The sequence below is a fragment of the Hyla sarda genome, chromosome 3 (assembly GCF_029499605.1).
Source record: "Hyla sarda isolate aHylSar1 chromosome 3, aHylSar1.hap1, whole genome shotgun sequence".
In the NCBI taxonomy this organism is placed as follows: Eukaryota; Metazoa; Chordata; class Amphibia; order Anura; family Hylidae; genus Hyla; species Hyla sarda.
In genome coordinates this window covers 353,721,993-353,794,081 of record NC_079191.1, presented here as the reverse complement: position 1 = coordinate 353,794,081, position 72,089 = coordinate 353,721,993, and the positions used below count along the sequence as shown (strand labels likewise).

Genomic DNA, 72,089 nt, shown 5'->3' with positions numbered 1-72,089 from the left:
GAGCCTTAACACCCCACAGGTGTTTGACGACTTTTTGTTAAAATTGGATGTGTAAATAAAATCATTTTTTTTTCACTAAAATGCTGTTGTTTTTCCCAAATTTACCATTTTTATAAGAGGTAATAGGAGAAAATGCCCCCAAAATTTGTAACTCCATTTTCTCTGAGTATGGAAATATGTGGACGTAAAGTGTTTTGCGGGTGCACTTCAATGCTCAGAAGAGGAGCCACATTTGGCTTTTTGAAAGCAAATTTTGCTGAAATAGTTTTTCGGTGGCATGTCGCATTTAGGAAGCCCCTGTGGTGCACTTTACAACCCACAGGTGTTTGACAAAGTTCGGCTGAAAAATCCGTCCTCATATCCGGTCCTCATATCCCGTCCTCCTATCCCGACCTCCTACCTGACCTCCTATCCCGACCTCCCCTCCCGTCCTCGTATCCTATCCCGTAATATGTGTACCAGGTAATGAAATATCTCCAGCCGTACGGAAATTATATAGGAATATACATTTCCCATTGATTTGCATGGGACTTTAAACAAAAACCCCGACCCTCACAAATGTGGATAGTTAAAGGTTAAATTAACTATCCTATATTTTAAGTGGACATATAAGTAACATGTGACCAAGTATTATCGAAATATCTCCAGCCGTTTGGAAGTTAGGCTGTAACATATATTTCCCGTTGACTTGCATGGGACTTTAAACATAAGCCCCGCCCCTAGCAAATGGGGGTGAGTAAGGGTTAAATCACATATCCTATGTTTGTTGTTGACATATAAGTAACATGTGTGCCAAGTTTCATGTTAATATCTAGCCGTGTGAAAGTTTTTGTGGAACATACACATACATACATACATACATACATACACACACATACACACACATACATACACACATACATACACACATACATACACACACATACATACACACACATACATACACACACATACATACACACACATACATACACATATACATACATACACACACATACATACACACACATACATACACACACATACATACACACACATACATACACACACATACATACATACACACATAAATACACACATACATACATACATACATACACACATACATACACATACATACATACACACATACACACACACATACATACATACACACACATACACATACATACATACATACACACATAAATACACACATACATACACACATACATACATACATACACATACACACATACATACACATACATATATACACACACACACACATACATACATACACATATACATACACATATACATACATACACATATACATACATACACACATACATACATACATACATACACACATACATATATACACACACACATACATACATACATACATACATACATACACATATACATACACATATACATACATACACAGATACATACACATATACATACATACATACATACGCACATACATACGCACATACATACGCACATACATACGCACATACATACACACATACATACATACATACACACATACATACATACATATATACATACATACATACACACACACACGTTGAGTTTTATATATATATATATATATATATATATATACATATAAAAAGCACTGATGAATTGTGAGATATAAAACTTCGCTTTTATTTACTATATCTTAAAATTCATTAACTTATATTAAATATCAAGCGTGCTCACAACTTAAATCACCTTTAAAAACTGGCCGCCATTCATGTGTTCACGCTATATATACAATATGTGAGTAGTATATATAAAAGTTAAAGGGGTTATCCAGGAAAAAACTTTTTTATATATATCAACTGACTCCAGAAAGTTAAACAGATTTGTAAATTACTTCTATTAAAAAAATCTTAATCCTTTCAGTACTTATGAGCTGCTGAAGTTGAGTTGTTCTTTTCTATCTAAGTGCTCTCTGATGACACATGTCTTAGGAGCTGTCAAGAGTAGAAGAAAATTCCCATAGCAAACCTATTCTGCTCTGTGCAGTTCCCGAGACAAGCAGAGATGTCCGTAGAAAGCACTGTTTCCAGACAGGTAAGAACAACTCAACTTAAGCAGCTGATAATTATTGGTAGGATGAAGATTTTTTAATAGAAGTAATTTACAAATCTGTTTAACTGTCTGGAGCCAGTTGATCTATATAAAAAAAAAAAAAAACTTTTTTCCTGGAATACCCCTTAATGACTTTAGTCGAAGTACTGCAAGTGATTATCTGTTATTCCTGACACTGTACATGTTTTTTTACAAGCAACATAGAAACATTGACACATCATCCCTGTACATGTCCTTAAATAAAGTGCTTATAGCTCTGAAGGGTTATTAGATTAAAGTAGATATTAGATGTAGACGTCACAATTAATGTTCTGTTAGTACGATCAACATATATCCACAACAATATTGTACCAGTCCCAGGCTTATTGCATAATCCACGCTGCCAGACGCTCAGAGATATTGATTGGTCACATACTTTGTGCCCCTGCTATACTCTGAACTATTTATGTAGCTTTTCATATACAGTGACCCCCCAACCTACGATGGCCCCGACATAGGATAATTTCAACATACGATGGCCTCTCAGAGGCCATCACATGTTGAAGGCAGCATCAACATACGATGCTTTTGTATGTCGGGGCCATCGCATAAACGGCTATCCGGCAGCGCAGACTGCTTCAGGTGCCACCGGATAGCCGTTTACGGTGCCCCGTGTGGTCCGCTGACAATCACTTACCTGTCCTCGGGGCTCCGGCGCGTCCTCTTCGGGATCCCATGCATGGCCGGCGCTCTCCATTGACGTCATCACGTCGCTGCGCACGCCGTCCCGTCATCCAATAGGAGCGACGTGTGTAGCGACGTGATGGCCGCGGCGGAGAGCGAGGATGCCGGGGAAGCAGAGGCCTTGGGGGAGCGTCAGGGACACACCGGGGACGCGACAACAGCGATGGAAGGCGACATCCAGGGCAGCGGTGACGGTCCAGAGCGGTGGGGACAGGTGAGTACAACTTCATATACCAGTGGTCTTCAACCTGCGGACCTCCAGATGTTGCAAAACTACAACTCTCAGCATGCCCGGACAGCCATTGGCTGTCCGGGCATGCTGGGTGTTGCAGTTTTGCAACATCTGGAGGTCCACAGGTTATAGACCACTGTCCTATACTTTACATTGCACGGATCCCTCAACATACAATGGTTTCAATAAATGATGGTCCATTTGGAACGGATTACCATCGTATGTTGAGGGACCACTGTACTGTATTCAGCAATTGTCCTTTAAATATCATTGCACTTAGGATTTATTGCACAATATAGGTATTGCACTTTCCATTTGTTACAGATCCATTAAAGTAGATACATGTTGCTTTTGGATTCAACGCGTTTCCAGCTGTTGGGTTCATCAGGAATCAGGTAACAGTATTTATTTAGAGCAGGATACTCTCTCTGTAGCGTGTATTAGACACGACACTGATGGCCGTGTGACGTGTAACTACTATGGGGGTAATTTTTACTATTTAATTGGCACTCATAATTGGCAACCATACTTCCCCAAAATTGTTAGTGACCTATGCCCCCCCTGTGAATTGTCGTCTGCGCAAGAACCTGTGGATGACAAATACAGTATAAAATTATCTGTGGCTGGGCAACTATGATATCACACAATTTGTTTTTGTTTTCCCTGTGCTGAATTTTTTTTATTTAAGCATGAGTGCTTTTTTTTTTTTTTTTTTTTTTAGTTTTTCGCCTTGTTAACATTTTATTTATCTGCTGTATTGGGTGTGGATTGTTTGTTACAACATTTTCGCACAGCAGCGGTTCAAGGATGGGGTGGCATCCACTCAGCCGTACAAATCTACTGATAAATCTGATGTTATTCCCTTAAATTTGACCTTCGTAATTTGCAAGAAATTTAACAACATAGGTGCATTAGACTGATACATGTATTGCATGATAAATGAGCTTCTTCATCTATTGTAAATGATCCAGTGGCTGGAGTGGACAAGAAAAAATTCGGATTTTCAATATATTCAGATATTTTCATGTATAGATAGTGGTATTGAAAAATAATATAAAAGGGGGGTGGGGGGGGGGGTGGAGCTCCATAATAGCAGCGACTGTGCGGCAATGAGGAAGGTAAGACTGTTCTTTTTTCTAATTAAAGGGGTTATCCAGGAAAAAACTTTTTTTATATATCAACTGGCTCCAGAAAGTTAAACAGATTTGTAAATTACTTCTATTAAAAAATCTTAATCCTTCCTGTACTTATGAGCTACTGAAGTTGAGTTGTTCTTTTCTGTCTAAGTGCTCTCTGATGACACGTGTCTCGGGAACTGTCCAGAGTAAAAGCAAATTCCCATAGCAAACCTCTTCTACTCTGTGCAGTTCCCGAGACAAGCAGAGATGTCAGCAGGGAGCACTGTTGCCAGACAGAAAAGAACAACTCAACTTCAGCAACTGATAATTATTGGAAGGATAAAGATTTTTGAATAGAAGTAATTTACAAATCTGTTTAACTTTCTGGAGCCAGTTGATATATAAAACAAAGTTTTTTTCCTGGAATACCCCTTTAACCTCTCCCAGACTAGTTTTATATAGAACTTAAAGGGGTACTCCGGTGGAAAACATTTTTTTTTAGGTCTTTTTAAGTCAACTGGCTCCGGAAAGTTAAACAGATTTGTAAATTACTTCTAATAAAAATGGTTCAATCCGTTCAGTACTTATTAGCAGCTGTATACTACAGAGGAAATGCTTTTCTTTTTGGCTAAAGTGCTCTCTCCTGACACCATATCAGGAACTGTCCAGAGCAGGAGAAAATCCCCATAGCAAACCTATGCTGCTCTGGACAGTTCCTGACATGGACAGAGGTGTCAGCAGAGAGCACTGTGGTCAGACAGAAAAGAAATTCAAAAAGAAAAGAAATTCCTCTGTGGTATACAGCAGCTGATAAGTACTGGAAGGATTAAGATTTTTTAATAGAAGTAAATTACAAATCTACAAAAAGAAAAATAGCCAGCACAACTACCTAATACACGGGTGCACACTGCTGTGGCAAATACAAAGTATACAAAAAAGAAGGATGCAGCAGCACACTTGGTCAAAAAATAGAGGCTCTTAGCGCACTTTTTGATCAAAACATGTCCCCCATCCACCACGTGGAGGTGGCCTCATTTCGAATAGGACCCTAACACACATTCTGAGCTTAACACTCCTAACACTAACCTCTGCTGGGCACATAGCCTCTGACTGGGTTACATGCTGGATACATTATCAATTTAAATGCCATTTCCCCTAAGTTGCGGGAAAAAAAAAAAAAGAAAGAAAAATAGCCAGCACAACTACCTAATACACAGGTGCACGCTGCTGTGGCAAATACAAAGTATACAAAAAAAGAAGGATGCAGCAGCACACTTGGTCAAAAAATGAAGGCTCTTAGCGCACTTTTTGATCAAAACATGTCCCCCATCCACCACGTGGAGGTGGCCTCATTTCGGATGGGACCCTAACACACATTCTGAGCCTAACACTCATAGCACTCGCCCAGCATGTCACCCAGTCAGAGGCATATAGCCTCTGACTGGGTGACATTCTGGATCCATTATCAATTTAAATTAAAATTCCTCCTATGTTAGGGTCCCATCCGAAATGAGGCCACCTCCACGTTGTGGATGGGGGGACATATTTTGATTAAAAAGTGCGCTAAGAGCCTCCATTTTTTGACCAAGTGTGCTGCTGCAACCTTCTTTTTTTGTATTCTAAATTACACATCTGTTTAACTTTTTGGCACCAGTTCATAAAAAAATAATGTTTTCCTCCAGAGTACCCCTTTAATAGCTGGATAACCCCTTAAAACCTTTCTGTGCAATGTATGTGCTGTACACCGTAAATCGTATCTGTACACATTACTAACCTGCTTCCTCAGTCGGATAATCTTGATGATATCGGTGATATAACCATCTTTGCTGCTTTTGTTGTATTCTTTTTTGGCATACCGCAGTGCGTCCTGTGTATATTCATCATTTTCATCAACATCTCTCCAGCCTCCTAGAAGTTTCTTATTTTGTGCAAAGACTTGTACACACAGAGTCAACAAGACTACAACACTTATCTTCCACAACATGGTCATCTCTGTTGTTTCTCCCTCTGAGTTCCTTGTTCTTGTTGTTCACAGTTTCTGTTCTTCTGAGAGGAAAAAAGAGCAGGACCTTTGGTATTTAAGCTGATGAGCTCCGGGGTTTGCCAAGTCGCTCTGAATCACATGTTTGGCTTCCAGCTGGTGATGACAAAGAGATTTCAAAGAAAACATTTACAAAATGCAAACTGATACTTTCATCTCTCTTGTCATTTGGCTCCAACATATAAAAATAAGGAATGTTGAAGTCTAACAGGAAACATGTGCTTACGTATGTCCTAATCATAGTTTAGATTGAGACAAAACAAACAAAATCACCAACTCTAGCTGTTCTTTCTCAAAATCCTCAAGCCAAATAGTTTCATCTTCACTATTTTTTGTGGGGTACTTCTAGTGAAAAACATTTTTTTTCTTTTTAAATCAACTGGTGCCAGAAAGCTAAACAGATTTGTAAATTACTTCTATTAAAAAAATCTTCATCCTACCAGTACTTATCAGATGCTGTATGCTCAACAGGAAGTTGTTTTCTTTTTGAGTTTCTTTTTTGTCTGACAACAGTGCTCTCTGTTGACACCTCTGTCCATATCAGGAACTGTCCAGAGCAAGAGCAAATCCCCATAGCAAATCTCTCCTGTTCTGGACAGTTCCTGACATAGACAGAGGTGTCAGCAGAGAGCACTGTGCTCAGACAGAAAATAAGTTCATAAAGAAACATACAGCAGCTGATAAGTACTGGAAGGATTAAAAAATTTTAAAATAGAAGTAATTTACAAATCTGTTTAACTTTCTGGCAGTACCCCTTTGATGCCAACCCCTGCCGGACACGCATGTTTGCAAGGGAGGGGGCTGTGGGATTGGCCACCAAAGAGTAGGTCAGGTGCTCGCTCCGCTTTTGGGGATCGAGGACACTTGCCCCAATCCCCAGGTGAGCAAGCACTGCATGGGTGATTTCTGTTACGATCTGTGCTGCGGAGGAGAATGCTGCATGGGACATGATGAGGTAAGCCTTTATTATCTTTTTCCTTTCTCCATCCAGCGATCTTGGGGGGGGAGAGGTCTGGCTACATAACCAATATAGCTACCTACCTTGCTACCTAACCAACATAGCTATCTAATTAATAAAGAATAGGTGTGTAGCTTACTCCATCTTACAAAACCGAGGTTAACTGGGTTGGTCTACATCCCCAAAAGAACCTAATAATATGTAGAAAGCATATATAATCTAAGTTATATTGAACCAGTCCTCAAAGGATAGTAGAAAAGAAAAAGAAAGTAACAGAAAGAAAACAGAAAAAACAGTAATAGATGAATAATAATATAATATGGTGAAATGACTGAAAGTTTCAAAAAATAAAACCTGAATAGAAGATGTATTGAAGAAGAATATTGTATATTGAAGCCTAAAATACAACTTGTTCTTTCATTACAGCCACCAAATTGTAATATATCAGCCCGATTTTTAGCCTTCACAACGCTGCAGTTCCCCACTTTGTGGACCACTGATGATCGTGCGCGATCCACCGTAATTTCTAACACGAGGATGCCAGGGATTGCAATAAGACTGATCACGATTACTGCCTCTATTGCATCTATCTAATATCTGCTCATACCCACAAGGATTGATTGGGCCGGACGCATATCTGTGCCAGCTTATACTTCTGCCGGGACCGCTCACCTGCTTGGAGGCTGGATGCTATTCCGTGCCAGTGCCGACCCTGCTGTCATCCCGGAGATTGCGACCTTAAAGGACGCCGGCATCTGCAGTAAGTGGAACAGTACCCCGGCTCACAGGTATCATTAACTATCCGCTATGGAGTCTTTCTAATGTATTGAGCTATTCCTAGCTATTCTTGGCAATCAGTGATAACAAACTATATCGCTCCCTGAACTGTTATTAAGAATACTAGATACTGCAATTATTATTAGACTTCAACTTCAGTGCATTTCTACATGTATGTAGGCATGATTTCCATCAATACAGTTGATTCCTGCTATGTGTTTAGAAAGTTTTATAAACAAAGTTCAGTAGTATGGCACAATTACACATTTTCTGCAACACATCTGGAAAGTGTGAACAATCCTTAATGGATAAGAGCGGAGCCCCAGAAGTTTTCAGAAGGATTTGCGTAACTATGTTATAAGTTAAAGGTATTATTACAGATGAGCGAACAAAACCCATAGAACCCAAGTTCGGTCAGAACTCAAACTTTGGGTGGACCATTCTAAATAAACATCGGCCATATGGCAGAAAGGAGAAGGAAGGATCATATGACCTCAGGGAATCCCATGATGCCTTTCAAACAGATCTCCTAGCTAATCAATAGGCAGAATAGGGGTGATGTCAAAGCTACTATAACAGCTTATACACATAGCATCAGCAGCCATTTTAGAGATAGCAAGTTTTAGGTGAAGATTAGAGATGAGCGAATTAAAGCTGACTAATCCAAATTCGTTACGAATTTCATGAAAAATACTATCGCAATGAATGCAAATATCGCTGTGATTCTATTGAGCGAATCGCTTCATTAAACTCCATTTAGTGCGGTCCAGGTTCCAGGGCATCTAAAATGGTGGATCCACATGTGAGGACATGGGGCAAGGAACTCTGGGAAGGCAGGAAGGCAAGGTGGGAAGACCCTGAATCACATGCAGGATGCAGCCTATCAGCAGCCAGTCACCCCTATGATGTCACAGCCCTATATAATCGGCAGCCATATTCCGGCTAGTCACTTCATTCATTAAACTGCAGAGATATAGGATGGACAGCCTGTGTGTGTGTGTGTTACACAGAAAAGATTTTTCCAGAAACGTTTCACCTCCTAGTCACATGTGTTCTGGTGGACAGAGAACAGTGTTTTTTGTTCCACAACAAATCAACTGCTAGTCTGTAGATGGCATAATACCCAGCAGTCCATTCCTAATAGTCTTTGAGAGAGTGCAATTTTGAGTTTAGTACACAGCGACTGTGTGCTGCAGCACTGTTGTGTACTGCTGGTGTTGTGCAAAAATACGTTTTTAAGCCCACTGTAGCACATTTTTCTGCCCTCATAAGTGCATACCACATACGTACAACTAAGTAGTGTACTATTTTGTACCTGTTAATCTGTCAAGGGCCTAGATACTGTGAAAGTCCATGCAAAAGTAATCACTGGCTGGTGTTTTACTCAATACGTTTTTTTTAAAGCGTACTGTAGCTCATTTTTCTGCCCTCATAGATGCATGCCACATACCTACATCTAAGTAGTGTACTAATTTGTACCTGTTAATCTGTCAAGGGCCTAGACACTGTGAAAGTCCAGGCAAAAGTAATCACCAGCTGGTGTTTTACTCCAATATGTTTTTTTAAGCGTACTGTAGAGCATTTTTCTGTCCTCAAAAGTGCATACCACATACGTACATGTAAGTAGTGTACTATTTTGTACCTATTAATCTGTCAAGGGCCTAGATACTGTGAAAGTCCAGGCAAAAGTAATCACCGGCTGGTGTTTTACTCCAAAATGTTTTTTTTAAGCGTACTGTAGCACATTTTTCTACCCTCATGAGTGCATACCACATACCTACATCTAAGTAGTGTACTATTTTGTACCTGTTAATCTGTCAAGGGCCTAGATAATGTGAAATGCCAGGCAAAAGTACTTCCTGGCTGGTGTTTTACTCAAATACTTTTTTAAGCGTACTGTAGTGATTTTGTTTTGCCCTTATAAGTGCATACCACATACCTACATCTAAGTAGCGTACTATTTTGTACCTGTTAATCTGTCAAGGGCCTAGATACTGTGAAAGGCCAGGCAAAAGTACTCACCGGCTGGTGTTGTACTCAGATACTTTTTTAAGCATACTGTATAGCATTTTTCTGCCCTCGTAAGTGCATACCACATGTACACATATAAGTATTGTACACTTTTGTACCTGTTAATCTCTCAAGGGGCTAGATACTGTGAAAGTCCAGGCAAAAGTAATCACCGGCTGGTGTTTTATTCCAATACATTTTTTAAGCGTACTGTAGCACATTTTTCTCCCCTCATAAGTGCATACCACATACCTATATCTAAGAAGTGTACTATATTGTACCTGTTAATCTGTCAAGGGCCTAGATACTGTGAAAGTCCAGGCAAAAGTAATCACTGGCTGGTGTTTTACTCCAATACCTTTTTTTTAAGCGTACTGAAGCGCATTTTTCTAGCCTCATAAGTGGATACCACATACCTACTTCTAAGTATTGTACTATTTTGTATACCTGTTAATCTGTCAAGGGCCAAGATGCTGTGAAAGTATTGGCAAAAGTATTCACCGGTGTTACGTTATGTGCTTTGGCAGCATACGCTGGCCGCGAACGCATGGTCCCCTTACCTGCTGCTGCCGACGGGGCCGGGACGCGCCCGCATGTGAGCCCCAGTCCGTCACTCTCCGGGTTTTTCTCCTGCCTCCGCCACTGCCTTTCTGCTCCGGTGCGCGTGTCCCTGTCCCCTAGGGCGCACGTGTGCTGGAGCTTTAAGATTTAAAGGGCCAGTACGCCCATTAGTGTAATTCACCTGTGGCTCATTTATAAATTCCTCCACCCTCTTCACTCCCCTGCCGGATCTTTGTTGCCTTGTGCCTTAGAGAAAGGGTTCCTCAGTATTGCCTTGCCGTGTATCTGATCCCTTGCTTTGTGACTTTGACCCTGCTCCTCTGCCGCCTGCCTACTGAACTTCTGCTACGTCTTGACTACCATACTGTGCCGCCTGCCCTGACCTTCTGCTATCCAGACTGAGCTGCCTTATCCCTCCTGTACCTCGCATCTCCTCAGTCACCTGAGTGGTCGAGCTGTGCCAGGGGTAGCAACCTGGGTGCCGCCTGCTGCAGCAAGTCCATCCCACATTGCGGTGGGCTCTGGTGAAAACCAGCGGCACCTTAGACTCCGCTCCCTGGTACAGCTCCGCACAGCTCCAGCGGATCCACATCTGAAATGTGAGTGTTCCAGTAAGATCCGGCATGGATCCCGCTGAGTTACCCCTGCCTGAAGTTGCAGATCTTCCCTCCATTGTGGTACGTCAGTCGCAGCAGTTGGCCCGACAGTCGCAGCAATTTTCTCAACTTTCAGCCATGATGCAACAGCTTTTGGCCTTGCAACAGCAACAGGTACCACAATCTGGCCCACTCCCACCTCCAGCTCCTACAGTGTCTTCTGGCTCCCAGCTATGCCTGCCTTTACCTCCCAAGTATGATGGGGATTCCAATTCATGCAGAGGCTTTGTTACACAGTGCTCCATGTACTTGGAGCTCATGTCTAATATGTTTCCGACGGAACGTACGAAGGTGCCCTTTGTCATTAGTGTACTGTCTGGAAAAACCCTGGCTTGGGCTACACCCCTTTGGGACCGTAGTGATCCAGTATCTTCCAATTTTTCGGCCTTCTTGGCAGAATTTCACAGAGTCTTTCAGGAACCCGCATGTACCTCTTCAGCTGAGACGGCGTTGCTGAACCTCTGTCAAGGGAATTCTACTGTTGTTGACTACGCGGTTCAATTCCGCATTCTAGCCTGTGAACTTGCCTGAAATGATGAGGCCTTGTGTGCCACATTCAAAAAAGGACTGTCAAGCAGGATTAAAGATGCCCTTAAAGCACGTGATCCTCCATCTTCTTTGACAGAACTTATCCACTTGGCCACATGCATTCATGTGTGTTTTGCTGAGAGACAACAGGAACTGCACTTGGAGAGGGAACCTGCCCGCCTGATACCCATGTTTCAACGTCCGCCTCTTAAGTTTCCTGCACCTCTTGCCAAAGAGGCTATACAAGGAGATCATCCTCGTCTTACGCAACAGGAGAGATCACTACGGTGCAATGAGAATTTGTGCTTGTATTTTGCTAGCCCGAAGCACTTTCTCAAGGACTGTACAGTTCGATCGCACCTAGGGTACTTGGGAGAGGCATCCCTGGGTGTGAAAACTACCTCTCCACGCTTAACTATTCCTGTACAAGTCTTCGCTTTAGCCAAGTTTTCGTTCAGCACAACAGCATTTTTGGATTCTGAATCAGCAGGTGACTTTATTTATGCAGCTTTAGTCCACAAGTATCATCTTCCCCTTACTAGGCTTGCCAAGCCCTTGTTCATCTCCTCTGTTAATGGACAAAATCTGGACTGTAAGGTTCACTTCCGTACTGAATCTCTCGTCATGCAAGTGGGAGTATCGCATAAAGAAAAGATTGAATTCTATGTTCTACCACACTGTACTTCAGAGATTCTTCTTGGCCTTCCTTGGCTGCAACGCCATTCCCCGCAACTGGACTGGAGAAATGGAGAAATAATTCGCTGGGGACAATCCTGTCAATTTTTTTGCCTCCAACCAGTTCTGCGTAAAGTTGTTTCTCGTCTTCCTCCTTTACCTGGCCTGATTTCTCTGACGTTTTCTGCAAGAAACAGGCTGAGTTCTGCCTTCACATCGTCCTTACGACTGCCCTATTGATCTTCTGCCTGGTACTGCTCCTCCTCATGGAAGGATATACCCTCTATCAGTTCCTGAGATCAAAGCCATGGCTGAGTATATCCAGGAGAATCTCCAAAAGGGATTTATCCGTAAGTCCTCTTCCCCAGCTGGAGCAGGTTTCTTCTTTGTAGGGAAGAAGGATGGCTCACTCCATCCATGTATTGACTATCACGGTCAAGAACCGTTACCCTCTAACTCTTATCTCAGAACTTTTTGACCATCTACGTGGTGCCAAGGTCTTCTTCATTGTGACTTACGCGGTGCGTATAATCTCATTTGTATCCGCAAGGGAGATGAATTGAAAACAGCCTTCAATACTTGTGATGGACATTTTGAGTATCTTGTAATGCCTTTTGGTCTCTGCAATGCTCCAGCCGTTTTTCAAGAGTTTGTCAATGATATCTTCCGTGATCTTCTCTACACCTGTGTTGTCGTATACCTAGATGACATCCTGATCTTCTCTTCCAACCTAGAGGAGCATCGTTCTCATGTTCGTCTGGTTCTTCAGCGACTACGGAAGAATCATCTCTACGCCAAACTGGAGAAATGCCTGTTCGAGAAATCTAGTCTTCCGTTTCTTGGCTACATTGTCTCTCATCAGGGCCTGCAGATGGATCCAGATAAGTTGTCAGAAGTTTTGGATTGGCCTCGTCCTTTGGACCTACGTGCTATTCAATGCTTTCTGGGATTCGCTAACTATTATCGTCAGTTTATCCCACATTTTTCATCCTTGGTTGCTCCTATTGTAGCTCTCACTAAAAAAGCATCCAATCCTAAATCTTGGCCTCGAGAGGCTGAAGAGGCCTTCTCCCATTTAAAGTCTACGTTTGCCTCTGCTCCCGTGCTTACAAGACCTGATTCGGAGAGGCCCTTTGCTTTGGAGGTTGATTCCTCATGTATTGGAGTCGGTGCCGTTCTCATTCAGAAAGGCAATAGTGTAACTTGTGGGTACTTCTCCAAGACATTCTCTCCTGCTGAGAGGAATTACTCCATTGGAGATCATGAACTCCTCGCTATCAAGTTAGCTTTGAAAGAATGGTGACATTTATTGGAAGGTTCTTCTCATCCGGTCAGCATCTACTCTGACCATAAGAATCTTCTATACCTTCAGTCTGCTCAGCGTTTGAACCTCCGCCAGGCAAGATGGTCACTGTTCTTTTCTAGGTTCAACTTCTTCATTCACTTCCGTCCAGCAGACAAGAACATCAGGGCTGATGCTCTCTCCAGGTCCTCTGAAGGCATTGGTTTGGACTCCACGCCTAGGCATATTATTCCTCCTGACCATTTGATTCCTGTCGCTCCTGCCGAGATTCAGCAAGATCCTCCAGGAAAATCCTTTGTGCCCGCCAGAAGGAGATGCAAGGTCCTGAAATGGGGTCATTCTTCCTTGACAGCAGGACATCCTGGAATATGCAAAACTCTACTTCTTATTTCCCGGCACTACTGGTGGCCCCATCTTGAACGTGATGTTTCTGATTTTGTTCGGTCCTGTGAAACATGTGCCCGTGACAAAGCTCCTTGACAGAGACCTGCAGGACTCTTACAGCCTTTACCCATTCCAGAGACTCCGTGGTCCCATATCGCCGTGGATTTCATCACCGATTTGCCACCATCTAATAATAACACTGTCATCTGGGTCGGTGTAGATCGGTTTTCCGAGATGGCTCATTTCATTCCTCTACCAGGTCTTCCTTCTGCCCTGCAGCTGGCCAAGTACTTCTTGTTACATGTCTTTTGTTTACATGGTCTTCCTCAGCATATCGTTTCGGATCGAGGTGTGCAATTTGTCTCTAAGTTCTGGCGAGCCCTTTGTAACTGTCTAGACATCAATCTGGACTTCTCCTCAGCCTACCACCCTCAGTCCAACGGTCAGGTGGAGAGGGTTAATCAAATCCTCGAGACTTATCTTCAACATTTTGTTTCAGCTTGCCAAGATTATTGGATCGACCTTCTCCCCTGGGATGAATTCTCATGTCATCATGAGGATTCCAAGTCCACAAGGTCATCCCCTTTTTTTGTTGTCTACGGACTCCATCTCCGTTCTCTTCTTCCTCTCCCAGTGCCTGCTGTTGATGAGCTGGTGACTTCTCCACCATCTGGCAACAGACCCAAAAGTCATTATCCCGGGCTTCTTCACGCATGAAGGCGCAAGCGGATAAATGTAGACCTCCTCCATCCTTCTCTCCTGGTGACATGGTGTGGCTTTCATCAAAGTACATCCGCTTCAAGATCCCTTGTTACAAGCTCGATCTCCGCTACCTTGGTCCCTTCCAGATTCTACAAAAAATCAATCCTGTCTCCTACAATCTCTGTCTACCTGCTACGTTACGTATTCCCAATTCTTTCAACGTTTCTCTCCTCAAGCCTCTTATCATAAATCGGTTCTCTTGTCCGGAACCTTGTCCCCACACCTGTGTCTGGCTCTTCTGACATCTACAAAGTTAAAGAGATTCTTGCGACAAAAACTGTGAGAGGTAAACTATTTTTTTGGGTCGACTGGGAGGGTTACGGTCCTGGGGAGAGATCTTGGGAGCCTGAGGAGAATATCCTGGACCCTGACCTTCTCAGGAGATTTCTCTCTTGTAAAAGTTGGGGAAGACCAAAGTGGGGGGGTACTGTTACGTTATGCGCTCTGGCCACACATGCTGGCCGTGAACGCATGGTCCCCTTACCTGTTGCTGCCAAAAGGGCTGGGACTTGCATCGCTGGACGCACCCTCATGCGAGCCCCAGTCCGTCACTCTCCAGGTGTTTCTCCTGCCTCCGCCTCTCTGCTCCGGTGCGCGTGTCCCCGTCCCCTAGGGCACACACGCGCCAGAGCTTTAAGATTTAAAGGGCCAGTACGCTCATTAGTGTAACTCACCTGTGGCTCATTTATAAATTCCTCCACCCTCCTCACTCCCTCTGCCGGGTCTTTGTTGCCTTGTGCCTTAGAGAAAGTGTTCCTCAGTATTACCTTGCGGTGTATCTGATCCCTTGCTTTGTGACTTTGACCTTGCTCCTCTGTCGCCTGCCTACTGAACTTCTGCTACGTCTACACTACTGTGCCGCCTGCCCTGACCGTCTGCTATCAGGACTATGAGCTGCCTTATCCCACCCGTGCCTCGCATCTCCTCAGCCGCCTGTGTGGTCGAGCCATGCCAGGGGTAGCGAACTGTGTACCACTTGCCCAAGCAAGTCCATCCCGCTTTGTGGCGGGCTCTGGTGAAAACCAGCGGCACCTTAGACTCCTCTCCCTGGTACGGTCCGAGTCATTTGCAGCACTTGTCCAGCGGATCCACATCCACCGGTGTTCCTTTCATCTGAAACGTGAGTGTTGCAACCGGCTGGTGTTTTACTCCAATACGTTTTTTTAAGCTTACTGTAGTGCATTTTTCTGTCCTCATAAGTGCATACCACATACCTATATCTAAGTAGTGTTCTATTTCGTACCTGTTTATCTGTCAAGGGCCTAGATGCTGTGAAAGACCAGGCAAAAGTAATCTCCGCCTGGTGTTTTACTCCAATACTTTTTTTAAGCGTACTATAGCACATTTTTCTGCCCTCATAAGTGCATATCACATACTTACATCTTAGTAGTGTACTATTTTTACGTGTTAATCTGTCAAGGGCCTAGATACTGTGAAAGTCCAGGCAGAACTATTCACCGGCTGGTGTTTTACTCCAATACGTTTTTTTAAGCTTACTGTAGCACATTTTTTGCCCTCATAAGTGCATACCACATACCTACATCTAAGTAGTGTACTATTTTGTACCTGTTAATCTGTCAAGGGCCTAGATACTGTGAAAGTCCAGAAAAAAGTAATCTCTTGCTGGTGTTTTACTCCAATACATTTTTTTAAGCGTACTGTAGCACATTTTTCTGCCCTCATAAGTGCATACCACATGCGTACATCTTAGTAGTGTACTATTTTTACGTGTTAATCTGTCAAGGACCTAGATACTGTGAAAGTCCAGGCAGAACTAATCACCGGCTGGTGTTTTACTCCAATATGTTTTTTTTAAGCGTACTTTAGCGTATTTTTCTGCCCTCATAAGTGCATTCAACATACCTACATCTAAGTAGTGTACTATATTGTACCTGTTAATCTGTCAAGGACCTAGATACTGGGAAAGTCCAGGCAAAAGTAATCACACGCCGGGGTTTTACTCCAATAAGTTTTTTTTTTGTGTACTGTAACACATTTTTCTGCCCTTATGAATGCATACCACATACGTACATGTAAGTAGTGTACTATTTCGTACCTGTTTATCTTTCAAGGGCCTAGATGCTGTGAAAGTCCAGGCAAAAGTCATTTCGGGCTGGTGTTTTACTCCAATACGTTTTTTTAAGCGTACTATAGGACATTTTTCTTCCCTCATAAGTGCATACCAGATACGTACATCTTAGTAGTGTACTATCTTTACGTGTTAATCTGTCAAGGGCCTAGATACTGTGAAAGTCCAGGGAAAACTAATCACCGGCTGGTGTTTTACTCAATACGTTGTTATAAGCTTACTGTAGCGCATTTTTCTGCCCTCATAAGTACATACCACATATCTACATCTAAGTAGTGTACTATTTTGTACCTGTTAATCTGTCAAGGGCCTAGATACTGTGAAAGTTCAGTCAAAAGTAATCACCGGCTGGTGTTTTACTCAAATACTTTTTTAAGCGTACTGTAGTGATTTTGTTTTGCCCTTATAAGTGCATACCTACATCTAAGTAGCGTACTATTTTGTACCTGTTAATCTGTCAAGGGCCTAGATACTGTGAAAGGCCAGGCAAAAGTACTCACCGGCTGGTGTTGTACTCAAATACTTTTTTAAGCATACTGTATAGCATTTTTCTGCCCTCGTAAGTGCATACCACATGTGTACATATAAGTATTGTACACTTTTGTACCTGTTAATCTGTCAAGGGCCTAGATACTGTAAAAGTCCAGGCAAAAGTAATCACTGGCTGGTATTTTACTCCAATACCTTTTTTTTAAGCGTACCGAAGCACATTTTTCTAGCCTCATAAGTGGATACCACATACCTACTTCTAAGTATTGTACTATTTTGTACCTGTAAATCTGTCAAGGGCCTAGATGCTGTGAAAGTATAGGCAAAAGCACTTTCGTATTTTCCTCCTTACCTTTTAAAATCATAACCTTTTCAATTTTGCACTTACAGACCCATATGATGGCTTGTTTTCTGCACCACCAATTCTACTTTGTAATTACATCAGCCATTTTACCCAAAAATCTACGGCGAAAAATATTTGTGGGGCAAAATTTTAAAAACCCGCCATTTTGCAAATTTGGGGGCTTCAGTTTCTACACAAAGCATTTTTGACAAAATTTTTAGGTAAAAATGACATCTTTATTCTGTAGGTCCATGCAATTAAAATTATACCCTACTTATATAGGTTTGATTTTGTTTTACTTCTAGAAAAAATCATAACTACATGCACGAAAATTAATATGTTTAAAACTCTCATCTTCTGACAACTATAACTTTTTTATTTTTCCACATACAAGGCGGTATGAGGGCTAATTTTTTACATCATGATTTGAAGTTTTTATCAGTACCATTTTTGTTTTGATCTGACTTTTTAATCGCTTTTTATTCATTTTTGTATGGTATAAAGTGATCAAAAATACGCTATATTGGACTTTGGAATTTTTTTACGTGTACGCCATTGACCGTGCGGTTTGATTAAAGGGGTATTCCAGGAATTTTTTTTATTTGACTATGCTACAGGGGCTGTAAAGTTAGTGTAGTTCATAATATAGTGTCTGCACCTGTGTGCGACGGTTTTATCACAATTCTACTGTGATTTTCACTCCAATATTATGTTTATCAGCATACAAAATTAATGTAGTCTCAGATTTTTCCCAGGTTGCAATGCGGCCGAGACCTGACTCACTAGTCAGCTGATGACAGGGAGCCTGTCTGCTTCAATGGGTGGAGCGATCGCTTGGTGGGAGAGAGTTCAATCTGCAACTAATGCATCAGCTGATTGAAAACCACAGGTCTTTTGATGGATGCAGCTCATTTATTTTTCAATGGGTGGGGTGTCTGATGTGTGGGATGGAGGAAAATGGAATTATGGGATTTGTAGTAAAAAAAAAAAGAAAAGTCAAACAGGAAATACTAGTTCACAAAAAGCTAGCCACAGTATTATGGTAATCTCATGACATAGCCATTTAGCCCCAAGACAAGCGCAGATCCTTCCTAAGCATGTCCATTACTGTCTGCCAGGTACGTACTAAAATCACCTTATACCTATATATATTTGTGGATTTTGTTACTTTGTGAGTCAGGCTCTGGAAGAACTCTTATAATACATTCTTGTTTGTTTTAAACAGTAAAAATTACTTCCAGGAATGTTAGGTTCAGTACAGTATATGCAAAGTGTGCAGTACAAAAACAATATGCAGTTGCATTTTTTTAAAGTCAGTTGTGAAATACGGGAATCCATGAGTTGCATAAACAAACAGGGACATAAATTCTGACGGGAAAGAAAATAGTTACTGTTTTTTCTATCTTTTTCAAACTGCTTTGTTAACATTTCCATCAAGGGGCCCCAAGCACTAAAAGTAAATACACTACAGCAAATTTCCTCGGTATATATTGGATGAATAGATCCAATCTCTTCATTATTTGCAGTCACACTTCGTTATTGCAGTTCTGTAGAAATATTCATTTCCAATCATTTCCCTTTGTAAGAGGCCATATGATTAGCCAACAAATGAGCAAACATTAGCTCCATGGCTGATCATATCTTTTTTTATGCTGCAATAAAAATAATAGTTGGTCTGAATCACATCTCCCCATGTAAATAGTGGATTTCTGCCAACAATAATCAAAATGAACAGAGAAACCATAATAAGTATGACTGTCTTATTCCCCTGTCTAAAGACTCCATTGAATGGGCGCCAATTGACTTTCTATACTGTATAATCACTTGGTGCTCATTAAGGGCAATTATCTGTCCATGTAAAAGGACCCTATGACATTTACTATTGCTGAAAGTATTTTTATTATTCCTATGGAGGAGATTGAGTAAGAAGTGGCACATGACACAAGCAATTTAACCAGATGTCATTGCTACAATACATTGTTTAATCTGTGAGACAGAGAAGGGTAGAAGAGGATGACAGCAGAGTCCAGCACCATGAGGAAACTGGAAAAACCTTTAAACCCTTTAAACCTCTTTGCTCAGAAACTGACTTTTAAGAAAATTATTTTAAAAAATAACACACAAAATTTTACAACAGAGTCTGAATGAGAAGCAGTGGGGAAGTTACATCGTCATGTAATAAAAAAAATACAATCCAGTTACCTTAATTTTCACCGCTCCCGCAGTCCTGGTTCACAGATCAATCTTCAGGAAGCCACTTGCTAAAATAATCAAAATCATACTGTATGTTCTTTATAAAAGGTAAGCAAACTTTCCAAACTTTCTTGCTCACCAAACTTTCGGAAAATATTTGGTGCACGGCACAAGTACCATTGTTTTTGCCCCCCCAGTCTAAATAAAGTCAGCCTGCTACCACCTAAGCCCAGGAGTGCCATTTTTGGCTCTGGGCCTGTTGGTACCAACTCTTCCCGGTACCCTTGTGGCTGTGGGTATCGGGGTAATAATTGGGAGTAATGCTGCTTTGGGGGCTAATGCTAAGCCCCGGCTTAGTAATGGACTCTGTTTATGAGAAGATGGCTAAGATTGGCTGAGGTTGCACCCCCTCAGCACTCCATACTGCATTTCCTGATTTTGGACTTCTGCCAGGCCAACAGGAGTCCAAAGTCTGTGCAAGAGATGGGGGGAAATGTGCTCTGGACAAGTAGAGAGTCACCTAGTGGCAGCTTTTTTAAACACAAATTAAACATAGAAAACTTTTTCTAAACAAAGTACATTAGAAAGATTTCAAATTTTTTTTAAACAAAGTACATAAGAAAGATTTTTTATTTACCATAAGGAGTGCATAAGCTATTTTTTTTTTTTAAAGAGGGTGCCAAGGAAAAAGAAAAACAAAAATGGATTAATACATTTTGGGCGCTTTTCCCTGGGGAGAGTGCTCATAAATTGCATCAAGCAATGTGTTTCCAAGCAGGGAGTGGACAACTGTTGCTAAACTGCAATCCTCAGCATTCCCAGATGGCCGAAGGCTGTCCGGAAATGCTGAGGGTTATAGTTTTGCAATAGCTGTAGGCTCCCCGCTTAGGAACACACTGCCATAAAGGGTCTGCTCACATTATAATTTTTTAAACATGCCTTTTTTTAAACAAAAAGGCATGCAAAAAACTGTGAACAGAGCCTCACTTACCACCCAGGCTCCTATTTGTAGTTCCGCCTCTAGTGATGTCATCACTAAAGGCAGGGCAACAATGCACAAGGCCAGATCAGGAGCCAAGAGGGTAAGTGGAAGTTTCGGCCCACAAGAAATTTCCTGCCTCACACCTAGACAAATCATCACCATCAAAAAGGATCCAGTGGCCACTAATTAAAGGAAGCGGTACTGTTATGAGTAAGATCGGGTTCTGACTTTAGGGTTAATTTTCCTGTGTTTGGCTTAAGTATTATGCCTTGTTGTGATGATGCCTGGCCTATCAGTGGGCTTTTACATGCAACCTATTACATCTGGTCTCAGCATCCATGCCCTTCTCAGCTGCACATAAATACCCAGTGGGGGAAATGTATCAAAGATTTTACACCTGTTTTGTGCGTATATTTTTGCGCACGTTTTGGTAGAGCATGTCCTCCAGATGTGGCCGAATCGGGGTACCTTGGAGTGCCACATATAGTACGCATGGATTTAGTAACTGGGTACTTTTCCTTTACACCCAAAATTTTGCCGCAAGGGCTGTTTTTTTTGCACAAATATAAGCCATCTTGGACTTAATGTAGCAAGATGCTCTAAATCATCGATTCTATTTTCCAAAGAGTGGATTTAGGAGATTACTATATTTACCCGCAATTTATGAAGCTCATTGCACTTGATTGATAAATTTAGCGCTTCTGCGCATAATTTAGAATTCGGGAAAAGGGGTAAAATGCTTCTACCATACACAAATAATGATACATGTCCCCCAGTGAGTTTATATCTCAAGTTGCTTGCGTTCAATTCCTCTGCACTAGCTCTTGCATACTCCTTGCTTGTTTGATCCTTTGTATTCTGACCTCGGCTTGTGACATTTTCATTCTCTGCTTATTGATATGCTACTTTTGCTGCTATCTGGGATTGCACCTGGCTTGTTTGACCACCCGGCTGTTGGTAAGCTCAGGGCAGTACTTATCCCTGCTCTACGTGACAGTCTCATTCTTTAACATCACAAGAACCTGGAATTTTTAAAGGGTATGTAGACTTTTGATATTCACTTTATACTGGAGACATACATCACAAATGTGGGGTGAATCCAGCCTTAGCCACGTAGTCCTGTCTTGTGTGACATTTAATCATATTTGCCATTTAAACCATATTTATACTTATATTTCAGATAAGATAAAAATTACTTTGCCTCTATGATAAAACATTATGACGTAAGACTTTCCTCTTTATTTGCTGCCAACTGTACAGATTTATAAGATGAATAAATACCTGGTATTATACGAGTTATCATAAGATAACACATAATTGGAAATGCATTAGTCTTATCAACATTTAAACTATACTTTTGCCCCATGCCCACCTGCTCAGGACTATAAATGTGGACTCCGGCTGGTGCTCGGACTTCTTCTCTTTCCCTTCATTCTCTTCCACAGAAAGCAATATGTTAGCAGGGTTGTGTTTCAGAGCTTTGGTGGCTCTTTCTCTCTTGTGTGTATATGTGTATGGTAATATACTCGTTGGAGGATTTCAGAGGGATGATCCCAGTGACCCAGAAGTTGTAAAGGCAGCCACCCTGGCAGTCAATGGGTTCAATCAACAATCCAATGAGGAATATGAATACAAGCTAATGAAGATTGTATCTGCTGAATCTCAGGTAAATTATGCATATTATTCTTGTGTTTTTTTCTTTACTGTTCTGGTTCTGCTATGGTCACAGAATTTGGCAGCACACTAACAGCAGTGTCTCATCGCAGGGTATCCATCCTCTAAGACCCCTGCAATCTCCAGAACAGGGCACTAAGTCTACCCACTGCACACTCCATGCATTGTCTATGGGAGTGTCCGAAATAACCGAGTACTTGGTTAGGAGTCCCACGATCAGACACTTGTTCCCTATTGGAGGATACATTTTTAAGTGCTGGAATACCCCTTTAATCACTGTGCCCAATTTAAAAAAAAGATCCATCCAAATGATTCCAAATGAAACCGTTTTTTTCATGATGTATTGTACTTTTTCTATTCTTCAAAAAAATTATCTGCTAATTCTCTCTGCTAATTCATTGCCACATATCTCAGTTAAAGGGGTATTTCTCCCTTAGACACACTAGCATTCTGTGCTGGATGCTGCTCCAGTTTCAGAAACGCTGGGTTTGCGAGAGGGAGAAGTGACATCACCCCACGCCCCCTCCATTCATGTCTATGGGAGGGAGTATGATGGCTGTAGACATGAATGGAGGGGCGTGACATCACGAGAGGGCATTGCATGACATAATGAGGGGGTGTGGGGTGACATCACATCTCTGTCTCGGAAACCCAGCGTTTCCGAGACTAAAGCAGCACCCGCCACAGAATGCCAGGTGCTGCACGGAGATCGCGGGTAATCCCAGTGGCGGGACCTCTACTACTTATTCCCTATCCTTTGGATAGGGGATTAGATGTCTAAGGGCGGAATACTCCTTTAACTCCTAGAGGATGCAAGGGAGCACACGTACAGCCTGTGCCCACTCCCGGTGTATGAAGCTCGCTCAAGAGCTGAGTATACAAGGTGGCTACAGACATCACCAATTGGGTTGTTATGCTTGTAGCATAGTACTGAACAGTGTTAGCAATTAAAAGATTACATGTAATAGTATGGGGACTATAAATTTGTAAAACAATAATAAATATATATATATATATATATATATATATATATATATATATATGAATAAGCCCCTTCCCTTTTACAATTTTTCAAATAATAAATTTAAACAAAAACACACAAAAACATATGTGGTATCACTACATGCAAAACGTCCGAACTATTAAAATATAACATTAATAAAACCACATGGTAAATGGCACAAACGTAACAAAAAAAAATGCTATTCTGGAATTCTTTGGTCAGGTTATTTGTTTTTCAGATATATATATATATATATATATATATATATATATATATATATATATATATATATATATGTAAAGTGATCTTTGGTCACTTTCTATACCAGAAAACCATTCCTATTTAAAAAAAAAAAAAAAAAAAAAAAAAGGTAAAAACTATAGATCGCTAGGCTATATTAAAAATGAGCCCCATAAAAACATTTAAAAAAATGTAATAGTGATCTTAAATTTAGTTCTAAAGTGGATTTGAGGGGCCTGTCTTTTAGATATCCCCATAAATCACTCCATTTAAAAAAAAACCTTAAAGTATTCAGAATAACATTTAGAAGTGTATTAACTCTTTAGGTTCTTCACTAAATTTAAAGCAAAGTGGAGGTGGAATTTAAAAATTAAAGTTTTTTAATTTTTATAAATTTATATTACTTTATCTTTATTGTTTCACCAGGGGGCTGTCCCACTGCAATCTCAACAGCTTTAACCCCTTAACGACGAAGGACGTATATTTACATCCTCCGCCGACTCCCGTGATATGCCGCAGGGTCACGCAGTGACCCTGCGTCATATCGGGTCGGTCCCAGCGGCCATCAACGGCCAGGACCCGTGGCTAATACGGGACATCACCAATCACGGTGATGCCCTGTATTAACCCTTCAGATGCGGCGATCAAAGCTGACCGCCGTGTCTGAAGCAAAAGTGAAAGTATCCCGGCTGCTCAGTCGGGCTGTTCGGGACCGCCGCAGTGAAATCGCAGCATCCCGAACAGCTTACAGGACACCGGGAGGGACCTTACCTGCCTCCTCTGTGTATGATCGGCGAATGACTGCTCCGTGCCTGAGATCCAGGCAGGAGCAGTCAAGCGCTGATAACACTGATCACAGGCGTGTTAATACATGCCAGTGATCTCTGTAAAAGATTAGTGTTTGCAGTGTTATAGGTCCTTATGGGAGCCCATAACATTGCAAAAAAAAAGTTTTAAAAAGTGTTAATAAAGGTCATTTAACCCCTTCCCTAATAATCACCCCCCTTTTCCCATAAAAAAATAAAACAGTGTAAATAAAAATAAACATATGTGGTATAGCCACATGCGTAAATGTCCGAACTATAAAAATATATCGTTAGTTAAACCGCACGGTCAATGGCGTACACGTAAAAAAATTCCAAAGTGCAAAAAAGTGTATTTTTGGTCACTTTTTATACCATTAAAAAATGAATAAACAGTGATCAAAAAGTCTGATCAAAACAAAAATTGTACCAATAAAAACTTCAGGTCACGGCAGAAAAAATGAGCCCTCATACCACCCTGTATGTGGAAAAATAATAAAGTTATAGGGGTCAGAAGAGGACATTTTTAAACGTATACATTTTCCTGCATGTAGTTATGATTTTTTCCAGAAGTACGACAAAATTAAACCTATATAAGTAGGGTATCATTTTAACCGTATGGACCTACAGAATAATGATAAGGTGTCATTTTTACTGAAATATGCACTGCGTAGAAACAGAAGCCCCCAAAAAGTTACAAAATGGCGTTTTTTCTTTGATTTTGTCACACAATTATATTTTTTTCCATTTTGCTGTGGATTTTTGGGTAAAATGACTAACGTCACTGCAAAGTAGAATTGTTGACGCAAAAAATAAGCCATAATATGGATTTTTGGGTGGAAAATTGAAAGGGTTGTGATTTTTAAAAGGTAAGGTAGAAAAAACGAAAATGCAAAAACTGAAAAACCCTGCGTCCTTAAGGGGTTAACAGCAGGCAAACCGGAGGCTCCCCATAATCCTTTTGTAGGGTGCCGATAAGGAAAAGGGGACGTTCCCCCCTTCTTTCAACCCGCTAAATGCTGTGATAACACTAACCACAGGATCTAAAGGGTTAACTGTCAGTTGCGGCGGGAGCCTGGTAATGTGCGGCAACCGTCTCCCGCTGTGAATGACATCGGCACAAGAGCCAGTGTAACAGAATGATGTACATCAAAATGCATTAAACGGGTGCTCTAAAGGATAGGGGATAAGATGTCTGATCACAGGGGGTTGCCACTGGGACCCCCCACGATCTCTGGCATGGCACCCCAGTCATCCAGTGCACGGAGCGAACTCTGCTCTGTGCAAGATGATGGGTGACCACAGCCATCATGCCCCCTTCATTCATGTCTATGGGAGGAGGCGTGACGGATACAAGCTTCCGCATTCAGAATGCCGCTGTGCCAGCCCTGAGATTGTGGGGGTCCCAGTGACTCCCTAAAATCAGACATCTAATCCCCTATCCTTGGGAAAGGGAATAAGATGTCTTGGAGCGAAGTACCCCTTTAAGCGGTCAAAATGTATTTCCCTCATGTGAGACCTATATTAGACTTCAAATTTGTCTTAAAGAGGACCTGTGGCCAACCCCCAAAAAGGTACCCTGATCACACTGTCTGATACAGTCCAAGGTGTGAATGTTTTACATTGAGGGGTGTGTGTGCCCAACTCACATCACTGCCTGTATAATCCCTCTTATCTCCTGATATATTCTACAAAGTAGAAACCCTCATATCTCAGGAAAGGAAGGGCCTATTGAGAAAGTGTAAAAATAATAATCAGGATACCCTAAGCTATCTTATTTTTTGGGGGGCCACAGGTCCTTTTTAGGTCGGGTTCACACGGCAGAATGTCCACATGGAAACTCTCCATACGGACATTCGGCAAACTAAGACCACTCGGAAATACGCCATCTCAATAGATGGCAATGCATTTCTGTGCGGACTCCGCAGAAACATGTTCAATGTTTTTGCAAACGCCAGAATCAGTATTCCCGCGCCAGAAACATCTGGAATGGAAATTGTGCCGTCTGCTCGGTGCAGCAGAATCCCATTGAAATCAATAAAACTTTGCTGCTGCAGAGCTTCTTCTTATGCCGAGTTCCACACTGATATTCTGCCATGTGAAGATAGCCTTAAAGGATTAGAGAGGTATGTGATGGTCTGATGATCTAAAAGTATTTCAGTTTTAGCTTCTTTGTATTACAACTTGCCTGAGACTTCTCTTTTTCCAGGTGGTTGCTGGTATACGCTATGTTTTGAATGTAGAAATGGGCAGGACCGATTGCAAGAGAGTCTCAGCAAGCGAGAAGGGACCCTGTGACTTCATTCAAGACTCAAAACTTGCCAAGGTCAGGGTTGTATGATATATTTTACCATTTTAATGTGTGCTACCGTATATACTCGAGTATAATCCGACCCGAATATAAGCAGAGGCCCCTAATTTCACCCCAAAAACCCAGGAAAAGTTATTGATTTGACTATAAGCCTAGGGTGGGAAATACATCATCCCCCCCCCCTGTCATCATCCAGACCCCCGTCATTAACACCCCCGTCATCATCACTGCCTGTCATCATCACCCCCGTCATCATCCCCCCTGTCATCATCCAGACCCCCGTCATTAACACCCCCGTCATCATCACCCTGTCATCACCCCATCCCCCATTCATCATCACCGCCTGTCAATCCCTTCATCAGTGGTTTTCAACCTGCAGACCTCCAGATGTTGCAAAACTACAACTCCTAGCATACCTGGACAGCCATCGGCTGTCCCGGCATGCTGGGAGTTGTAGTTTTGAAACATCTGGAGGTACGCAGGTTGAAGACCACCACTAGTGACGTTGCCTTCATCATCATCCAAACTAGTGACGTTGCCTTGACGACAACACACAGGTACGTTCATGCGCAGGGACGTCTGCTGCGCACGGACATCCCTGTGCTTGTCGTCAAGGTAACGTCACTAGGCCGGGGCCGGCCCGGACCAGAGAAGAGGGCCTCCCGGTGAAGATGGACAGCCCAGAACGACTAAGCCTCCCCACCGGATGGTCCCTGCAGCATAGATGGCCCGGACCAGCTCACCCTACCTTCCCACCGAGGGGAGGTGAGTAGAAAACTAAAGGGGGGGTCTGGATGATGACGAAGGCTGCAGTGGTCTTCAACCTGCGGACCTCCAGTTGTTTCAAAACTAAAACTCCCAGCATGCCCGGACAGCCGATAGGCTGTCCGGGCATGCTGGGAGTTGTAGTTTTGCAACATCTGGAGGTCCGCAGGTTGAAGAGCACTGAGAAGGGATTGACAGACGGAGAGTTTAAGCCGAGGGGGGCGTTTTCGGGTATAAGCCGAGATCATGCTGAAAAACTCGGCGTATACTCGAGTATATACGGTAATTGGTTTACTTTTAATTATTTTTTAAGGGGGGAGGTGGTGATATGATTATTGTAGAGAATTTGAGAAACAATGGTTCATTCATGTATTAGTAGAATCTAAGTAAGTGAGTAATAACTTTTATATTCCATCAGATGGACAAAAATGTAAAATCACTAACATTTGTGCCTACAACAGTTCACTCATTGCATCTTATGGAGTGACCTAAGTAGTGCCCCTTTAATGTTCATTTACGCAGTACTTCAGAATGAATTGTGTTATAACTCAAAAATGTGAAGGACACTTCAATACTACAGAAAGTGCAACTTCTAAATTGTTTAAACACGAGCTAAAAGCTTAGCCATACATCTAATGTATTTCTCTTACTTTGCAGACCTTATTGTGCACGTTTACAATACTGGATGTGCCATGGGAGAATGAGGAAAGTCTTCTGTCATCATCCTGCAAGGCACAAGAGTAGACACCTGTATACCTGTATACACTCTATTGTCCTTTATTGTCTATAAAATAACAATCAAAATGGAAAATAAACTGTGACCAACCTCTGTGTTTAACATGATGGCCTCAGTAATGTATTTGTTAGGGGTGCAGGAAAAGTCATGTGTAACAGTATCAGGCTGCACTCACACAACCACGGTTTAGGTCCGGTCACAAAACTGGATACGGGGCAAAAATGAGCAGACCGAATAGCAGTCACTATTAGACTCCGGTCAGCTTATTAAAGTGAATGTGAAGCTGCGCGGGTCCGGATGGGAAATGGGTGCGTCCGGTTTTGACATTTCCAAGCCGGATCCGGCAGCCGTAGGCTGAAAACTTATTGTGATTATAGCCTCAGAGGGGTAGATAGATTCATAGCCCATAACAGTTCAACAATTATTTTTACTTCAACTATTCTTATCTTAAAGGGGTATTCCAGGCAAAACCTTTTATATATATATATATATATATATATATATATATATATCAACTGGCTCCGGAAAGTTAAACAGATTTGTAAATTACTTCTATTAAAAAATCTTAATCCTTCCAATAGTTATTAGCTTCTGAAGTTTTCTGTCTAACTGCTCAATGATGATGTCACGTCCCGGGAGCTGTGCATGATGGGAGAATATCCCCATAGGAACTGCACAGCTCCCGGGACGTGAGTCATCAGAGAGCAGTTAGACAGAAAACAACAACTCAACTTCAGAAGCTAATAAATATTGGAAGGATTAAGATTTTTTAATAGAAGTAATTTACAAATCTGTTTAACTTTCCGGAGCCAGTTGATATATATAAAAAAAAGTTTTGGCCCAGAATACCCTTTAACCTCTTAAGGACGTAGGGCATACCTGTACGCCCCACGCCCCATCCCGGTGTTTAAAACGGGTCACGCCATGACCCCTCATCACACTGGGTCGGTCCCGGCTGCTAGTCAAAGCCGGGACCCTGGGCTAACAGCGCGCGACATCAATCATTGTGCCGCGTGCTGTTAACCCTTCAGATGCGGCGATCAAAGTTGACCGCCGCATCTGAAAGTGAAAGTAAACGCTTCCCGGTAGCTCAGTCGGGCTGATCAGGACATTGCGATAAAATCCGTCCCGATCAGCTAGGAGGCAAGAGGAGGTCTCCTTACCTGTGTCCGCGGCGTCCGATCGGGGTTTGATTGCTCCAAGCCTGAGCTACACGCTTGAGCAATCGAGCCCCTATCTCACTGATCCGTGCAAAGCTATGGCTTTGCAGGGATCAGCATAAGAGATCAGTGTGTGCAGTGTTATAGGTCCCTATGGGAGCTATAGCACTGCAAAAAAAAGTGAAAAAAAAAAAGTTAACAAAGTTCATTTAACCCCTTCCCTAATAAAAGTTTGAATCACCCCCCTTTTCCCATTAAAAAAAAACTGTGTAAATAAAAATAAACATATGTGGTATCGCCGCGTGCGGAAATGTCCGAACTATAAAAATATATCATTAATTAAATTGCACGGTCAATGGCGTACGCGCAAAAAAATTCCAAAGTTCAAAATAGCGTCTTTTAGGTCACTTTTTATATCATGAAAAAATGAATAAAAAGTGATCAAAAAGTCCGATCAATACAAAAATGGTACCAATAAAAACTTCAGAACATGGCGCAAAAAATTAGTCCTCATACCGACCCATACGCGGAAAAATAGAAAGTTATAGGGGTTAGAAGATGAGAATTTTTAACATATACATTTTCCTGCATGTAGTTATGATTTTTTTCCGACAATATCCAACCTATATAAGTAGGGTATCATTTTAACCGTATGGACCTACAGAATAAAGATATGGTGTTATTTTTACCGAAAAATGCACTGCGTAGAAGCGGAAGCCCCCAAAATTTACAAAATTAAATTTTTTCTTCAATTTTGTCGCACAATGAATTTTTTTTCCGTTTCGCCGTGGATTTTTGGGTAAAATGACTAATTTCACTGCAAATTAGAATTGGTGGCGCAAAAAATAAGCCATCATATGGAATTTTATGTGCAAAATTGAAAGCGTTATGATTTTTAGAAGGTGATGAGGAAAAAATGAAAATGCAAAAACGGAAAAACCCTGCGTCCTTAAGGGGTTAAAGGTCTGTTATAAAGGGGTACTCCGGTGGAAAACATTTTTTTTAGGTCTTTATAAGTCAACTGGTGCCAGAAAGTTAAACAAATTTGTAAATAACTTCTATTAAAAAAATCTTTACCCTTCCTGTACTTTTTAGCAGCTGTATGCTATCGAGGAAATTCTGTTCTTTTTTAATTTCTTTTTTTATCTTGTCCACAGTGCTCTCTGCTGACACCTGATGCCCGTATCAGGAGCTGTCCAGAGCAGATTATGTTTGCTATGGGGATTTTCTCCTGCTCTGGACAGTTCATGACACGGACAGAGGTGTCAGCAGAGAGCACTTCCTGTGAAACACACCAGTTCAGTGTGAGAAGCGTGCGGGTGTGTCCCTGTTTGAGCTCTCCAGGACTTCCAAGCAGACTACAGAGGCAGGTGTTCTAACAGCTTTTCCCAGGAGGGTGGCAGACTCCTGGGGAGAGCCTCCCTGCATGGAGCCCCGGGAATCTCGGGGCTCCACTTCCCGTTCCAGGCTGGCGGGGGGTGGAGAGAAGCCAACTACAGCCAGTCTTCCGGCCTGTGTGAGAAAATCTAGCAGGGACCGCAGTAATGTGGTCCCTGCTCCCCAGGCAACGGCAAGTAGTGGAAAGGCCACTAGTGGCAGGAAGGCCAAGAAAAGCCTGCAGAATGTTGAGATGTGGGGCAACCGAGACCCGAAAGAGTCCGCGGAAATATATTGCTCCAGGATGACGGCTCGGTTTACAGAGTACGACCGCTGTGGGAAAGAACTAAAGGCAGCCAGGGAGGATTTGCGCCTGGCCCAAAACCTGGCTGACAGGGGTCCCAAGAAAAAACGACCCGAGCTGAGGGTGAGAATACAAGCCCGGAAAACAGAGATTAAGGCGTTGGAAGAAAGGAGAAAGGTCCTTTTGGAAGGCAGTGGACTTTTCCGTGAAAAATTGCTAAACAAGGACAGATTCACCGCCATGAAATCCCCAGGTAAGGAGGTGGTGGATGATGGGGAGAGTAGTGGCGGTGAGGAGGAGGAGGTGGAACAGTCAGAGATTGTCGGAGAGGCTGAGGGGAGGGTGGAGAGTGTGGTGCTGGATGGTGGGGCCCCTGCTGTCTGTGTCACCCCTAGCCCCCCCCCTCAGTGAAGACCACCTTGCTGCTGCTCAAATGGTGGCCTTACCTGTGTCATCTGCTGATGAGAGCGAGGAGGACAGTGATGGCGGGGTGCTCCGGGCCATCATCCTGCAGGAATCCCCCACTCATTTCCAGAACTTTTCTTTTGGTGATGATCTGGGCCCTGAAGGAGGGAAGAAGAAAGGGCAGAGGAGCAAAAAGAAGAGGAAAGTGGGAGAAGTCACCCGTTTTGTATTTAGTCCTTTCCAGCAGTCTGGGCCGGCTGAGAAGTCGGTACAGGCTGCTGGGCCCCCCACTCTGCAAGACCCCACTTCTGAGGTGGAGCGGGGCCAGCACGGGGGGTACAGTGTGAAATCCAAGATGGCGGAGGGAGATGCTGAGAAGCCCTCCTGTCCTGTCGGTAGGGAAGGGCAGGACAGGCTTGAAGTGGGGGGCGGTCCCCTGGGCATTGCTGGTGCTGCAGGGCACTCCCCTGTGAGGGGGGGGAGTGTCCGGGCATCAGCTGGACAGTCCATGCGGTCGTTCAGTGCAAGTGCTGACATAATGGAAACTTCCCCTGTGAGGGAGGGGATTTCCTACACGTCACATGGTGGAGGAGGGGCGGCCCTGCTCATGGAAGTGACGTCAGGAGATGGAACTAGTGACATCAGCGGCAGAGATGTGATGCCAGAGGCAGAGTTAGTGACATCGGCACCAGCAACATTACAGTCTATCCCGGCCAGCTCAGCCAAAAGTAAGAGTGAAAAAGTTACTGCACTGAAAGGGTTTAGTAATACCTGTGTGGATGAGAGGAGTGGTAGTACTGTGAATGGGAGGAGTGGAAGTTCTGTGGATGAGAGGAGTAGTGGTGTGAATGGGAGGAGTGGTAGTGCTGTGAATGGGAGGAGTGGAAGTGCTGTGGATGAGAGGAGTAGTGGTGTGAATGAGAGGAGTGGTAGTACTGTGAATGGGAGGAGTGGAAGTTCTGTGGATGAGAGGAGAAGTGGTGTGAATGGGAGGAGAGGTAGTGCTGTGAATGGGAGGAGTGGAAGTGCTGTGGATGAGAGGAGTAGTGGTGTGAATGAGAGGAGTGGTAGTGCTGTGAATGGGAGGAGTGGAAGTTCTGTGGATGAGAGGAGTGGTAGTGCTGTGAATGGGAGGAGTGGTAGTGCTGTGGATGAGAGGAATGGTAGTGGTATGAATAGGAGGAGTGTCATGGATGGGAGGAATGATTGTGGTGTAAGTGCTGGTGGCTCTGGTGTGTCGGGGTCTGGTCCGGCTGCCCCCCCAGTCGCCAGGAGTTATGCAAGTGTGGCGGCTGGGGGTTCGGGAGGTTCAGGGAGTTCTTTACCTTTGGAATCTGGAAATGGTCACTTGCAGCGGCGCCTCCTGGAGGCGCTTAGGAGAGGAGAGAGGACGCTCCAGGTAGAGGGAAAGGAGGTGGACCTGTCTTTTTGGGTGGAGAGACATGGTCTTGGAGCGTTCCGAGAAAAAGATGGGGAGATCGTATGGTCCCTCCATACACCCGGGCAGGAGGCTGGCCGCAGGAATGTGGCCCGTTTGGTGTGGACTGGCAATGATGCGTGCCCACAAAGGGGCAAGGTGGTGGAGCTTCTGCTCCAGATGGGTTTCAGGGCTAGGGACATCTTTGCCCTGATTCACCCCTTCGGCTCCTCCGAGTTTGACGTCAGCTTTGTTAGGCCAGAGGGACTTGATCTTTTCTGGTCTAATTATGAGCTGATGAAGAACGAGCCCGGATGGCGTGATTTTGCTGTAAAAGCGGTATCCCGCCAAAGCATGCTGAAGAAGGTGACCGTATTAACCCGTAATGAGTCACTTTCATGCTACGATATCATGACCTGGCTGGGCAGGTACGGGGAGGTGACGGACGTCCCCCGAAAGAATTTTGATGAACACGGGATCTGGTCTGGGGCCTGGACGTTTTCCGTCCGTCTCAGGCGTTCAGGGAACACAGTCACCCACATCCCTTCGGCCACCTTCCTTGGACGCGACAGGATTCAGGTCTTCTACCAAGGGCAGCCGAAGCTGTGTCACAGGTGTGGTGACCCCAACCATTTTAGTGCAAACTGCACTCAGCAGATATGCGCCCTCTGCTGTGGGGTGGGTCACCTGGCAGCCACCTGTGGGCAGATTAGGTGTAACTTGTGTGGTGACTTAGGTCACCCTTTCAGCCGGTGTCCGCGCTCCTTTTCCTATGCTGCGACCACTCCTGCTGGGGAGAGCCTGTCGGTTGCCTCAGTGGAGGAGGGGACCAGCCATGGAGAAGGGGCACCAAAACCAGTGAGGGAGAAGCACAAGACCCCCTCTAAGCTGAGGCGAGAGGAGAAGCGCAGGTTGGAGAGGGTCCAGGAGATTTCCCAGGTGCCAGGGGTAGCTCTGGGTCCCTCTCCAGGCACGGGCTCAGTTGGTCAGCAATCTGAGGTTTTGGGTGAGACTGAGTTGGATGAGGAGGTCGGGAGAATTCGCAGAGAGGAGGGTGAGATTGCCCTCTCCTCCAGTTCTTCCCAATACGAAACAGTGGATGAGGAGGAGGAGGGAGGGCAGAAACTAAATGGTGACCGTAAAAAGAAGAGGAGGAGGAAAAGGGGAAAAAGTAAGGAGGTTCTGTTCCTCTCTTCTGTTACAGCCCCAGACCTGAAAAGGAACATCCCAGTCTCCGACCCTCTGATCGTCCTCTCGAATCGGTATGAGGCCCTCGGGGATACTATCTCGCCTCCTCCTCTTGAGGGGGAGGAAGAGGGGCGGGAAGTGGTGCAGCCTCAAGGGAGCGCCGAGCCTTCCACCCCTGAGGTGGGTTCCTCAAGGGGAAAGGCAACTCTGGATTCCAAAGGTAAAGATCCTGGGATGGATTTATCCCACAGCCTTAAAAGGGGTAAGGGGTCTTCCTCTGACTCAGATGGGGGTGGGGGAAAGGAGAGGAAGAAGGTGTAAGGGATAGAAGGCCGTCTAACTCAATCACCCTGTATGGCGGCACTCACCCCATTGACGCTGGCATCTATTAATTGTGCCAGCATAAAATCTGATACGGCTAGATTTGCAGCCTTTGATTTTCTCGGCCGCGTTGAAGCCGACATTTTCTTTTTACAGGAGACCAGGTTGTCAGATCTAGCCTCCCTGGTAAAAGCCAGGAGAGAGTGGAGGCGCGGTCCCTCCCACTGGTCTCTTGCGGCTGAGCCGTATAGTGGGGTGGCGGTCCTTTTTACCGCTCCTGTTGAATGCCGACGGGTTATTGAATTAGAAATGGGGAGGTGCCTGATCCTAGATGTCCTCATGAAGGGGCAGGAGCTCCGGCTCATTAACATCTATGCCCCGCAAACTAAGCGGGGCCGTAAAGATCTCTTTATGAGGATTAAGCCCTTTCTTTTTACGAGTCGGCAGGTGATCTTTGGAGGGGACTTCAATAATGTCACGAGGTCCCAAGATAGGAGAGGCTCCAATGGTCCGCTGACTTGTGATAGTGTGGCACTGATTAGCATAGCTAGAGAAGCTCGCCTAGAGGATGCCCACATCCGGAACCCCTCGGGCCACGCGGGTTTCACCTATCATCAAGGTAGTCGCAGGTCTAGAATAGATAGGTTTTATTTAAAGGAGGAAGCCGTCTCTTCCGCAGTGTCCGTGGTTGAGGTGGAGTTCTCCGATCACTGTATGATTTTGTTTTCCCTGAATGTTTCAGAGACCCCCCGGATGGGTAAAGGTTATTGGAAGCTGAATTCGTCCCTCCTGGAGGAAGTGGAGGTAAGACAGTCCTTTGAGGATTTTCTTCAGAGTCAGGTACCTTTACTGGGCCTATGTAGTAGTAAGTCAGAGTGGTGGGAGATATTCAAGAAGCGGGTTGCGGGGTTCTTCCACCAGCTCTCAAGCCTCAGGTCCCTGAACAGGTATCGCCTGTATCAGGGACTGAGGAGGAAACTCGAGCTTCTCGTCTCGACTGGAGGTAGCCGAGAGGATATCTCCAGAGTGAAATCCTTGCTGATGGGGTGTCAGTATGATAGGCACGCATCTTTGGTTTTTGAGAGGGATTACGGGAGGTACCGCTCGCCCGACCCTTACAGAAACTGTAAGATGTCAGTGAGTAGTAAAGTCATTTCAGGACTGATTGATAGTACAGGATCTCTGAATCGGTCCAGATCAGGGATCTTGGAGGTCGTCAGATCCTTCTACTCGCACCTCTTGGGGAGGAAGGATCTAGATCGAGACAAGATGTCGGTTTTCCTGACTGAAACCATTCCTGAGCCAGGGGTAGACCCCTCTCTTGATGTTTTGGCAGAAGAAATCAGGGAAGAGGAAGTGAGACTGGCGATCGAGGGGCTTGCCCCTAAGAAGTCACCAGGTCCGGATGGCTTAACATCCGAGTGGTACAGGACCTTTAAGGAGTCTTTAGCTCCCCTCTTGACTGAGGTATTCAATGAGTGTCTCTCCTCGGGCACTCTGCCGAAGTCATTGAGGAGGTCAGCCCTGATTCTTTTGTCAAAGGGTAAAGATCCCAGCCGTATTGAGAATTGGAGGCCCATAGCTCTTCTCAATACGGACAGGAAGCTTCTGGCTAAGATACTGTTTAATCGGCTGGTGAAGTTTGCACCCCGGCTCCTTTCGCGGGCCCAGCACTGCTCTGTTCCAGGCCGAAGCACCTTAAGTGCGGTCCTTAGTGTCAGGGAGGCAGTGGAGCGGAGTAGTGCGGGTTTCTGGAAGGGGTACTTGCTGTCCCTGGATCAGGCCAAAGCGTTTGATCGGGTGAACCACGAGTACCTCTGGTCCGTCCTCCTGAGATATGGCTTACCGAGTCCTTTTGTTAATTGGCTTAAGATCTTGTATGCAGGGGCAGAGAGTTTTCCACTGGTGAACGGTTGGTCTGGCCGCTCTTTTGAGGTGGGGTCCGGAGTCCGTCAGGGTTTTCCTTTGAGCCCGCTGTTATACGTGTTCGCAATCGATCCCTTCGTCCGGAGGGTAGATTGTGGGCCGTTGGCGGGAGTCGGGATGAGTCTGGCGGAGCTGGATGTCGCCCAGAGAGTGGTGGCGTACGCTGACGATGTCACCATTTTCGTGTCCTCGCGAGAGGAGGTCGATGTGGTGATGTCGGAAGTGGACCGCTACTCGGAGGCATCCGGGTCTAAGATCAACCGGGATAAGTGTGAGAGTCTCTGGCTGGGAGGGGGAGATCCCACGTTTGATCTCCCGGACACCCTTCCAGGGCCCCAAGAGTCAGCAAAAGTTTTGGGCATCATATTCGGCAAGGATGATTATCCCACCAAAAACTGGGATGGTAAGCTCCAGGATGCCGCTCAGAAGGTGGACCAATGGAAGAGTTGGTCTATGACCCTCAGGGAAAGGGTACACCTGATCAAATCGTACCTGCTCCCCTTGTTTATCTATCTGGGCAGCGTATGTATCTTGCCAGAGGCTTACCACACTAGGATCTACAGCCTGTTTTTCCAACTGTTATGGGGAAACAGGATGAACCTAGTCAAGAGGGAGGTTACGTACCGCACGAGGAGACTAGGGGGTTTATCTATGGTAAACCCTGTGGTGTTCTTAACCAACACCTTCTTGAAAGCCAACATTGCAAACCTCTGGTCAGAGAGGGCTTCTCCGTGGGTACTCTCCTGCAGGGAATGGTTTCGGCCTTTCTTCCAGGAATGGGAGACAGGAGGGCAAGTGAAGGACCTCCGTACGCCCCATGGGCATCTTCCGGCTTACGCTACCCCGACTCTGAAGGTGATACGTCGGTGGGGTCTGGGAGTGTTGGAGATCAGGACCCAGTCAAGGCAGTTCCTTGACAAACGGGTTCTGTTGACCCACTTCCAGAAGCCTCTGGCGCTCAGGGACTGCCCAGGTCGGGATCTGAGGGTGGGGTTGTACCTTTTAAACATGAAAAGGATCCCCCAGAAGTTTTGGGACTTGGCCTGGCGCTGCTTTCAGGGGAAGCTATATGTGAGGGACAATTTGAAGTGTAGGAACTCTGATGACCGGGGATGTCCCCGAGAAGAGTGCGGGGACATGCTGGAAAGCATGGACCATTTCCTGCTTCATTGTCCCTTTAATATAGGGGTTTACAACAGGGTGGGCGCTTCCATCGGCTGGAGTCAACTTGCCGGCCTTACCTATCAGGAGTGGGCTTATGGGGCATTCAGGAACCTGGGTGGCCGAGATCGGGGCACTTTATTCTTAGTTAGTTTAGTGGTTAGGTACTACACGTGGAATGCACGGTGTTTAGTGTCGACCCAACAGAAAATCCTCTCCGAGGTGGAGGTCTGTAGGAACATCACTGGTGACCTCGGGAAGATCAGGTCTTTGGAGTATGGCAGTCTTGGTACCAGTAGGGCTTCTCTCCTATGGAGAGGGTTTTCTTTTGATGTGCCCTAGGTACTAGACCTTTCAGGTAGAGTACCTTTATTTTGGTTAGGGACAGTGTTATAGGGATAGAGATAGGATGAGAACAGGGTTAGTTTGAATGGAGGGATAGGATTAGGGAGAATTGTAGGGGGAGTTAGGGAAAGAGTGTAAAATTATTTTGAATGTATCAAGTCTGCCATCCTTCTCCCTGGTGGTGGGCTGATGCATGTGCACGCTAGCTTTTTGTTTTGTTTTTAAGCTGATATGGTATGAAGGGCTTACAGGCGACCAAACTTGGGCCTAAAGTGGTTTGTGGTTCAGTGTGTATAAGTTTGTGTATAAGTTGGTTGGGAGGAGTGCTAGGTGGGGAGGGTGTGCTTGTGGGTGGTGGTGTTCATCTTTGGGGGACCTGACATGGGTCAGTTAAGGACTGGACTTTGTGAACTGTAAGAACGGTATGGACTCTGACCCATGTACAGGAGGGGTGGTGTGGGTGAGGGTACAGTTTTAGTGTAGGGTTTTTCCTAGGGTTTTCTATTGATCTTGTAGGTGTTTTCTGTAGTGCATATATTTTGTTTATATTATATTTTATTTATATAGTATATTTAGTAATTTTGTACGTATATTGTGTTATATCTATATTGTTATACCTATATTGTTTCATATTGTTTCATGTTATAGCGTTATGGTAGCCGGACCAGTTGTTGTGTTGATATGTGATTTATTTTGTTTATTTCAGTTATTTGGTCTGTTTTATGTTTTCTTTGGTATTTTCATTAGTCCCGGATAGAGGATCCAGTTAATTTGGACATTTTGTAAGTGAATGTATGTGTGATATGATTATTTTGATTATTATTATTCTTATTATTATTGCTATTTTTTTATTTTTTGTTTTTTTTTGTTTATAAAAAAAATGTGTGTGTGTGTGTGTGTATGTATATATATGTATATATGTATATATATAAAAAGATAAAAAAAAATATAAATAATGCAAAAAAATAAGTAAAAAAAATATATAAAAAAAAAAAAGTAAAAAAACATAATAATTTTTTTTTTTTTTTTTTTTTGAGGTTTCTGTTTAGTTTTCTTGTTGCGTGTTCCCAAGTATGGATGGTTTTGAGTTATAGTCGGGTAATGATAACTTTTATGTTTATATTTTGACAAGCCAAGTTGTGCTATTTTATTTATTTATTTATTTTTCTTATGTTCATTTTCGGTAAGTGTGTGAGTGTTTGATTAGATATTTTGGGCATACTTTAATATCTTAGTATTTTAGTATCTCAGTAAAGCTGGGCTGGCCGGTTAGGCAGGGTTTTGTTTGAGGTTTTGTTTTTGGTTCTAAAGTATTTCTTATTTATGTTATAGCTGGTTAAGCTTGCTTTGTGTTTTGTATTTGATAAGTTTTGTATTTTTCTAATAAAAAGAGTGTCAGCAGAGAGCACTGTGGACAAGACAAAAAAGAAATTAAAAAAGAACAGAATTTCCTCTGTAGCATACAGCTGCGAAAAAGTACAGGAAGGGTAAAGATTTTTTTTTATAGAATTCATTTACAAATCTGTTTAACTTTCTGGCACCAGTTCATTAAAAAAAAAAAGTTTTCCACCGGAGTACCCCTTTAAGGGTCTATTCACATATACAGTATCCTGCACATATTTGATGGCAGGATTTGAAGCTGCAGATTTTCCAACCGTGTTCAGCCATTTAGTTTACAATGAACTCTGCAGTATACAAATCCTGTGCCTCAAATATGCGCAGGATACTGTATTTTACTTAGGGTGTGAATACAAGTTTAAAATTATTTTTTTATCTTTCAAATGTGTTTTTATTAGAACATTTACTAGCAGACATGTTACAAAGGGTATCAAGTTCTAAATATATAATGTAAGCATAATCCTTGAGAATGTACAGTATACAACAATACAATATCAAACAACAAATGGTACAAATGCAACAGTTTTGCTTAACAAAAAAAGATCTTTGCCCCTTCTCAGAAGTAGACCAGCAAAACGTTATACATCACTGATTTACTCCATATTCTGGTGAGGCCCAGATTTCCTCTTCAAGAGCAAACTCTGTTTAGATCCAAGGCAGTGTTTAGAGAGAAAAAGGACACTCACCCAAAGCAGTAAACTTCATGCGATTTATTTTATAGCGGAGAGAAACACATCAACATGCAGGCAGGACTGTAGCAGCCATGCCACAACACAAAATCGCTTCTACTGGCTTTCCAGAAGCAATTGTGGTGGTCAGTAGAAGCGATTGTGTCGCAAAGCGGCTGTAGCCTATTCAGTCCTATATGCCAGATTGCCAGATACAGTGAGGATCAAAAGTTTGGGCACCCCAGGAAAAATTTGCAGCCAAGGAAAGATGGAAAAATCTCCAAAAGGCATCAAATTACAGATTAGACATTTTTATAATATGTCAACAAAAGTAAAATTTTGGGCACCCTGCAGAATTTATAGCATGCACTGCCCCCTTTGCAAAGCTGAGACCTGCCAGTGTCATGGATTGTTCTCAATCATCCTCTGGGAAGACCAGGTGATGTCAATCTCAAAGGTTTTAAATGCCCAGACTCATCTGACCTTGCCCCAACAATCAGCACCATGGGTTTTTCTAAGCAGTTGTCTAGAAATCTGAAACTGAAAATAGTTGACACTCACAAAGCTGGAGAAGGCTAAGGGTGCGTTCCCACCTGGTGTATACGCAGCGTATTTCAAGCTGTGCAAAATTTATGGCAGCAGCGAGAAATACGCTGCATATTCCTTGCTCACTATACACACAGGGCTTTCCGATGGCAGCCCTATGGGTGTAGTGAGTTTTGGAGGCGGGGCTGTGTGCCGGCATGACTGTGACGCGCGACTCCAAAACTCACTGCACACATAGGGCTGCAGACGGAAAGCCTTGTGTGTATAGTGAGCAAGGAATACGCAGCGTATTTCCCGCTGCTGCTGTAAATTTTGTGCAGCGTGAAATACGCTGCGTATACGCCAAGTGGGAACGCACCCTATAAGAAGATAGCAAAACATTTTCAGATGTCAATATCCTCTGTTTGGAATGTAGTCATCATCAGAAATGACAGTCATCAGGAAGAGTGGGAATTAAAGCAAGATCTGGAAGACCAAGAAAAACATCAGACAGAACAGCTCGCAGGATTGTGAGAAAAACAATTCAAAACCCACGTTTGACTGCACAATCCCTGAAGAAAGATCTGGCAGACACTGGAGTTGTGGTACACTATTCCACTATAAAGATATACTTGTAGAAAACCTCTTCTACGTCCTCACCACAAAAATCAGCGTTTGAACTTTGCAAATGAACATAAAGACAAGCCTTATGCATTTTGGAAACAAGTTCTGTGGACCGATGAGGTTAAAATTGAACTTTTTGGCCGGAATGAGTTGATTTAAAAAGAAAAAAGGTTTTCACCGGAGTACCCCTTTAATTAGATAGCATGGGAACATCCTACACATACATAGAGACATTAAAGAGAATTTGACAGCTATATTACCCACACTAAATTCAATATACTGGGTCATGTTGTAAAAAAAAAAAAAAAAAAAAGGGTAACTTAACGTTTTTAGGTTAGGCATTTCCTGGCTGCTTCACATTCCTAAAAACACACATAGATTTGGATTGCATTTCTCCACATGCTTTATCCAAGATACAGACCCCTCACCAGCCTGTGAGTTTTGGCCATTTGGTGACGTTTCAGGAGTGTTACCTCCCTTTCTCAAATCTGCTGCGTGCACAGCCACCACCGTGTTATATATAGTAAAAACAGCATTAAAACATCAATATAACATTATACATGATGGAGTGCAGAACTAAATACATTTATAGGAAAACATTAAAATTACCATTTTCATTTATGCCGTCTGGAGCTAGTGAACCATTGTGCTGTATCCAATCCACTTCCAGTCTCCTCCTTATCTCCTCTTGTCCTGTCGCCTCAATCTCTCCTAATACCATCCACCTAGCTGAACTCTTTCCCCATATTTTTCTTTCTCTTTAACTTCTTCGTTACTAATTGTAGCTGTCTTTTCATATAATTCTGGGTAAAACTTTTGTGCTCATTCAGTCTGACCAACATAGGACGTACCACAAGGACATTTAAGCAGGTATATTAATTGTTTCTTTTCACAGGTGTACCAACCTTTTATGGGAATTTATGTACCTTTAGTAGAATGTGTTACAGAATCTCCCCTAATTATGCCAATACAATTCTGACATGACCTACATGGGAATGCCCCATAATTTTTTTGCTTTTATAAATGTCTGTCTTAATTTCTTCTTTTTACGTAAATCTGATCTAATCAGAAAAATTGTTATAGATTTTCCTCTCCGGTATGTAAATCTCGGGGGATCTCATAACAAACTTCCATATTTTTCATCTGCATTTAACAAATCCAAGTATTTATTAATCACCTTTTTAATAATTTTAGAATGTCCATCATAAGTAGATAGGAACATAAATCTGTCCCCTTTTTCTGTTCTCTTATTACCTTTCTTTTTCCTCAACTGTTCCCTCGGTATTTTATTCACCTGCTTACCCACTTTTTTCAACAGCGTCTTATCATAACACCATTGCAAAAATGTATTTATCTTGATCTCTTTAATTTTCTGTACTTTCTGTACTACATATCCTCTTTGCAAGGATTACCTGTCCTTTTGGTATGCCCTTAAAACGTGCACTATTCTTATGTAAAAGATTATTCCTGTCACTCTGCTTTGCATAAAGGTTAGTTTCTAGTCTTCCCTTCCTGTTCATCACATCAACATCTAAACAGGTGGCATGTACAGTGACCCCCCGACATACGATGGCCCCGACATATGATGAAATCGACATACGATGACCTCTCAGAGGCCATCGCATGTCGATGTCAGCATCGACATACGATGCTTTTTTATGTCGGGGCCATCGCATTAAGTGCTATCCGGCAGCGCAAAATGCTTAAGCTGCTGCCGGCTAGCAGCTTAATGTTCCCCGTGTCGTGCGGTGAGTATTACTTACCCCTCCACAATGCTCCGGAGTGCCCTTCCGGTCCAACGCTGGTCCTCCGGTGTCTTCTCGGCCCTCTCCGGTGACGTCAATACGCTGTTGCGCACGCCGTCCCATCATCCAATAGGAACGGCGTACGCAGCGGCGTAATGACGTCGCTACGCAGGCCCAGTAAGGCCTTGCGGAAGACAGCGGAGAAGACCAGGAGAGCCCAGCAGAGGACCGGAGAAGACCAGAAGAGCCCAGCGGAGGCCCGGGGTCACCATCGGGAGCGGCGGGGACACCTTCAGGAGCGGCGGGACGCGGTCCGGAGTGGCGGGGACAGGTGAGTACAGCTTATTATACTTTACATTGCACGAATCCCTCAACATACAATGGATTCGACACACGGCTCATTTGGAACGATTTACCATCGTATGTTGAGGGACCACTGTATTCAGATATGCAACAAATTCTGACAGTTTTTGATGTGTGCCCGTCCATAGGATGAACACATCATCAAAACACCTGGCCCATTTTTTTTTTTTTTTACCTTTTTGCTCAATGGGTGTGCTAGAACATATAGGCCCAGATTTCTCAAAGAATGTCTACGGTAGAGCTATTTTCCCACATTTATTTGGGTGTTGGGTTTGACTAGCGTGCATCTTATTTATCAAGAAGGTGCAGCAGGATGATGAATTTTGCGCAGCTCTGCTGTGGTGGGAAAAGCTCTACCACGTACACTTTTTCTAGACTCTTGTGAGGGAGGGACAACTGACAATAGAACACGATTTATATCGGCCTATAACTGTCAATGGTCAAGAATGAGAGACATTATGCAAAAACATTGGGGGGAACCTTAAGACGGACCCCCAAATTGCTCCCTACATAACAGATAGGATTATGATGACGACCAGAAAAGGAAAAAATATCAAAGATATGTTAGTGAGGAGTCACTACACATCAGTAACTAACAATCCGTTTAGTTCCAGAGGGCCCAGGGAGTTGTAAATCATGTGCTAAAATCGTCAGGGCAGTGCACTTTGTATCGGCTGATGGAAAACACACATTTAAAATTCGACAATATGTATCTTGCAGCAGCTGCAATGGGATCTATTATGCGACTTGCGGCTGTGGCAAGATATATATAGGCCCCACCTCAAGAGAACTAAGAGTGAGAACACGTGAACATGTAAGGGATATTATAGCGGCAAGGGAGGTAAATGACATCCATACCCTTAAAACGATTTCCAGGCATTTTAAGCTTGCGCACAATGGAGATCCACAGGGACTGAAAATTAGAGGGATTGAGAGAGTACATACTGGCATCAGAGGTGGTGATGTGCGGAATTTACCAGCTAGAAAAGAGTGTCGATGGGTAGTGACACTCGGAACGCTGGCCCCACAAGGTTTAAATGAACAATTAAGCTTTGCTTCCTACCTGCAAAAGCTATCCACCTATAATATGATTTTAATTGTTCATTGTTTTTGATTTTTTTAGTAGGTTTTTTTAAGCATCCTACAGTATCTTCTAGATAGTTCATCATGGGAGCCTACCTTGATCTAAGATGTGACAGTCTCTGACATTAAAATGCCAAAAACTGGAATGTTGGAAGGAGAAATGTTCAAAATGCATGGAAAGAAAGAATGGGACAACAACTGTTGAAATGAAGCTGATATAATATCGTTATGTCCTTCACCTCCCCTCTTATCCTCACCAGTTTATCGCCACAATCCTCCCCTTCCCTCACTTCCCTCCCCTTCCCTTTTTCCTCCCCATTTTTCCTTCCCTCCTTCCGTATATATGGGATCATGCAAATGATATAGCTCAGTGTGTTTTTTTTTTCATTATTTTTTATTGTGTTTTATTTTTTGAAATGATGTACACATATTCATATTATAATATTGCGTGCGGAGAGGCATGCCCGTTTGTGGACGCACGCATGGGCATGCATATCAACATGCATCTTAACACAGCATATTATTAGGTGTTTGTATATTATTATTATTATATATCGCGGCATAAGAGTATATTGGTTTTATCTGTGGTCTTGTGGGCTGTGGACTGCTATGGTCGTGGTGCATTTTATTATGCACCCCGGCCATGGCACAACATAGACACAAATCCTATGTAGTAATGGGTTGCTGTATCAATCTATAATTAACATTATTTAAAAAAAAAAATTTCATATTACACTATTCTTATTTGTTAACCTTTTATTATCTATTTATAATTATAATTCTTCCTAGGTGGTATTTATGTGTATATATATATATATATATATATATATATATATATATATATATATACCGGTATATATATATATATATATATATATATATATATATATATATATATATATATATATATATATTGTGATTAGAGCACTTATGCACTTTATGTGTAATGGACTTGAGAGGGGTTTCATGGGGAGGCACTACATAGTTAATACCTGTATATGGCTGCTTCCAATGTGCGCATGCGCATAGTTGTGCGGTCCGCGCTATCCTCTTTCTGTGTCAGGGTAACGCAGATCAGCGTTCCACGTCAATATGACATGGTTATGCTGCTCTGCGTGATGACGCAGATGTGGATTGGCATGATTCCGGCCGTGAAGGCAGCGTAACAGGAAGTCAGAGTGGCGTTCCGGAAGTAGGAGACACACTGGCCTCATATATAAACACTGACTCTACACAGTAACAAGGAGCGAAAGCGCGCTCGGGGTCCAGGTGCAAATTCAGCTACCGATATGGGTGAGTGATTCACATACCTTTACATTTAGCTACAGGGACAGGACAGGTGATAGGGACCCTTTAATGGAGATAGTAAGTTGCCATATTGTGCTTCCAATGATGCCTAGTCTCCGAGCCATACTGGTTACTTATGTGATCTCTGATATGGATGATTCCCATTGAGTGGTATACAATATTGTAGCTGTCTTTGCATTTCTGGCTTGTTTATGTCTGTAATCCTGGCTTACATCATTATTTTATTGAGATACTGTTTTTTAAGTGTAATTCAATAAAAGGTATGTTTTATTATCCAAGTGGTAGTCAACTTGTTTTTTTCTATAGTGTACAGAAACATAAATATGTCACTTTTTTCTGTTCTCTTATTACCTTTCTTTTTCCTCAACTCTTCCCTCGGTATTTTATTCACCTACTTACCCACTTTTTTCAACAGCGTCTTCTCATAACACCATTGCAAAAATGTATTTATCTTGATCTCTTTATTTTTCTGTGCTTTCCGGATTATCTGTCCTTTTGGTATGCCCTTAAAACTTGAGGAACATGTGCACTATTCTTATGTAAAAGATTATTCCTGTCACTCTGCTTTGCATAAAGGGTTGTTTCTAGCCTCCCCTTCCTGTTCATCACATCAACATCTAAATAATGTATATGATCCATACTTGACTCACATGTAAATTCAATCAACAGGTGGCATGTATTCAGATATGCAACAAATTCTGACAGTTTTTGATGAGTGCCCGTCCATAGGATGAACACATCATCAACACACCTAACCCATTATTTTTTTTTTTTTTTACCCTTTTGCTCAATGGGTGTGCTAGAATATATAGGCCCAGATTTGTCAAAGAATGTCTATGGTAGAGCTATTTTCCCACGTTTATTTGGGTGGTGGGTTTGACTAGCATCTTATCTATCAAGAAGGTGCAGCAGGATGATGAATTTTGCGCAGCTCTGCTGTGGTGGGAAAAGCTCTACCACATACACTTTTTCTAGACGCTTGTGAGGGAGGGAAGTAGACACTTTCCCGGGTCCTGAATTTGGCAGGTTAGGTGTTTTTACTTTCACAGAGCTGCCGGGACATTTTTACTTGCATTTTAGATGCTACAATCAAATTTGATTGCGGTGTCTAAGGGATTAATGCTGGGGATCACCGTGATCAGTGATGTCTAGCATTAGAGATGGGTCCTGGTGGCAGAGAGCTGCCAGGACCACCCAGCTATGACCCGCACTCAGCTCCTGAGCGTGTGTCATAGAAGGGGAGTGGGGCGCTGTCGTCCACAAGAGGTTAAAGGTTGAATTGTGGAAGGTAGAAGTGATTCTCACGCCTACTGGTAGGTGGTGTAGCTTTGCGCCTAAAATAGTACCTTTGCACACAAAATAGCGACTTTTGGCAAAAGTCGCAAATGATAAATACGTGACCACTGCAAGGTCAAAAAGAAAAAGTTCTACAGGTAGGAAAAGAAGAGTGAAACTGTCTACATCAAAAGACGCATAAAAGTCACTAAATATGCTGCTTGCGCCTGAACTGCACCAAAACAGACAAAAAAATGCTCTAAAAGCAATGATAAATCTCCCACATAGTTCTTCAAACTTGTTCATAAAAATATTAGCAAGACAAGTGGCCACTGCGGACCCCATCAAAGTCCCTTGTCCCTGGAGAAAAAAATCCTCTCCAAACCTGAAGTAATTTTTATTTAGTATCAGTTCCAGCAAACTCGTTAAAAAATTAATTTAAGAATGATTCAAAGTATTATCTTTAATCAACTCCTCTTTAATCGCCAACATTCCCTGCTGAGTAGGGATGTTGGTGTGGAGACTTTTATCCAATAATGCAAAGCAATATAGTTTCATTAGTCTCCAAATCTGAAATATTATCTAAAAAATCATTTGTATCCAAAAGTCATTATGGGAGTTTTTTGACAATTTTCTGAAGGAAACTATAACATAAACTGCCAGGGGATATAAGACTTAGTCGACCCCAGAGACTATAAGGTGTCCCGGGGGGGGGGGGTGGGGGGGGGGACTCAGGTCCTTGTGCACCTTGGGAAGCAGATATAGTACAGGGACATGAGGTGTCATATTAATCAATGCCTCTTTCACATCCTTGCTTATAAGACCATCATTTTGTGCCTCATCTAAAACATATCAACCTCTAATTTAATCTCATAAGCGGGATCCTTATTTAGTTTCACATATACATCCGTATCCTGCAGTTGACTATTTGCCCCTGTTATATAAGACTCTTTATTCTGCAGTACGGTGCCCATTACCTTTTGTTGTATCCACAACTATTGACATACAGTGCACCCTTGTTTACTGCACTAGCACTTTATTATACTATTAGTATTTCTGCTATCATGCTGTTTGTATTTACTGCTTCTGTCATTGTATATGGCATTTTTTAAAGGGGTACTCCCGTGGAAAACTTTTTTTTTTTTTTAAATCAACTGGTGCCAGAAAGTTGAACAGATTTGTAAATCACTTCTATTAAAAAATCTTAATCCTTCCAGTATTTTTTAGGGGCTGTATACTAAAGAGAAATCCAAAAAAGAAATACATTTCCTCTGATGTCATGAACACAGTGTTCTCTGCTGACCTCTGCCGTCCATTTTAGGAACTGTCCAGAGCAGGAAAAAATCCCCATAGCAAACATATGCTGCTCTGGACAGTTCCTAAAATGGACAGCTTGCATACTCCTGCATGTGTTCCACCTCACTCCCCTGTCTGTAAGCCCACTATTCCAGTGAAATAAAGAAGTCCCTGTTTCATGTACCTGGTGAGTGCTCCACTTTTGTTCTCTCCACAATATACTGTTTGTGTATCTGTTTCTCCTCCTTTTTGGACTTTTTTTTTATATTATCTTGTATGAAATATTTTGGGAAAAAAAAATAATTCGCTATGATCTCCTTGTTTTGGGGAAGCAAATACTGTATGTCTCTGACATGTCAAAATAAAGTTAAGTGATGGGCTCTTTAGGATAAACATCTACTCCTATTTTGCCTTTCATAACTTTTGATTAAGTTTAATCAATCTGTTTTTAATTACAACATGCGTATGAAGCCCGAGCTCTGAGTCATTACCTTGCTGTATCTTACCTGTCTCATTCTCTGGAGTCATAGGCGTGGCTAGCAGCTGCTGGTTCCTGACTATCTTGTTTCATATCCGCATTTAGCAGCTGATTCACCTGTAGATACCTGCACAGGTGAAGTAAACACAGTTACATTAGGAGCTGATCGCTGTCTTCTTTCATCTGTAAGTAATCCATTTATTTATTTCTATTCAACTAAAGCAAAGAACAACAACAAATAACAGCACTATTTGCTGTTTAGGCCTAAACTACATGTCAGTATTATTTACGGTAATTATTGTAATGTAACATCATGTAGACTAATATTACCAAAATATGCTATAACTGGACAGAGCTATAACTACCAAGCATAAGGTGCTGTAGACCCTGAAGGAGCAAATAACTCACAAATTTTGATACTGTAGTTTTACATTATTTAGTCGGACATCATATTTTTATGTTGTAAGTTCCTTATGCTACATTTAAGTACATCCTTTATGTTGTGATCTGTTTTACAAGGGTAAAAATCATAACCTGTTGCTTCTTGTGTCTTTACAGAATAGGATAGATGTCAATCAATTATGTACGATTTATTATTATTATTATTATTATTATTATTAATAAGATAACAACTTAACATTAGGTCCAACTCAAATACGGTTGCATGTTACTCTGTTAACCCCTTAAGGACTCAGGGTTTTTCCGTTTTTGCACTTTCGTTTTTTCCTCCTTACCTTTTAAAAATCATAACCCTTTCAATTTTCCACCTAAAAATCCATATTATGGCTTATTTTTTGCGTTGCCAATTCTACTTTGCAGTGACATTAGTCATTTTACCCAAAAATGCACGGCGAAACGGAAAAAAAATCATTGTGCGACAAAATCGGAAAAAAACGCCATTTTGCAATTTTTGGGGGCTTCCGTTTCTACGCAGTGTATATTTCGGTAAAAATGACACCTTATCATTATTCTGTAGGCCCATACGGTTAAAATGATACCCTACTTATATAGGTTTGATTTTGTCGCACTTCTGGAAAAAATCATAACTACATGCAGGAAAATTTATACGTTTAAAAATGTCATCTTCTGACCCCTATAACCTTTTTATTTTTCCACGTACAGGGCGGTATGAGGACTCATTTTATGCGCTGTGATCTGAAGTTTTTATCGGTATGATTTTTGTTTTGATCGGACTTTTTGATCACTTTTTATTCATTTTTTAATGGTATAAAAAGTGACCAAAATACGCTTTTTTGGACTTTGGAATTTTTTTGCGCGTACGCCATTGACCGTGCAGTTTAATTAATGATATATTTTTATAGTTCGGACATTTACGCACGCGGCGATACCACATATGTTTTATTTTTTTTACACAGTTTTATTTTTTTTATGGGAAAAGGGGGGTGATTCAAACTTTTATTAGGGAAGGGGTTAAATGACCTTTATTAACACTTTTTTTTTACTTTTTTTTTTTTGCAGTGTTATAGGTCCCATAGGGACCTATAACACTGCACACACTGATCTTTTACACAGATCACAGGCGTGTATTAACACGCCTGTGATCAGGGTTATCGGCGCTTGACTGCTCCTGCCTGGATCTCAGGCACGGAGCAGTCATTCGTCGATCGGACACCGAGGAGGCAGGTAAGGGCCCTCCCGGTGTCCGGTCAGCTGTTCGGGACGCCGCGATTTCACCGCGGCGGTCCCGAACAGCCCGACTGAGCAGCCGGGTCACTTTCAGTTTCACTTTAGATGCGGCGGTCAGCTTTGACCGCCGCTTCTAAAGGGTTAATACCGCACATCGCCGCGATCGGCGATGTGTGGTATTAGCCGCGGGTCCCGGCCGTTGATTAGCGCTGGGACCGACGTGATATGATGCAGGATCGCGGCGCGATCCCGCTTCATATCACGGGAGTCGGCGCAGGATGTAAATATACGTCCTGCGTCGTTAAAGGGGTTATCCAGGAAAAAAAAACTTTTTTTTTTTTACATATCAACTGGCTCCAGAAAGTTAAACAGATTTGTAAATTACTTCTATTAAAAAATCTTAATCCTTTCAGTACTTATGAGCTTCTGAAGTTAAGGTTGTTCTTTTCTGTCTAAGTGCTCTCTGATGACACCTGTCTCGGGGAAACGCCCAGTTTAGAAGCAAATCCCCATAGCAAACCTCTCCTAAACTGGGCGGTTCCCGAGACACGTGTCATCAGAGAGCACTTAGACAGAAAAGAACAACCTTAACTTCAGAAGCTCATAAGTACTGAAAGGATTAAGATTTTTTAATAGAAGAAATGTACAAATCTGTTTAACTTTCTGGAACCAGTTGATATATAAAAAAAATCCTGGAATCCCCCGTTAAGGACAAATAGTGACTGCAATTTCTATGCAACCTATCTGCATTCGTATTGTATTTCCCTTGCATAAATAAATACACAAAGCCTTAAAGGGGAACTCTGCCCCTAGACATTTTATCCGCTATCCCAAGGATAGGGCATAAGACGTCTGATCGTGGGGGTCCCACCACTAGGGACCCCGCAATCTCGGCTCAGGCACCCCAGACATCCAGTGTACGGAGCAAGCTTCGTTCTGTGCTAGATGACTGGCGATGCGGGGCAGGTGGTCATGATGTCATGGCCACACCCCCTCAATGCAAGTCCATGGGAGGGGGCGTAATGGCACGAGCGGGACGTGACCGTGATGTCACGAGCCTCCGGAGCTGCACCCCACACTCTAAATGAATGCTGGGTGCAGCAGGGAGATCAAGGGGATCCCCAGCGACGGGACCCCCACGATCAGACATCTTATCCCCTATCCCATATATGAATGTCCTTCTGTATTTTTGGTTGTGCTATCTGGACTCTTAACCCTTCTTAATCCATTCAGTACTTATCAGCTGCTGTATGTGGTGGCCCAGTAGAGAAGTGGCCCTTCTGTACCCTGTAGGTCCTATCAGGTGGACTCAGTCCCAGTCCCCTGGCCCCTACACTCCTCAGAACTCTATTCAACCATTCAGTTATGTATAGGTTAATGTATTGCATTTATGTGTTAATGTGCCTTTAAACATTGTTACTAAGACCTCTGTTACCAAGGAAGGTGCAAGTGAACAGATGACTTGTTGGTGACCAATGGGAAATCTCCAAATTGCTCCCTTATATAGCTGGGAGGAGCCAGCCTAGTCAGTTCTGAGCAGTCTTAGCTGAGGTAAAGTCAAGTGAAGACTTGAGAGTTGTCGAATGTTCCTGAGGGAGACCAAGGCCTAACCACGCAGCCACGCATCCACCACCAGTAACCCCTGCAGGTGAAAGTCAAAGCCTGGGAAGCGCAAATACAGGGGAGAAGTCAACTTAAGTCATTCAAGTTAGCGTGGGCTGCATCATTCAGTCTAAGTCTACTACAAGTCCCAGCGAGCCAGCAAGCTCACAAAAGATCACAGAGCATTTCCTTTGGCCTGAACTGAGCTGTAAAGACTTTAACATCTGTCTGCCTAAGTAAAGTGCCATTGTTCCGTAACCTTGCCTTGGAGTGATTATTTGCCCTGCGCCTGGCAAAGGAACCAGCGGCCATACCTCGGGGGGGGGGGGGGGGGGGGGTGTAGAGGATAACCACACCCTAGAGTCATGAACACTAATATCAATATCATCTGCCCCAGATGATAATATCATCTGCCCCAAGGGTTAACAACATCTGCCCTTCCAACACCCTCACCACATATGCTCCACAGGAAGTTCTTTTCTTTAATTTTCTTTTCTGTCTGACCACAGTGCTCTCTGCTGACACATCTGTCTGTCTCAGGAACTGTCAAGAGCAGGAGCAACTCCCCATAGCAAACCTATCATGCTCTTGACAGTTCCTGGGACAAACAGAGGTGTCAGCAGAGAGCACTGTGGTCAGACAGAAAAGAAATTCAAAACAAAAAGAACTTCCTGTGGAGCATACAGCAGCTGATAAGTACTGGAAGGACTAAGATGTTTTAATAGAAGTCATTTACAAATCGGTTTAACTTTCTGGCACCAGTTGATTTAAAAAAAAATAATTCACCGGAGTACCCCTTTAATGTCTTATCATACATATGAAGTTTTACTCCTGAACCACAGCAGAATCGGAAAGATTTGCCCTGCAGAGCATTTCTTCCTGTGTGCTCCGTCAATAACAAGCACTGAGGCAGAATGTTTCCCCTGAATGTTTAGAGTTTTACAGAATTACTCCGCTGGAAAACTTTTTTTTTTTTTTTTTTTAAATCAACTGGTGCCAGAAAGTTAAACAGATTTGTAAATTAGCACAACAGATGAAAGAGCCAGCACATTAAAATCCGGAGTTTATTGATATCTGGTTAAAATTCCATAGAAAAGGCAGGTAGGGGAGTACATCAGTCAGGGCGTGAAGGGACCCTCTTTCCAAGCTGTCAACTGACTGTGATATCGCCTGATACACTCCCCTACCTGCCATTTTTATGGAATTTTAACAAGATATCAATAAACTCCGGATTTTAATGTGCTGGCTCTTTCATCTGTTGTGCTAATTGTCTTGATGATTGCCGTGCACTGGAGGCTCAGGTGAGCTGATAAACTTTTTCTACTATAGATTTGTAAATTACTTCTGTTAAAAAATCTTAATCCTTCCAGTACTTATTAGCTGCTGAATCCTACAGAGGAAATTCTTTTCTTTTTGGAACACAGAGCTCTCTGCTGACATCACGAGCACAGTGCTCTCTGCTGACATCTCTGTCGATGTTAAGAACTGTCCAGAGTAGGAGAAAGTCCCCATAGCAAACATATGCTGCTCTGGACAGTTATTAAAATGGACAGAGATGTCAGCAGAGAGCACTGTGGTCGTGATGTCAGCAGAGAGCACTGTGTTCCAAAAAGAAAATAATTTCCTCTGTAGTATTCAGCAGCTAATAAGTACTGGAAGGATTAAGATTTTTTCATAGAGGTAATTTAGAAATCTGTTTAACTTTCTAGAACCAATTGATTTAAAAAAAAAAGTTTTCCACTGGAGTACCCCTTTAAAACACAGAATTCTGCCAAAATGTAAACCCATACTGACTTCAATGGTATCTGCCCCGGAGTTCTGCAAAATTTAAAGACATGTTCAATGTTTGTACAAACTCGGTAATGCTGAATTTCTGAGTAGGGTGTTTTGGCAGAATTCTGCACAGAAATTCCAACGTGTGAATTTTTGGGAAACTGCCACTGTAATTTTGGAGCCAAAGTCAAAAGTGGATTCAAAAGCACTGGGAAAAATATGGATCCACTTTTGGTTTTGGCTCCAAATCTGCCTAATAGAATTCCAGCCAAAGAGTGTGTTCACACTACGTAATTCCCACGGGATTCTGTGAGCGGAATTCCTAGAATGGAATTACGTGCTATGAACATAAACATCAGTGTGAATGAGTTTCCGCGAGACCCGTTAACACTGCGGAATTTCAGGGGCGGAAAATTCCGCTGCTGAAAGTGTCCAGCGCAAAGAAAGAACATGTTCATTCTTTGCGCGGAAGTCTGCGAACACTGCATAGCCGTCAATGGTGACAGCGCAGTGCCGCGTGGTCCTACCACCGAAGTATTGTGGCGGCCGCCAGAATGGAATCTCTACTTGCGGAATTCTGCGAGCGGAGATTCCGTTCATAATCCGTAGTGAGAACATTCCCTTAGGATGGCCCTACTTGCCGGCCAGGCTACAAAACGTAAGAGAGGCTGCAGGATTTCTTGATTCTACCTGACTGTAACGCACTGTAGCACTGCATGGCCCAGCCAAAAGGAAACCCTGCCTTAGACAACAGGATCACCGCTGCAGAGCATTTCTTCCCCTTACTCTGATGATCATAACATTTTCTCTTCTGTGTTATAACACGAGGCGGCCATGCTTTGGTCATGTCCCTAGTATCTATCTGGTTGGTCCATTGCATGTGATGTCAGACGTGTTTCTGGGATAAACCAGTGAGGGTATGTCCGCACGTGCGTATTTGTCTGCAGAGCATTTCTTCCCCTTACTCTGATGATCATAACATTTTCTCTTCTGTGTTATAACACGAGGCGGCCATGCTTTGGTCATGTCCCTAGTATCTATCTGGTTGGTCCATTGCATGTGATGTCAGACGTGTTTCTGGGATAAACCAGTGAGGGTATGTCCGCACGTGCGTATTTGTCTGCAGAGCATTTCTTCCCCTTACTCTGATGATCATAACATTTTCTCTTCTGTGTTATAACACGAGGCAGCCATGCTTTGGTCATGTCCCTAGTATCTATCTGGTTGGTCCATTGCATGTGATGTCAGACGTGTTTCTGGGATAAACCATTGAGGGTATGTCCGCACGTGCGTATTTGTCTGCAGAGCATTTCTTCCCCTTACTCTGATGATCATAACATTTTCTCTTCTGTGTTATAACACGAGGCGGCCATGCTTTGGTCATGTCCCTAGTATCTATCTGGTTGGTCCATTGCATGTGATGTCAGACGTGTTTCTGGGATAAACCAGTGAGGGTATGTCCGCACGTGCGTATTTGTCTGCAGAGCATTTTGCTGTCCATTGAAGTCAAAGGGTCCACAAAATCAGCTGCGGAGAATCTGCAGCACAATCTGCAGTAAAACCTGCACATGTGAATGTAGCCTAATACACTTTTTAACCCTTTTGTCACTGGAATGAGGTCTATCACTTATTGAGATAAATAATATTGTAAATCACAATGATATATTAATGTGTAATAACTACATGAAACGTTTCTGATTATTGAATGTTATCACATTGATTGATGTAACCTGCATATATACCGAGTCACAACTGATTGAGAAATACCATGTGATGTGGTTAAAATGTTATACTTGTATGATGAAATAACACACACCTCCATGTTTTACCACAAATTGCAGTGCTGCGGGACTTTCCTGCAGACACGTTTTCCCATTAGCAGTGACTATATATATATCTGTCTTTAATCCTCTTTTATCTTCTCCCATCCTTTACAGGTAAAACCATGGCTCTAAATATGTACATGTGCCTTTGTGTTGCATTGAGTCTTTCCCCAGCTATTAATGGTGGTTTTATGGTTGGAGGTTATACAAATAGAGATCCCAATGATGCGGCAATAACAGATGCAGCTAAGTTTTCTGTTCAGGCGTACAATGAAGAGTCAAATGATGTGCACTTCTTCAAACTCGGCGAAATTGTATCAGCTCAAAGTCAGGTAAAATAAAGAGATTATTATTACAATTAATAATTCACGTACATGTGCAAATTACACAACAGTCAAGAGCATAATATCTATTTATTCATTATTGATTTAGGACCAATAGATCCTGCAGTTTTGTACAGTCAGTATGTTCTCTTTATTGCCCATGCCCAGTGATATTCAGGGTGCTGTATACCCTGCAGGAAGTTGTGTAGCCTTTTCAGTTAGACATGGTGCTCACTGCTGCCACCTTTGTCCGTGTCAGGAACTGTCAATAGCAGGAGAAAATCCCCATAGGTAACCTCTACTACTCCGAATAGTTCCTGACATACACAGAGGTACATTGAATTGATTTATCTGTGCTCTGCTAGTACAGCCTGCCTGTGGCAAGCTCTACAGGCAGATCTGTCATGGCACATACCAAGGCCTTCGGAAGGTTTCAGGCTGCCATGATAACGGATCGGCCAATAATAATAAAAGTAAAAGTCTGCATCAACTATCCAGCGATCATTCATGCAACCTTGTCTGCATAATAATTGAGCAATGTAAAGGCTCTTTCACCTGATGAGTACACATGTCCTGTTGTCATCAACAGTGTGTGAAGCAGGCTCAGTCATTTTAACAGTTTAGATGCTGCTGTCACAACTGTCAGTGGCATTCAAACCATTATATGCTGCATCATTTGTAGTATAGTGGGGATCTAATCTGTTTTCATGGCAGCCTTCTGAAGGCCTTGGTGTGTACTGAAAAAGAAATGCTTGTAGAGCCTGCCATGGGAAGGCTGTACCTGCAGAGCACGAAGAAATCAATTCAATAATTTGTTACGGCTATGCATAGAATTGAATAAGCAATCAAATAATTGCTTATAAATGTCCTCTAGGGGGGGGGGGGGGGGGGGCCTAATGTCGCAAAGTGTGTGGGTGTGTGAAGCATGCTCACCCGTGAGTATTGGCTGGAGAGTATTAGCTGGTCCAATGATGGACCATGCTGATGTTGATGTTCATTATTAACCCTTTAAATGACAGGATCAATGCTGCTTGCAGCATCTTAAGTAAGAAAAGAACAATTGCCAAATGGCTCAAGGCGTACATTGCCTCAATCCCCCCCCCCCCCCCTTGGGTACAAGCAGAGTGCCTATAACACTGATGAATGCCATGGCATTGAAATGTTTATTCAAAATATAATTACAAAATGTTTTTTTTAATATTATTGAACCCCTTTCATACTAGACGTTTGAATCACCCCCTGCTCCCATTTTCCAAATAAAAAAATAAACATATGTATTAAAGAGTGTGGAAAGATTTAAAGGGGTACTCTTACCCTAGACATCTTATCCTCTGTCCAAAGGATAGGGGATAAGATGTCTGACCGCGGGGGTCCCGCCGCTGGGAACCCCCCACAATGTTGCATGTGGCACCCACCTGTTTCTTGTCCGGAAGCGCTGGAGGGTCTCGGTCGCGACCATGTGAACGGAAGTCAGTGACGTCAGGACTCCGCCCCCGTGTGACGTCATGCCCCGTCCCCTCAATGCAAGTCTATGGGAGGGGGCGTGAAACAGGTGGATGCCGCATGCAACATTGCGGGTGATAAGATGTCTAGGGTGGGAGTACCCCTTTAAAGCATAAGCATAATATTTACTATCTCACACAGTGAACAACGTAAACATAAAATAAAATACAGACCACGAGAATTGCTGATTTTTGTTCCTTTCATATACCAGAGAAAAATGTATAAAAAGCAATCAAAAAGTACAAAAATTGTGGAAGACAGAAAAATAGTCACTTGGCCAATAGTCAAAATACACAGGATAGAACAAGCAAGGAGAAATACAAAAGCTACACTAGGTATTTGCTGAAGTATAACTTGCCAATGAGAGAGATGGACTTCGAAGGGACAAAAAGGGAGACAGTAACACCCAGTAATTTAGCCACACATTTCTAGGAGGAATAATAGAGGAGCCACACTACTGGTGAAGGATAATTTCAAACAGCTGCACTACACCTACAAGGCAAGAATGGCCCCTTTGCACTTTAACCCCTTCATGACCCAGCAAATTTTGATTTCTGGCTCATGTCTTTTTCCTCCTTACATTCTAAGACCCATAACTTTTTTGTTTTTTGACGGATAAAGTTGTATTTGGGCTTATTTTCTGTGTGACAAGTTGGACTTCCCAATGATTCACTTTTTTTTTTTATCATGCAATGTATTACAAAACCAGAAAATAAATTATATGCATGGCAAAATTAAAAAAAATATGGAACTGCAAAATTTTGTAGGGCAATCATTTTTCTGGACGTCAAAATACGGAAAATCTGAAATTTCATGTTTATTCTATGGGTCAGTATGATTTCAATGATACCAAACTTAAATAATTTTTGTTTTGTTTTATTGTTAAAAAAAAATGTAACCTTGAAATATATAAAAAAAAAACTGTTCATTACTATGTTCTCACCCCTATAAGTTTTTTATTTTTCCACCTACAAAGCTGTTTTAGTGTTTTATTTTTGCGCCATAAGCTGTACTTTTTAACGGTATCACTTTTTGTGTAGTTCTGTTTTTTTTTTTATCACATTTTTTTTGGGATGTAATGTAACCAAAAATCAGCAATATTGGTGTTTGGATTTTTTTTGTGTTTATGCCGTTCACCGTGCAGGATCAGAAACATAATAATTAAATATTCGGACAATTATGTAGGCCACGATACCAAATATGTGTATTTTTTTTTTTGTAAAGTGTTTTATTTAAAAAAAATTTTTATTAGGGGTGAGATTTTTTTTCGTTTTTTGAATTTTTTTTTTTTACTTTTTTATACACATTTTTTGCCCCCCCCCCCCAGGGGCCTATCATAAGCCATCATCAGATGACTTACATAGATCAATGTAATGCTATTGCATTACATTGATCTATGAAATCTGTGCTCGATTGCTAAGGGTTGCCTAAGTGAACCCTAAGCAATAATAGAGCCAGGGAATACGCCGAGGATAAGGTAAGACTTCGGGCTTCCCTAGCAACCCATAGGGGGGCTATGGGACCACTAGACACCAGGGAATAGCAGACATCTCCCGGTCATGATGCAGACCCAACCCATGGGCCCCCATCATGTCCGCACACCCACCCATATACATGTATGTCATGGGTCGGGAAGGGGTTAAATCAAATTCTGGTCACCAAAGAGCCTTATAGCAATCTAAAGTCAGGACAACTAAAGAGCGTCTGCAATCGCCCCGTGTGAACACCGAAGAAACCCCGCGCACAAGATCTGGTCCACCTTCCCTGTCCTCACGTCTAGTCATTTTTGTACCTGAAGAAAAATAAAGAAGTACCTGTCTACAGCATAGGAAGTGGTGAGTGCTCCATTATTTTCTTCTTTATGGAACTGACTTTCTGCTATTCATTATACACGAGAAGCACCACCTGAACAGACAGGTTGCTTATAGTACTAGACGAGGCTTACTGAATACGCACCTATCTGAAAATGTCACTAGTAGTAGTGCCAGGAAATATCCTACTTTGAGAGTGGACACATTTACTTTAAAAGTCTTGAAGAAAGGAATCTCTCATAAGTTATTATATTCTCTGACTTTATTACTGTACTATAATACTTTTATACTATATCTAATTAATACTTCCATGATATATCTTACTGGATTTGGAGAAGTGGATTACTTGTACATTATTGTCTTATATCAACATGTTTATACTGTAGTTTATTTATATACATTTTTTAATCTAGGTTGTTGCTGGAATAAATTACAAATTGATTGTCGAAATTGGGAAGACACCATGCCGGAAAAATCATGCCAGTGATATGCATGCATGTGATGGGGACAATACAGAAGTACTACAGGTAAAATCTCTATCAACACAAGGGGCATGAACTTGATAGGACTCTTCATGTTGGAACACTGGTGCAATGTCTTCCTAGTACAGTGTCATTAGATGTCCAAGACATTTAAAAAAATTATAAAGATTAGAAGTTATTCTTCACAAAGGGATAGGAAAAAAAAACTTGCTGATTAGACAATGTCTGAGCGCTGGACCCCCACCGATAGTAAGAACCAATGGCCATTTTTCCCACAGGTAATGGAGCATCAGTGTGTATGCTTGGCCACCACCCCACTTACAGTCTATAGGATCCAAGCAATGTTTGCTAGTCCCATAGAGAATGAATAGCGTGACAGTCAAGCATATACACTAAAGCTTTATTCATTCAAGGGGACAATTGTCTTGTGATCAGTGAGAGCAATCGGACCCCCACCAATCAGCAAGTTTTCCCCTTTTAATGGGTTATCCCAATTTTATCACATGTGCTGCCAAATAAGTTATACATATATATATATATATATATATATATATATATATGTGTGTGTGTATATATATATATATATATATATATATATATATATATATATATATGTATATATATATATATATATATATTGTAGACGGCCAGCAGGTAAAGTGATGGAAGGCAGATACATGCCAAATATGTTGCTGTTTCAACTAGTAAACTTCCAGGGTTGTCAAGGAGGCCAATCCGGTAGTCCATTTTGGCATTTCCATGGAGCTAAGTTGCAGCAAAGAAACTGCAATATATGTGTCACCGAAGTCCTGGGTTTGGTGGGGAAAAAGATAGTAACAGTAGGTTACTGACCTGTGCATAGTTAGCATAGCTGCCATGCAGCTAAAAAGGGATCTTTTTCTGGAACGGCTGTAGTGTGGGTGGGAGGCCGTTCCCACAGTCTGGTCCGGGCTTTACTGGACCTCTTGAGGCCTTTAAAGTCTGCTGCTCTTAGACCTCAGGTGAGGAGAGTGTGAACCTGAGGAGTTGTTTGCCAGTTCTTCCATATTGTACTACAAGCTGGAGTACACAAAGCTGCCCTGGGAATCAGGATGGAGATAGACTGGCATCTCTGCGCCAGGAGTGATGTGGGATTACTTTTATAATGGCTAACTACTACAGCATAGGACCTATGGCTATACTCACATTAGCCTTCAGAGCTCCATTACCTGATTCCTTTGAAATGAAACCCTGACCATCCCCATACAAAGTGAATAGGACCTGTCTTGTTTCATTGGTTGCGGTGCCACAACCTCTGTCCCAGCTCTGTTATCTTGCAGTTGTAACGGCGCTCCACAATGCCAATGTAAACATTGCCTTGGCTGATTTTTGGCTGCTTGCACCTATTCATTGCTTCTCTACTCGGTTGTGCTGATCCTTCCTGGATTTCACTTTAGAGAGAGGCTATCTACCCAGGGAATTCAAATATACGGGTACAGCTTGGATACCGATCCCCACTTGTTTTTGTATCCCTCACTAGTGGTTTACTTAGGGAATGTCATCTTGGTTTCAGGAGAAAAAATGCTCACACACACTAATTCACTTCACAATTCTTCTTTCTTTATATATGTATTCTTCAGTAATACAAAAGCAAAAGACAGTATAGAATCACCCAGTGTGGATCACGCAAAGTCCGCAGATAGTTATAAGGAGAAGTAGCCGGCTTCTTGGGTTTCCACGTGCAGCTGCACTGCCATGCTTCTTTAGCCATCTCCGTTCACTGAAGGACAGGTGAGAACGTCCTTCAGTTGGGACATCAGTTGGGACATCCCCATTTTGAGTCATCCCCATTTTAATAGAATTTTAAGTTAAGTTTTATGTATTAATTTTTTGGTCCTTTGGTGACCTATTGCTGATGATCAGTAGTGTTGAGCGGCATAGGCCATATTCGAATTCGTGAATATTCGCGAATATATGGACGAATATTCATCATATATTCGCGAATATTCGCATATTCGTTATATTCTCGTTTTATTTTCGCATATGCGAAAATTCACGTATGCGAAAATTAACATGTGAAAATTATCATACGCGGAAATTCGCATACGCGAAAATTCGCATATACGAAAATTAGCATATGCTAGTCTTCGCATATGCGAATTTTTGCACGCCAGTCTCACACAGTAGTATTACAGCCTTCTTTACACCACACAAGCTGGAAGCAGAGAGGGGTGATCACTGTGATGTGTACTGTGAAGAAAAAAAAAAAAAAAAAAAAAACTAATATTCTAATTACGAATATATAGCGCTATATTCGCGAAATTCGCGAATTCGCGAATATGCGATATTCGCGAATAATATTCGAATTGCGAATATTCGCGAGCAACACTAATGATCAGCTGAATTTTCTTCCTTTAAAGGGGTTCTCTGGTGCTTACACATCTTATCCCCTATCCAAAGGATAGGGGATAAGATGCCTGATCGCAGGAGTCCCACCACTGGGGACCCCCGTGATCTTGCACACGGCACCCCGTTTGTAATCAGTCCCCGGAGCGTGTTCGCTCCGGGTCTGATTAGCGGCGACGCCTCCGCCCCTGTGTGACGCCATGCTCCGCCCATCAATGCAAGCCTAGGGGAGGGGCGTGATAGCTGTCACGCCCCCTCCCATAGAGTACCCCTTTAACTGTTGGGCTTCAGTACTCGGATGTGTACAGCGGTTCGGAGCTATCCTATTGATATGAATAGGAAAGGTTACTGCGCATACTCTGTGACCTTTGCAAAGGACATTCCATTGGGAGAGCGCGGCTGAGCCATTATCTATCTACTGGTGTCACCTTTCCCTTTAATGCTGTAGACAACACTTTCCAGCAGTTTACCATCTTATCATCACATACAGAGCAGAAATTCTAAGCTTAATTTAAGGCTCAGTGGTGAGAATGAAAACTGCAAGATGTCAGGATTATTTTATAATATAGAAAGTAAAATGAAAAATGTGAAAATTATTGCCAGGAATTCATAAAGTTTGTATAACATAAAAGCATAATTTAAACAGAAGGTAATTTTTTTGATGACACATTCCCTTTTATCTATGTTTTCTTTTTCTTTTCATTTCCGCAGGTGTTGTCGTGTACATTTGTAGTCTTCCAAAGTCTACCACCACAAAGCTACTCTCTTACAAAGCACGACTGTAAGCCTAAATAATCTGATTTCATCATACTCCACAAAATATCCAAATCTTACACTGTGTTGGTCATGCAGCTGAGGTCATTGTATATTAACTTGACTTGTTGTCCACTCTCATAAATATTTTCTTTTGTTTGCAATATGTAAGAAAAATGGAAGAATACTTAGTAAATGAAGAGAAACTATGTCTGTACTAACTAAAATACTATATAAAAGTCCAAAGTGGATACAGCACCAAACAGCTGGGGACTCAAGCTTGTAGCTGGAGTGAGACTTTATTTGCTATCCAATGTGCAACGTTTCGCCAACAAACTGCCTTTTTCAAGCACCGCTTGAAAAAGGCAGTTTGTTGCCGAAACGTTGCACATTGGATAGCAAATAAAGTCTCACTCCATCTACAAGCTTGAGTCCCCAGCTGTTTGGTGCTGTATCCATTTTGGACTTTTATATGCTTTTCCGGGTTGGCATTCTCGGATGATCACTTGCACACGCTGAGAGGATCGGTGCTGTCTCTCCTTTTCACTTTTAAAATACTATATAGGTATATTTAGTACTAAAATATGTATACTACTGAACTATTAAAAAATAAAAACCTGACTAAGATTCAATGTCAATGTGACTTATTAACACTTACACATCAGTATATTTTCAGTATGAAAGAAATTCAAATTCAATATTTTATTCTCTCTCCTGTATTTTATTTTACTTACTTATTTTGACTTTTGCCATGTATGCATTCATTAAAGGGGTTGTGCGCTGCCCTGCAGTTCGGAGCTCCGCTCACAGCGTCCGGAAGTTCATTACTCCGAACACTGTGTGCGGGCCTCCGTGTTCGCTGCTGGCAGGCGTCCCCCTCAACGAAAGTCTATGGGAAGGGGGCGCGACCGCTGTCACGCCCCCTTACCATAGACTTTGGTAGAGGGGGCGGGCGTGACATCACGAGGGGGCGGGCGAGATGTCACGAAGGGGCCGGGCGTGAAGTCATGCACGGCGGCCGCGAACACGGAGGCCCGCACACAGTGTTCGGAGTAATGAACTCCAGACGCTGTGAGCTGAGCTCCGAACTGCAGGGCAGCGCACAACCCTTTTAAGTGTGAGAATTGCCATATTCTACATTATGGATGAACATATAGAAATAATATAAAAGAACAAGAATATAGCACAAACTAGCTGTAGAACAGTTCTCCTGTCTAGGTAAGGTTTTAAAGGAAAACTATATTGTAGGAAAATGTATCCCCCATCCAAAGGGTCGATCTCCTGCATGGCACCCCGGCAGTCCCCAGTAATGGAGAGTGTCAACCCCCGCATGAAGCGGCAGCCAACACTCCCCCTCTGTTTATGTTTATAGGAGAGCTGGAGATACCCAAACGCTTCATGCGGGGGCTTGACACGTCCTGTTCATGGGAAGAGCCAGAGTGCCGTGCAGGAGATCGCGGGGGTCCCAGAGGTTGAAACCCCCCCACCCTACCCCGCAATCAGACGTTTATCCTCTATCCTTTGGACATGGGATAAGCTGTCCTGCATGATATTTCTCCTTTTAAGATGCTTCTAAGTACAATTTCAAGAAAGAAACAATATTAGTGTACATTGATATAAGTTGCGTCTTAAACAAAGATCAATCTCTAACCACATACCATAACTACACCATTTCTATTATCTACTGCAAACACAACTTCGTTTCAGTAGCCTATCCTAAGGTGAATAAAAGCTGAGCCTGCAGTAACACACCACCACCACTACACAGAACCAGCAGCTTCTGCCCTCACTCTCCGTGTAGTGTGGGTGCTGAACAGCTCGCTGGCAGAGGTGTCGTTACCCTGCCGGTCAACTTTAGAGGTTCCATCAATAGTAATTCCCTGGAAAACACCTTTTAATCTAGAGTTTAAAGGAGTATTCCAGACCAAAACTTTTTTTTATATATCAACTGGCTCCGGAAAGTTAAACAGATTTGTAAATTACTTCTATTAAAAAATCTTAATCCTTCCAATAGTTATTAGCTTCTGAAGTTGAGTTGCTGTTTTCTGTCTAACTGCTGTCTGATGACTCACGTCCCGAGAGCTGTCCAGCTCCTATGGGGATATTCTCCCATCATGCACAGCTTCCGGGACGTGACATCATCATTGAGCAGTTAGACAGAAAACTTCAGAAGCTAATAACTATTGGAAGGATTAAGATTTTTTAATAGAAGTAATTTACAAATCTGTAAAAAAAAAAAAAAAAAAGTTTTTGCCTGGAATACCCCTTTAAGATCACCAAGGTTGTCTACACTACATCAAGCTCAGAACTCCCTTAGTCACATGGGGGGGGGTATTTATCAAAGGATTTATGTGTTTTTTTTCACGTAACTTTGGCGCAATACTTTGGCGCAGTGTCTTTTTGCACCAAAGTTTGGTGCATCTTCTCCACTCTCATTTTTACAACTTTCTCAAAATCACACGGTCCAGTGTGTGATTTTAACTTTAGTCAGTAATTCATCATTTGCGCCAATCGATCTTTGGTGCAATTTTGCTGCAAATCCCGTTTTTTTTTTTGGCGCAAATCCCCGCCAGGAAATTTTGCACATGGAAAACCCAATTAGCAATGTCAGAAAATGTAAAGGTGTCATAATACATTAAAAAATGTTTTTTGTGAAAGCAGCGACGCCTCCAGGGCTGCTCAATACTATCCTGCGACATAGTTGTCTCTGCGGAACCTTCACCCTCCATTGAGCCAGCATTGGACATGGCCGCACAGGTTCAGGAAAGGTAAGCACTAAAGCAGTGGTCTCCAACCTGCGGACCTCCAGATGTTGCAAAACTACAACTCCTAGCATGCCCGGACAGCCAACGGCTGTCCGGGCATGCTGGGAATTGTAGTTTTGCAACATCTGGAGGTCCGCAGGTTGAAGACCACTGCACTAAAGTACCAAAAATAAATAAAAATACTCAAGTTGAAAAAAAAATCTATTTCACTTGGGGGCTATAAACCCCACAAAAGAAAATAACTCATGTCGCTTGCTGATATCCTGCAGGAGGGACTCCGAAATGGGTAAAATACTCCGTCCTCTGTGGCGGTAAGTTCTGTGTAAAAGGCGCTGTGAACAGCTGATTTCAACATTTTCACCAAAATGTCTAACAACTTGCACCAAATGATAAATTTGGTGCATGTCCACGAAAACCAAAGTGAAAAAAAAAAAAAGAGTAAAAAGAAACTGTCAACAGGCAAAATTGATAAATACCCCCCCTAGTCCCCTGTTGAAAGTTGGGCCAGGTGATGTACGTGTTCAGTTTTCTTCTTGAGTACAATTCAATGGTGAGAAAATGCTGAACGATCAATAAAGCTCTTTTACTGTGACGTCAGTTCTTCCACCAAAAATAGGAAACACCAGAGAGTACCTATAGGAATACATTGCTTTTGGTCCATGGTGGATTTGATAACCATGGAGAAGATGTAGAGCTGAAAAGAAATAATGTGTATATTGCTTAGGCTGGGTTCACACCACGTTTTGCTAAATACGGTTCCCGTATATGGTTGGGAGGAGGGGTGGGCGGGGTTTAATCGTGGCACCCGCACTCAGCCGTATTCGGGAACCGTATTTAATGTATGTCTATGAGCCAACCGGAGTGAGCCGCAGCCTCCGGTCGACTTCGTTTTCGGCCGTATGCGGTGTCCCGACCGTAGGCAAAAACGTGGTCGACCGCGTTTTTGCCTACGGTCGGGAAACCGCATACGGCCGAAAATGAAGCCGACCGGAGGCTGCGGTTCACTCCGGTCATCTCATAGACATGCGGGCGCCGCGATTAAGCCCCGCCCCCCTCCTCCCAACCGTATTCGGGAACCGTATTTAACAAAACGTGGTGTGAACCCAGCCTTACACTGATCTGTCAGATTTCAGGAAGATAAGTTTTATTAGAGTTTTATATGGTTATTTTGGAGTAGTGTTGAGCAAACTTTTCAAAAGTTCAGTTTAAACTTTCTGAAAGTTTGGTTTGCAGTGAAAAGGTTCTCAGTGAACCGGCAATGAAATAAGCCTTGAAACACATGTATAACACTGCCTAAGAGCTCTAAAGCCCTGCATAACACAGCTAGGGTCACCTAGAAATGTATTCAAGTAGTTTTTAAATGGTTTTAAGGTTAAAGGGGTACTCCAGTGGAAAACTTTAATTTTTTTTAAGCAACTTGTGCCAGAAAGTTAAACAGATTTGTAAATTACTTCTATTAAAAAATCTTAATACTTCCAGTACATATTAGCTGCTGAATACTACAGAGAAAATTATTTTCTTTTTGGAACACAGAGCTCTCTGCTGACATCACGAGCCCAGTGCTCTCTGCTGACATCTCTGTCCATTTTAGGAACTGTCCAGAGCAGCTTATGTTTGCTATGGGGCTTTTCTTCTACTCTGGACAGCTCTTAAAATGGACAGAGATGTCAGCAGAGAGCACTGAGGTCGTGATGTCAGCAGAGAGCTCTGTGTTCCAAAAAGAAAAGAATTTCTTCTGTAGTATTCAGCAGCTAATAAGTACTGGAAGGATGAAGATTTTTTTTAATAGAAGTAATTTACAAATCTGTTTAACTTTCTGGCACCAGTTGATTTAAAAAAACAAAGTTTTCGACCGGAGTACCCCTTTTAAGTTAATGTCAAAGTTACTGCGAGATGTGGTAACCCATGGTAACTAACAGCTTGTTTAAAAACACACTGGCCCTGATTTACTAAGAGTGGAGTGTAGTTTTCTTTCTTGATTTTGATTCCTGACAGGTATTTTTCCTTGGTATTTACAAAAAAAAAGTCCTATGTTTTTGCTTTTATTTATTTTTTGTATTTGTTTTATCTAAGATGTCAGCTTTTTCAGAGCTCAAATCCACCACGTTTTATGTTTGAACATTACTAAATATATTCCGATTTTTTTTTAAACTGTCGGGGACATGCCCCTTTTTCTGGTGACCATGCCCCTTTTTCTGGTGACCATGCCCCTTTTTCTGGTGACCATGCCCCTTTTTCTGGTGACCATGCCCCTTTTTCTGGTGACCATGCCCCTTTTTCTGGTGACCATGCCCCTTTTTCTGGTGACCATGCCCCTTTTACAGGTTGGCTGGGTTTAAAAAAAAATTGGGTTGCAAATTCCTGCACACAAAGCGTGCAACACAATTTGGGTGCAAAACCGTCTGTGTTTGGTAGAACAATGCCCATTTTACAGTATTTAAGAAAATCAACATCTACCTTAGTTTTTATTGCTAACATTTTTTGTTGTGATCGGATTTTTTGAGAAAGAAAAATGGGCAGAGAGCGGGTCTCTGTACTCTCTTACAAGCACATCCACATTGCCATGGACTCATAGGTAGTATTACTTACTTCACAGAGGGAGTATGGCTTCCATTACTTCCCTCTCTCCCGTGTAGCCTCAAACCAGTACCCGTCAGTCTGCGTCTCTAGTGGCGATCCCCTCCTTGGTCTCTTAGTTTCAGCCACGAGCAGGCACGACCATTCAGGAATTTAAATGAAGACTTTTAAATGAATGTATGTTTAATAAAAGTCTTCATTTAAATAACCGAATGGTCGTGCCTGCTCGTGGCTGAAACTAAGAGACCAAGGAGGGGATCGCCACTAGAGACGCAGACTGACGGGTACTGGTTTGAGGCTACACGGGAGAGAGGGAAGTAATGGAAGCCATACTCCCTCTGTGAAGTAAGTAATACTACCTATGAGTCCATGGCAATGTGGATGTGCTTGTAAGAGAGTACAGAGACCCGCTCTCTGCCTTTTTTTCTTTTTTCTGTTTGCTGCATGAATATCAGGAGGGGAATCACCATACCCGAAGAGGATAGCAGCGGGTCCAGAGGATACTTGGGAGATTTACTGTGTGGCCAGTGGTTGAATGTAAGTAAAAGAACGCAAGCTAAAGTACAGTGGCCCCTCAAGTTACAATATTAATTGGCTCCAGGATGACCATTGTATGTTGAAACCATTGTATGTTGAGACCAGAACTCTATGGAAACCTGGTAATTGGTTCTGAAGCCACCAAAATGTCATCCAAAAATAGGAAAAGGTGAGGATTAAAGAAAAATAAGTAGATAACTAATATAAATAAAGAAAATCCTTACATATAAAAGTAAGAAAGATCTGCTGGGAGCCTTCAGCTGTCCGGGAATGCTGGGAGTTGTAGTTTTGCAACAGCCGGGGGAACCCTGCTTGGGAAACACTGGTCTATGTAGAGGACAGGAGCTTCTTTGGGGTCCTGTACAGTACACGCAATGTCCTAAGGGTATGTTCACACTACAGAGTGTGAACGGAATCTCCAGAGATTCAGACTGGCAGCCGGCGGCGGCAGAAGGACCGCGCGGCACTGCGCCGCCACCATTGACGGCTATGCAGTGTTCGCGGACTTCCGCACAAAGAATGAACATGTTCTTTCTTTGCGCGGAACAATTTCAGCTGTGGATTTGTCCACCGCTGAAATTCTGCAGTGTGAACGGGTCTCGGGGAAACCCATTCACACTAATGTTAAGTTCACACCGCGGAAGTCCACGGGAAATTCCGTAGTGTGAACATACCCTAAAAAAGTAACATGGAGCTGCCCTCACCTGGTGTCCAAAGGAGCAGCAAATCCTGGTACAGGTACAGAACATGTAATATCTCCCTGTACTGCAGGGGCGCTACCAGACACCAGTCAGTGCATACACTTCAGTAATACAGGGGTTTTACCAATGAATGCCCATTTTGATTGGTCAGTTCTTCCAGTGATTGACATGATTCACAGATCTGGACTGTCTGTACATTGTATGTTGAGTCTGGTTTCAAGTTACAATGGTCCAGAAAAGACCATTGTATGTTGAAACTATTGTATGTTGAGGCCATTGTAAGTTGAGAGATCACTGTATATTTGTTTGTTACCACTGCTGGGAGAACAGAGAGAGCCGCTCCCGAAAAATATGTTTTCCTTTTATAGATGCTACTGATTACTTATTATGAACATTTTCTGGTATATAAGGTGACCAAAAAATCAACAATTCTGGACTTTGGTATTTGTTTACATTTACGCCACATTATATTTTTAAAGTTCGTAAATTTTTGCACCGCATTTGTTTGTTTATTTTTTTTACATGATTTTATTTGAAAAATAGGAAAACAGTAAGGGGTGATTTAAACCTTTATTAGGGGAGGGGCTTATTCACATTTACTTTACACTATTACATATCCTCTAGCGGCTAATATACCCCTTATACCTCTGATTTTGAATAATGGATATTAAACACCAGGCAGAACACATAGGTGGAGGGGGGACATTCTTACTGTTCCTCTCTCTGCAGCTTTGCCCCTTCCCCTCCTTCTACACAGGCAGACTTGACAGCAGATGGGCAGACTACTCAGCCAAGTCAAGAGTTCCAAGATAGTCCACTCAAAACCAGCATCCACTAGACCTCTCCCTCCCCAAGCTCACCAATGCGGATGGCCTGCCAGCCGGCAGCGGATGCACACACTGGTTGGAGCCACAGTGGGTAAGAGAGCAACATGGGACAACTCCCTATGGACCAGTGAGAGGTGCATAGCACCATACCTCTTTACTCCACAGGAACTTACCACAGCATCCCCATAGGAGACAGAGTGTACGGTACATAGTACCACATACTATTTCATTGGAGCTCTTCCTCCCACTACTGGATATCATCAGTTTTCTCTGCATTTATAGGAACTGGCACCATTAGCCCTATCTTGCGCATGACTTGCTTTTATTTACTGTATTAGAAAATAATGGTCGGCACTTCCATAAACAGTGGAGGTGCGCATGGCAAAAAACATAGAAACATAGAATGTATTGACAGATAAGAACCATTTGGCCCATCTAGTCTTCCCAATAATCTGAATCCTATCAATAGTCCCTGGCCCTATTTTATAGCCTTATGCTTACCCCATGCATGCTTAAACTCCTTCACTGTATTTGCAGCGACCACTTCTGCAGGAAGGCTATTCCATGCATCCACTACTCTCTCAGTAAAGTAATACTTTCTGATATTACTGCAGAAACCTTTGCCCCTCTAATTTAAAACTATGTCCTCTTGTGGTAGTTTTTCTTCTTTTAAATATGATCTCCTCCTTTACCGTGTTGATTTCCTTTATGTATTTAAAAGTCTCTATCATATCCCATCTGTCTCTTCTTTCTTCTATACATGTTAAGGTCCTTTAACCTTTCCTGGTAAGTTTTATCCTGCAATCCATGTACTAGTTTAGTATCTTCTCTGAACTCTCTCTAGAGTATCTATATCCTTCTGGAGATACGGCCTCCAGTACTGCGCACAATACTCCAAGTGAGGTCTCACCGGTGTTCTGTACAGCGGCATGAACACTTCTCTCTTTCTACTGCTTATACCTCTCCCTATACATCCAAGCATTCTGCTAGCATTTCCTGCTGCTCTATTACATTGTCTTCCTACCTTTTTAAGTCTTCTGAAATAATTACTCCTAAATCCTAAATCCCTTTCCTCAGATACTGAGGTCAAATATTCTATATTCTGCACTTGGGTTTTTTACACCCCGGGAGCATTATCCGGCACTTATCCACATTAAATTCCAGTTGCCAGAGTTCTGACCTTTCTTCTAGTTTTCCTAAATCCTTTTCCATTTTACACATCCCTCCAGGAACATCAACCCTGTTACATATCTTTGTGTCATCAGCAAAAAGACATACCTTACCATCGAGACCTTCTGTAATATCACTAATGAATATATTAAACAATATTGGTCCCAGTACAGATCCCTGAGGTCCCCAATGGTGACAAGACCTTGCTCTGAATATTCTCCATTGACTACAACCCTCTGTTGTCTGCTACTCAGCCACTGCCTAATCCACTCAACAATATGGGAGTCCAAGGTCAATGACTGCAGTTTATTGATAAGTCTTCTATGTTGGACAATGGTGGTGATCAAGAACGCGCATGCGTTCGAAACGCGTCCATAGGAGTTGTTTGCTGACCAGGTGAAGGTGGATGGTGTGTGCTCTGTACTTTTAAAGAAAAGTGAAATAAAGAATCTACGTTTTAAGGGACTGCTGGACTACTTTTCTTCATTTACCCATATGTTGGACAATGTCAAAAGCCTTACTAAAATCTAGATATGCGATGTCTACTGCCCCTCCGCCATCTATTATTTTAGTCACCCAGTCAAAAAATCAATAAG

The 72,089-nt window shown here is 42.6% G+C and overlaps 3 protein-coding genes across 4 annotated transcripts in view; 2 read left to right on the top strand and 1 right to left on the bottom strand.

Moving 5' to 3' along the window:
* LOC130362705 (cystatin-like) overlaps window positions 1-6,281 on the bottom strand; it is a 12,280-nt gene extending 5,999 nt beyond the window's left edge. Inside the window, exon 1 of the mRNA XM_056567612.1 lies at window positions 5,939-6,281. Within this exon, the coding sequence (XP_056423587.1) occupies window positions 5,939-6,154 (216 nt within the window). The 5' untranslated portion in view covers window positions 6,155-6,281. The remainder of the gene's footprint in view (window positions 1-5,938) is intronic.
* A 16,034-nt stretch (window positions 6,282-22,315) lies between these two features.
* LOC130362704 (cystatin-2-like) lies at window positions 22,316-28,527 on the top strand. Its single transcript, XM_056567611.1, has 3 exons — window positions 22,316-22,581; window positions 26,845-26,961; window positions 28,369-28,527. Exons 1-3 carry the CDS (start codon window positions 22,369-22,371, stop codon window positions 28,453-28,455), a joined length of 417 nt encoding a protein of 138 aa, XP_056423586.1. The 5' UTR covers window positions 22,316-22,368; the 3' UTR covers window positions 28,456-28,527.
* Window positions 28,528-48,872: 20,345 nt separating this feature from the next.
* LOC130362706 (cystatin-2-like) lies at window positions 48,873-63,132 on the top strand. Of its 2 annotated transcripts, none has more exons than XM_056567613.1 (4): window positions 48,873-48,999; window positions 55,774-55,991; window positions 59,710-59,823; window positions 62,875-63,132. In XM_056567613.1, exons 2-4 carry the CDS (start codon window positions 55,782-55,784, stop codon window positions 62,956-62,958), a joined length of 408 nt encoding a protein of 135 aa, XP_056423588.1. In that variant the 5' UTR covers window positions 48,873-48,999; window positions 55,774-55,781; the 3' UTR covers window positions 62,959-63,132. The 2 variants fall into 2 exon arrangements, with proteins under 2 accessions (XP_056423588.1, XP_056423589.1); XM_056567614.1 differs by lacking the exon at window positions 48,873-48,999 and adding an exon at window positions 52,003-52,109.
* Window positions 63,133-72,089: the final 8,957 nt, after the last annotated feature.

Coding starts and splice junctions, on each gene's coding strand:
- LOC130362704 (XM_056567611.1), top strand. CDS start 22,369: ATGTTAGCAGGGTTGTGTTTCAGAGCTTTGGTGGCTCTTTCTCTCTTG. Junction 22,582..26,844: donor TTGTATCTGCTGAATCTCAG/GTAAATTATGCA, acceptor CTCTTTTTCCAG/GTGGTTGCTGGTATACGCTA. Junction 26,962..28,368: donor AAGACTCAAAACTTGCCAAG/GTCAGGGTTGTA, acceptor CTTACTTTGCAG/ACCTTATTGTGCACGTTTAC.
- LOC130362706 (XM_056567613.1), top strand. CDS start 55,782: ATGGCTCTAAATATGTACATGTGCCTTTGTGTTGCATTGAGTCTTTCC. Junction 55,992..59,709: donor TTGTATCAGCTCAAAGTCAG/GTAAAATAAAGA, acceptor TTTTTAATCTAG/GTTGTTGCTGGAATAAATTA. Junction 59,824..62,874: donor ACAATACAGAAGTACTACAG/GTAAAATCTCTA, acceptor TCATTTCCGCAG/GTGTTGTCGTGTACATTTGT.